We start from the raw sequence: 72089 nt of genomic DNA on the forward strand, positions 1-72089 counted from the left end.
ATCAAAAACAAATTAAGAAAAAAAAATAATATTTTTTACAAAAATATATATTTTTTTTCTCTTTAAAAAAAAACCATTTATTTCAATAATGATATATACATAATATATTTTATAACATATATTTTAAAATAAAAATATTTTTATAATTTTATAAAATATTTTATAAAAATATATTTTATTTTAAAATATAATTATAAAATATATTTTAAAAAATATTGTGTATTTATCGTTCTACTTTCTACCTACAACGTCACCCTCTCCTACTTCCCAAACTCATAGTCCATGTAGCTTCGTTTTTATCACCTCTTTTGTTTTTTATTCTAAACTAAATTTGAAAATTAATGATCTATCATTTTCTTGTCACTAAATTGTTATAAGTGCCCCATCATCATACTATATACTCATTGGCATCCAATATCTAAAGTCCAAGATTGGGCACGTAGCCCTATGCGCTACTAAGGTCGCGTGCATATCTCATGCATCGTAGTAAGTACCAGCTTTTATTAATCACGAGCAATGTTAGTTATCATATCCTTGTCTTTCGTGATATGGTATTAAAAAATTAAAAATTATTTATTATATTTTATTTATTAATTTGTTATCTAATATCAAATCATAAAATAATAAATATATTTTTTCTATTGACTACATCTACATCTAAGTTTCTATGTCTAGATTTTTCATATTTGAGTCATGCATAGAGTGAAGGCTATTAATTTCTGAGTTTTTTCAAGGAATCTCTCTCACAAGGTTCTATACCTCTTCATTCGTGGTTTTGATTTTCAAAGTTGAGCAACCAACCGGTTTTGAAAAATTCAAACCTACAAACCTTTGTTCAGTGCTATATAAGGTTTGCTCGAAATTGATTGTTTCACGGATGACGGCTCTCATTCTAAAGACGATATCTCAAGAGTAATGTGATTTTATTTCAAGTAGAAGCGTTTTTGAGAATATAAGCCTTACTCAATAAATGGTGCATTTCTTGAATAAAAAAGTTAATGATAGAAACATAATGATCAAAATTGATATGACTAAGACGTATGATAGAATGGATTGAGAATTTCTTATTCATGTTTTGGCTTCATTTGGGTTCTCGTCTCAAGTGTGTGGATTGATCATAAATTGTATTATTATTTTTTGATACTCTATTATAATGAACAGTACTACCAAAGGTTTCATCCAAGGGACAACATGTTTAACACAAGACGATCCACTTTTTCCTTATTTATTTATTATTATGCAGGAAGTCTTATCAATGATTTTGAAGTCCTAATTTTTAGAACAATGCATCGGTAGCTTCTCCCAACCTAGAGGTACATCTTTTGTGTTTCATCTCATGTATTCCGATTTTTGCTAATGGTGCTAAAAGGTCAGTTATTGCTCTTTTGAAAGCTCTTAAACAATATGAAAGATGGTTAGAGCAATTGATTAGCAAGGACAAAACTGCCATATTTTTATCTGTCTCTATTCCTAATGCAAGGAAAAGGGTATTGTTGAGGTGTACGGGCTTCACTGAAGGAAAATTTCCTTTGAAGTACCTGGGGTTCCTATTGTTAATGGTAGACTTAAAAATTGTTATTTGGAGGACCTTGTGAACAAGGTAAGAGAGAAGAATGGTGGCTGGAAGATGAATTTATTATCGGTTGGTGGGCGCCTTCTTTTATTAAGGCATGTTCTTGCAATTATGGCTACTCATCTCATGGATGTTCTACAAGTTCTGTAAACTACGTACCATTTCTACTCTTAATCGTCTTCTAAGCAACTTTCTTTGGGGAGAATCGGGAGGTGAAAAGAAAAGAAAATGGATGGCTTGTAAAAAGATTTGTAAACCGATTGATTTTTGGATAGATAATGGTTCACTTTGTGCTTAACTCCCCATAGATCTTCCTTTGCTGAAAATAAAAGAGTGTAGAATGGATAATGGTTGGGATGAGACACTGATTAAGAGATTAGTGGGTTCGGATAGAGCTGAAGCCTTATTGGAGTACCTTGCTAGTAGAAAGAAAGGGGTTGATGTTTTGGTTTGGACTAAGCAGGATGATGGACAATTCTCAACTAGAAGTGCTTGGAACTGTGTTAGAATAAGGGTTCAAAAAGTCCAATCGGCTGATTGGACTTGGCATAAACTCATCTCCAAAGAAGTTTTTGATCTTATGTGGAAAGCTTTAAACAATGGGTTGAGTGTGGATGACCAGATTCGTAGGGTCGGCATTGTCTTGGCTTTCAAATGAGATTGTTGTGAGAAAGGAAATTATGAAGACCTTAATCATGTTTTATATGCAGGTCAGTTTGCTTCCCAGGTTTGGAGACATTGTGCAGCTCTTCTAGGCATGTCGTGGAGAGAAAGTAGGACTTGGAGGGAGATGATTGACATCTGGTTTAGGCGTGCAACAAAATCCACTCAGAAAGATATTTTCTTGGATATGTCACTAATAACTTTGCTGAGTTGTGAGCTATAATGCCTTTCAATGTCCATATACACCATTTTTTTTCTTTTTTTTGCCGATCTTAAATATCATAATTGAACAAAAGGATTGTGTTACAAGTAATAGGAGCTGAATTATCTCGGGTATTAGAGTAATGTTATATATATAATTATGAAATGTGCAAACGCCGTACAGTCGTTTTAAAAAAGAATAGAGTTTATTATTAAAAAATTAATTTTTTTTTATGTGAATCTCATATTTATTTATTTTTTTTAAAATAACTATATGACGCTTGTACACTCACGATTACAAATATTATTTTTTAAAAACAAAATAGTTCTTTAGGCATACAATATGTTTTTTCAAATAATATTATATTTAATCATATATTATTATTAGATCAGCATCACACTTTTCTTAGGAGAAAATAATATGATTTATATTTTTTTAATTTTTTAATTTTTTTAAAAAAGAGTGATAAAGATAAATATCATTAATGGATATGTCTTTCTTTGACATAGATATTGACGCCAACCGAAACCGAACTCCCTGAGTCCACTCTCTCTTCCCCTTTCCCTCCCCATCTCCGGTCCTCTTTTCGTTCTGGGCAACGTGTCCTACGCCGCCTACCTCAGCCGCACTCAAATCCGCGCTTATCCCCATGTAATCTTCACTTTTCTCCCACGTGTCACTATGGGACACACGCGTTATCTTAATGCTTCGTCACCGTCTATTTCTTTCCTTTCTAAGGTAACGCACGCACGCACCTATTTGAGGTTCAATCTTAAGGGTTCGTTCCCTTGTGGCCCCCACTTCCCGAGTGGTGTTCACATGAATCGCCTCTTTACTCTAATTTCTAATATTTGTAATACAATATCATATGCATCTTTGGTTGCGTTTGAATATTGATGTCGTCTATTTTATAAATAATAATGAAAAAATAGTAAAAAATAGATAAAAAAATAAATAATAATGAAATATTCTCAAAAAAAACTTTAAGATAAATTTAAATGTGTTTGAATGTTAAGATAAATTTATATGTATTGATGAGAAGTTAAAAAAGGTTATAAATTCTGCGTATAAAAAAATGTTGAATTAAAAAATATTATAAATTCTACGTGTAAATATATTTTGAGTTAAGATTAATTTAATATTTTAAAATTTTAAAAATTAAAAATTTAAATTAATTTATAATTAGATTGAACTGACTTAAATAAAAGTTTCAAACAGCCCTTAATCTACTTGTACATGATCTATAAGAGCTGCCACTTATAAAATATATTTTTCCATTTTTTTAATTTCCAAATTAACTTTTAGTATTTACTTTTAAGATTTTAAAATAAACTCGTCAAAGATACATTCTTTCTAACGTGAAGTATATAAATGATGGATAGAATAAATTAATTAATTTATAAAGAATAAAAAAAATTAAAAATAAAATAAAATAAAATGTGGTGTATAGAGATGACTAATAGCAGATCTCTTATTATCTTACAAAAAATTATCAGTTAAAATAAATAATTTAAACTACTTGTACAGTATATAATATGTGAATTCTACTATATACATTCAATGGTAATGTCTACGTTGCTCACAAGCAATATATAATATAAAGCTACATCTTTATAGTTGTAAAAAATATAGCAAATTATAAAAGTATAAGGAATTGACATCTCACCAACACCATCATGAGACAACCATCTCCATAGTCCACAACGACTTCAATATATTTTCAGATTACGAAGCCACAACACAATATGTTCTTGAAACGTTTTATTGGCACACGTATTTTCCATTAAGACGATCCAATTCTATTCTTTACATAAATGATATACATTATCCAAGGTTTATCACTACATTATAAGAAAATAACTCATTAATTGCATGCAATGAAATCAATCTCAGTCATTTAATTTAGGAAACATTTAATAATTTAAATTGTAAAATTATTTTTATTATAAAATAAATATAATATATATCATACCAAATCATATCATTTTATAATTTATTTAGTTTTGTGTGATCTTACTCATATGCTCCACATGAAAAATAGGAAGTTGAGTTATTATGAGCCAATTGACGCATAATTTTATTTAGAGAAATAATATTTATAATTATAGATTGCGTAAGTACTATGTATTTTTTTTTTAAATAAATATAAATAAATATAAAAAAATAAATTTTTAATAATAAACCTCACTCTTCTTTAAAAAATATACACGACGCTTATACAATATAAATATATCTAATATTATCTTTTTATTTATGATTGATGTAACGCTTGTACAATATAATTGTTATTGAATAATATTATATATAGATCTTATAAACTTTATACAAATATTTTAGTAAAAATGTGGATCTCTTAAATAAAAAAATAATTTTTTATATTTTTTTATAAGAGCAATGCTAGATACAGTTCCCATTTGGGGACTGCAATACAAGTCTAGGCAATTTTATCTTTAATTTTTTGTAAAAATTACAAAACTATCCCTCCTGAAATGATGTTTTTTTTTATTAATAAAGGGCCTGCACATACAGTCCCTAAATGGAGACTGTAAATAGAATTTCTCTTCTTATAATAAGGTCTATATTTTTATAAAAAAAGTTGGACAGATTTATGTATTTCAAATTTGTATATATCAATCTCTCAATAAATAAAAATTGTATATATCACTTTTCTTGATTTATCATCGATGGGCCCACCAAGACCGTAAATACTATTAGTCCCAAAAGGTATCATATTCGGCTCGGCTTGACATATGGCTGGCGCATTCACACCGTCCATTGTCAGAGAGCACTTCCAGAGTTTTTAACATCTCCTTCTACACTCCCCTTCCTCACCCTTTATAAAACCGGCCCTTACCCATCTCTAACGATAATCCGGCATCCCACCAAGCAAACTCAGTGTGAGCAAACCTGAGTGTACCAAATATTCAGAGAGAGGCATCCAATGGGTAGCCATGGCTCCTCCTTCTCCAGCCTCCCAGCCTACCTCCGGGCACTGGCTCACACCCCCACCCGCCTCGCTCGCCGAGCCGGCTCCGTTTCCACCTCCTTCGCTGAGCTCAGCCAGGTCCGGGCCCGCTCCGGTCCTGACATGAGGAGGACGCTCCGATGGTTCGACCTCGTTGGTTTAGGCGTAGGCGGCATGGTCGGTGCCGGCGTTTTCGTCACCACCGGTAGCGGCGCCCACAGCGCCGGTCCCGCCGTCATCCTCTCATATGCCATTGCCGGCCTCTGCGCCCTCCTTTCAGCCTTCTGCTACACCGAGTTCGCCGTCGACATGCCCGTCGCCGGTGGCGCCTTCAGCTACCTCCGCGTCACCTTTGGTCGGTTTATCACCACCCCCTTTTTATTGAAGATTAATTTTCTTCTAATCGCACGTCACAACCACCGGTACTAATTCTTCTACTAGAATTTGTGCAGGTGAGTTTGCGGCCTTTATGACCGGTGCGAACCTCGTGATGGACTACGTAATGTCAAATGCCGCCGTTGCAAGAAGCTTCACCAGCTATCTAGGCACAGCTATTGGAATCCCCACTGCTAAATGGAGACTCACGGTCCCTTCACTCCCTCACGGGTTCAACGAAATAGATATCGTCGCTGTCGTCGTCGTTTTGATCATTACCCTCATCATCTGCTACAGGTCCAAAACCACAAACGCATTCACTGCCCCACTTTATTTTTCGCATTCACAGTTTTCCTATCCCACGTCACATTGATTCATGATCTTTTGCTTTCAGTACGAGGGAGAGCTCGGTGTTGAACATGGTGTTGACGGCGCTGCACATTTTGTTCATAGTGTTTGTGATACTGGTGGGATTCTGGCTAGGGAACTGGAGAAACTTGACGGAACCTGAAGACCCGAAGAAACACCCATCCGGTTTCTTTCCTTACGGAGTGTCGGGCGTTTTCAAGGGGGCAGCCACGGTTTATATCAGTTATATTGGATACGACGCGGTCTCGACCATGGCCGAAGAAGTCCGAGACCCCGTCAAGGACATCCCTATCGGAGTCTCGGGCTCCGTCATCCTCGTCACCATTCTCTACTGCCTCATGGCCGCTTCAATGTCGAAGCTCCTCCCCTACGATATGGTAATTGATAATATCAAAACCTATTTTATTTTTTTTCTGTCAGCATTTTATTTCTTTATATTTTTGGTTGGATTCTGTGACTGTAAAGTGAATAAAAATCCAATCGAATCTGGTTGGGAGGAGGGGGTTTGAAATGACGGAAATGTCCTCGACCCCAAGTCGAACTTTTTTCCTTTACTGATCATGTCCAATTACGGTGACGCAGATCGACGAGAAAGCGCCGTTTTCGGAGGCGTTCAGGGGGAAATCGGACGGCTGGGGATGGGTGTCGAACGTGATCGGCCTGGGGGCCAGCTTCGGGATTCTGACGTCGCTGTTGGTGGCGATGCTGGGGCAGGCTCGGTACCTGTGCGTAATCGGACGGTCCAGGGTGGTCCCCGCCTGGTTCGCCAGGGTCCACCCAAGGACATCCACGCCCGTCAACGCATCCGCTTTTCTTGGTACGTTACATACACACTGTTTTGTTTTCAACGTTGTTGACAATCTTAATGGACCACATTAATCGTTTGTATCGACTCTTTGTATTCACGCTCTGTGCGCTGTTGTAACTGTTTCGTTGGGTATGGGTCCCAATTGAACCGTTTCAGTTTGAAGACAGTGAAGACACTGTTTTTTTTTTCTTTTCTTTTTTCGCTCTTTCTTAAAAAACATTAGTACAACGTGAGGAAAGTACAATAAGAGTGAATATATCAGTCTATTATACTATTTTTTTATTGGTAAATGATTTTTGTTACTATAAAACTAAATAAATTTGATGGATTATAAAATTATTTTATTATATGAAAATACGTTTATTTTATGGAATGTCATTATGAAGTAGTACTTCTGTTGTCTATTTATTCTCATTTATGTTAGGATCAGAAAACATTCCCACTAATAGATTCAGGCCTCGTTTATATTTATCAAATAATTTGAATTAAAAATTAAAAATTAAATATAATATTGTTAGAATATATTTTTTTAATATTATTTTTATTTTAAAATTTAAAAAAATTATAATAATTAGATAAAAATAAATAAGACCTTAAAAAATTTATTAATTTTTTCTCGTAATGTCAATAGTTTCGTATATAATTAGTTATATTTAATTATGAGAATTGATATCAGAGATTATACAAAATTTATTAGATTTATTTTATAATAAAATTAATTTTATAATCTGACGAATTATATTAAGTCATGTCATTCTGCGGCATTATTTTTGTCTAATTTTTTTTTTGTGGCTAAGATGTTTTTGTTTAAATTTTTATTTGGAAATGTCTCGCATGCTGAATGATGAATGAAGTCAGATGGAAATAAAGTCACTTGTGGTATTATATATAGCATATGCTTTCGCACATATGTATGTATACATGTAATGGTCATTTCCATTTTTTATAGGTATCTTCACGGCAGCCATTGCCCTTTTCATCGACCTCGATGTTCTCCTCGACTTCGTATCCATCGGCACGCTCTTCGTTTTCTACATGGTGGCAAATGCCGTAATCTACAGACGTTACGTTGTCCTGGGGACAACCAATCCGCGCCCAACCTTATCGTTCTTGTGCACTTTTACCCTCACCTCCATCATCTTCACCCTCGTCAGTCATCTTGCGCCGGCGGGAAAGCCTAAGGCTTTCGTGCTCACTGCTTTTGGTGTTATTGCGCTCACAATATTGCAGATTTTCCATTGCATAGTTCCTCAGGCAAGGAAGCCCGAACACTGGGGTGTCCCTTTGATGCCCTGGATACCTTCCATTTCCATCTTCTTGAACATATTCTTGCTGGGGTCTCTGAGTGGGCCATCCTACTTGAGGTTTGGATTCTTCTCGGCTCTAGCTGTCCTAGTGTACGTGTTCTACAGTGTTCACGCTAGCTTCGACGCGGAAGAAGATGGGTTTGATGATCTTGGTCAAAAGAATGGTGAAATTAGTATGGAATCGAAAGAAATTGATCAGGAAAGTCTCAAAGTGTAGAAACTGCTTTTGCTTTTCTTCTTTCTTCTTCTACTCAGCACTTGAAGAACTTTTTTTGGGTTGATGGGAACTCAAAAAAGCCGGTACTGCTGAAAGGAAAAATGAAAGATAAGAATAGAATATGGTAGCTTGGGATGCACAAGTGGAAGAATTGTATAGTCGGAGTTAGGCTTAGGTTCTGAGCTCCTTTGTACATGAATTAGCTCAGCTGCTAATCCATCGATCGACTTTACTAAGCTGGATGTATGTTTTGACCTTTGACACTCCAATGCAAGCTAGAAAAAAAAAATGGTGCATTTAGCCTCATCAAGCTCATTAATGTTAAGCGGAGCTGTTGGCCTGTTTAGTGGTTTTAAAATTGTGAATTCTGTGTTTGATCGAAGCACAATTCATTTAATTCATCTCATCTAATTATTATAATTTTTAAAAAATTTTATATAAAATAAAATAAATAATTTAATTTTTTCAAATTTTATAATTAAAATAATATTAAAAAAATATATTCTAATCGAAAACAAACAAGGCCTAAAAGAAAGAACTTTTTTTTTCTTTGTTTCGCATCTGAATAATGCAATTTAATTGTGTTTGAAAATTTCATGAATAAAGGGGAGAGGAAGGTTCGAGGATCAAATTGAGAACGAGAAAAAGTGAGATATGCATGCAACATGAAAAGAGGGTTTGATGTAATTTTGGAAAAAAATAAAAAATGAAAAGATGCCGATTCATGTATTACTGCTAAATGATTGGAGGATTTATGGATTATTAATGCAATTGGGAATTAGGGATAATCATGAATAATTAATTAATATGTTAAATAAGTAGGATGCATGTATCAAGTGTCAACACCTTTTTCCTCTCCGTTTCCTATATTCAGTGCACAGCATTATTAGCCCAACTTATTTAAAAAAATAAATAATAAAATCATATATATATATATAAATATTTATTTTTATTTCACTTTTTTAGATAGTGGATAGAAAAAGTTAGACCTCTTTTCATCTGTAATCAGTGTTTATGGTCAATGATCTCTCTCTGATCACATTCTCTCCCGATCCCCTCCTTCGCTTAATAAAAATTGGGATACCTCATGCCTTAAAAGGAGGATTTGTGACCAACCATAGCTGGAAAGAGAATGCTAAAGCTAGCCGAAAGGCTGCTCGTACACAGCTAGCTAATGACCTTTCCTTTTAATGCTATTTATCTCTCTCTTACAAGGATATTCTGAATTATGATTAAGATTAATTCCCACCAATTCAAATAAAGAAAAATATTTTAGTCACGCATTTTGCTAAGAAGTAGCTTAAATCCTATTAAAAAAATATCTCTACAGATTGTTTGCTTGAACAATGACTCTGCCGCTCGAGCAAAGTCTCACCCAAAGAATTCGCTCATCAGCTATTTGACAATGAGTTCGAGTTGAACATAATTCGAGAGTTCGCTCGACACCCGCTCGAGCGAATACTTATAAATATGAATTCGTGTAGTTTCAATATAAATACAAATGTTTAAATATTTATTTATGACTTTGTACCTTTTGAAGCTGCTGAAACTTATATAGGGAGAGTGTGGTCCTCTTGTGATATTCTCAAGAGTGTATTAACACTTTGAGATAAGGATTTTGTAATTAATTTCTTGTACTCCATCGTTGTTGATAGTAAATTCATGAACACCGACCCCGACAGTGGATTTAAGCTCACATTAAGCTGAACCACTTAAATCTTAATATATTGTATGTGATTGTCGTTATTTCCTTTATTTGCTTTCGCTATTATCTATTTCAAACCAGTCTTTGACAATCAGTTTATCTCAATATTTTATAAAAGTAAATTCACAAACTGACATAATTTCATAAGATCTACTACTTTACAACTATATTTCTATGATTCAATTCTCTACATAGTCCAAAACTTGGTATTCTTTTATTTTTTATTTTAGTTCTTAACATACAATGTTTGTTTTCCCATCCAAAAATTTCCCCTCAAGTTAGGAACCCACAAAATAATGCTGCAAAGTACAAACTTTTATCTCTTTATACAGAGAGAGAGAGAGAGAGAATTAGCAATATCTCTAATACGTACATGAGTAATGCCATAGATTAATGATTAAAAAATGAAAGATCTCAATATAAAAAGAGAAAACAACGAATAAAAGACGAAAGCACATAAAAACAAGAAGTCCATGCCACATCCATCTGTTCAAGTTCAAAGATATATATAGTGACCCATTCTAGACAAAAATAAATAAATAAATAAATATAGGGACAAAGAATTATGGGCCATTGTGTTGGTTCCATGTTTACTTTCATATCCTATTAATTGAATCCTTTTTGTCTTCTGCAACAGCCGATTGGCCATAGCTACTGTTTATTTTTGTGGCCTCACACCAATTTTCTTTCTTCCGATTCATACTTTGTTTGATGGGTAGGACCTTAATTCATATATAAATATATATATATATATATTGTCCTGTTTGGATACATAGATAATTTTATCTCATCTCAGTATCCAAACGAACCTTTATTTTCACATCTCATTTCTCATTACACTTTTTGCTCACGGGATATTAGTAAAGTTACAAAAGCAAAAAATATTCCACCAATATTTTTTGATTGAATTTTTCTTAAAAAAAATTCTATCTGTTGATTCCTCAATTTCCATCTATTTCGGGAATCTTGGCCTAATTTTTGAATTTTTTGGTAGTACATTTCTCTGGGTAAATGATCTTTTGTTCACAGTGTTTGTTCTTTCTTTGATATCTTGAGGTCTTTGACATCCTCCATATTTACTCTTATTTCAAATTCCTTTTGATTTCCCTGTAATCAAATTATGTATAGATAGTGTCACACCAAAATGGAAAAAGAAAATGATATTAATGCATGACCAATTTTAGAATGCCCATTTTCAGTTTTTGAATTCTGCTGAATTGAATTGGACAAGGATGATGATGTTCCAAAAGCAAGTAGGAGGGGTGGGAAAAGTAAATTTGGAGTGTGGATTCTTAACTAGTGGATTTCCAATTGGGGGTTCCACTTATTGCATTCTAAATCAAAAGAAAAAATTAAGAGCAATGCTAGATACAGTCCCCATTTGGGGACTGCAATGCAAGCCTAGGCAATTTTATCTTTAAATTTTTTTAAAATTACAAAACTATCCTTCCTGAAATGATATTTTTTCTCATTTAATAAGGGGCTTGCACATGCAGTCCCCAAGTGGGGACTGCAAATAGAATTTCTTAAAAATTAAAAAAGAGAAAAAAACCTTTTATTATTATTATTATTATTATTATAAAGTAAATATATCGTACTGTATCTAAATTTGTAAAGTATTTTTTTTTTAATTCTTCTCTTTATAGACCTAATATTTTTCTAAAAACAATACTCCGAGCTTTTACTTGTTTCATGCATGTATCCATTTGATTTGAAGAGAATATAATAGTTTCAAGAATTTTTCAGGAAAAAAAATATGAGTGATGCTCGGCTGCTGGCCAGCAGTGACCGCCCGTTGAGTGTGCTGCCTGGGTAAAACTCATATTTTTTTTATTTTTTTTTCATATTTTTTTAACATCTTTAAATATTTAAAAAATTGATATCAATATATTAATAGTCATTTCCTTAATCAGTAAGTAAAAAAAATTAAATATATCAGCGGTCAAAATAAAGAGACAAAATGAGAGGACATACTACCATTATTAAAAAAATATTATTTAGAAATCCAATTTGATCAATGGATTCTTTCTTTTGATGAAAAGACATTGAGATAATAATATTAATAAGAATAACACATAATCCAAAGGTTTTCTTGCACAAAGTAACCGACTAAATACTTTTTTTTGTCACTTCAATCTTAACGCGACTTTAGGGAAAAAAATTATCTTCTTTTTTATATGTAAACCATATTTGATTGGAAATATGTCTTATTCTTATTGTCAAAGACAAAAGCTAAAGTGATTTGGATTCTAAATCAGAACCAGCTTGTAACAAAAAAGCATATGAATATTATTAATAAATATTAAGAGCTGAGGATTTCTTTAGGCATCAAGAATCATGCAAGTGAGTTTACTCACTCTGCTAAGATATAAAAGATCATGCAAATTGCCCATATTTGAAGGCTTTCATCATGATCATGATCATCATGATATCTTAGGAAAAGACACATCTATCATCTTTATTAATGCAGTTGACTATATACTAATAGGAAACTATAATGCTTCATGATTGTGCCCATGGTTTATTAATGAACTTGTATCTTTCTTTAAAAAATGTAATAAGTGTGTATTCGATATTGAAAAATTCATCTTCACACTCTACTGTTGGTAGAAGCCCCAGCACACCTAACGTGCTGGGTTGAAAAAAAAAAAAAAAAACTATGTGAAGTGTGTCGAGAGTGCAATGTACAGTAGGCTGATATGTAGCATTTCTCTTCGATATTATATATGGCTGTAAATGAAAAATCACTTAACATCATAGCAAGATGATATTTGCAATCGTAAAATACGCAAACATTGCGTAATTTTTGAAAACAATAAATAAATACGGAATGCACATGAAAAAAAATAAATTTTTAATAGTAGATTCTACTATTTTTTAAAATAATTACATAGTACTTACACCTTCTACGATTGTACGTAATATTAATCTATAAAAGATAACAAAATTTAAGATGTTATTTTTTTTTTGTTAACGTTATACAAAAAAAATTTCTACTTCTTTCTTAAAATCCTAGAGAAGGTGCTGACTAGGTTACGGGTGAGAAACTGTTTGGTGATCCAAAATAATAGAAAAGAAATTTGTATATAATATTATTTTTTTAATAATATTTTGTTTTTCATATTTTACAGTTACACTAATTATACGTAAAGTAATAATAATATTTATTCATTCACATATGTCAAAACTAAACACAAAAATGAAAGTGAAAGAACATTCAGAAGAAGTGAAAACCGTGATAAATGAAAACTGAAAAAAAAAGCAGTTGAGATAATTTTTATAATAAAATGTTAATTTTAACAGTTCATCTTCAAATTTGAAAATATACTAAAAATTACTGTAACTCATAATTCAAATTTTTACTTTTTAAAAAAGTCAATATAGATCATTTTATTTATATTTCTTTAAATTTTAAAGATACATTTCGAAAGCAAGTGCTCTAATGACATTAGAAATGGAATAGTGACACTATTTGTTATCATTTTACCTAACACCTTTTGGAAAATATAAAAAATAGACCCAATGATGGAAATACATCATATATGTGTTCACTTGCTTGCAAAAGAAAAAAAAAAGTTTGGGAAGATGAAAACATTGATGGCAACACCTCTATTTGTTAAATCTCTATGGTCTTATATGATTGGGCATGAAGAGCACTCTAATTCATATCCCCCCCGCGTTTCTTTTCCCTTTTTATGTTGTTTTTGTCTTCTTTTATTGCATTCATAGGGTTTCTTTTTTCAGCAAGAATGGGGCAAGTGAAGCTTTTTTTTCTCAAGTTGAAGTGGGGCCTGAGCAAGTGGTCTTCTCATCAAACCAACCACAAAAAGTCACTTGATACTTTTTTACACCACAACTTGCCATGCCATCACTCATTTTGAGTTGACCTATGAATAATGGTTATGAAAGCTACATCCAAAAAGGAAAGATACAAAAAGGGGGGCATGAAATGAGGTGGATGTCATGTTTTTGGGGTTGGGTTGGGTTGGGTTGGGTATCTCATTGTTGGCTCTTTATTCCTACTTTGAGTTGGCGAAAAGATGCAATAAAAATGATTCAATTCAACTAAGTTTGGAGTCATCGAAAATGAGAATTTTAGGCCCACACTTAATTTTGTATGTTTGTAAACTTTAAATGCTTTGCTTCACTTCTTGTCCCTTGTATGTCTCCTCAATATCATTTCCACGTCGATCTTTCGTTTTCATCATGTCCATTGAGTACATTAAATTCAATAAACAAGACATTTCGTTTTGATTTTTTCAATTGAATTTCCCTTAGCATCAACCTACTTGGATCGCCGATGGCGATTGAGTCCGTAAAATTCTAACACGACAACATGCTCAACAACATTTTTGTACTAGCAAAACGTTTCGACTAGTTTAGAAAATCTATGGATCTCATATTTTTGAATCAAAATGACAAATTCATCTACCTTAATTGGTGTTTTGTATATGTATTTTGTTTTTTTCCCGAAGAGTGAGGATAAATTTGCTTGAGATAATGTATGTTGTTTCCATGCTTGTAAAAAGTTTTTCCTATAAGGGATTTGTTAAATCTGTCGATTAGATACATCATCTTGTCGGATTATATCACTTGATGTGTGATATATGATCTATATGGGATTTTGTGGACCTAAACCAACCATTTGTTCTTTGTTTTGGGCCTCAAATCTTTTTGGGCTACAAATCAACGGCCCATATTCATTGGGTCTCTTAATATGTTTGCGTTTGGAGAGTGTTACAAGGTTATGGGCTTTAAGTAATTTTAATATGTTGTCCGATGGTTGATTTATGATTTTATAGTCTTTTGTGAACAAACAAGATATCACTGATGCCTAGCCCAAGCTCAAGCCCAATCCCATCTAAATCTGAGTCATGGGTTAGACCCTTCATGGAAAAAAACAAAAGGGGGCAAAATCACTGCATACTTAAATTAAAATCGTATAAAGCCAAATTAAAAAAAAGTAAAGACTATTATTAAAAAAATAATATTTTTATGTAAATCTTATATTTATCTATTTTTTTTTAAAGAGAGTATGTAAAGATTATACATTTCAAGACTGCAAATATTATTTCTTATAAATAAAAAAAACCTTTAAATATTAAAAAAAATAGAGTTCGATATATTAATCAAGCTAGGTAAATTATTATAATTCTTTAGTTCAAAATTTCTGAAAAAATAAAATCAGCAGAAAAATTTTGGGGTGTGATTGTCAACAGCTAATCGAAATCTGATTGGTTCGTTTATGATAAGAGAATACGTGGTCTCATCCGCACTGAATAATAATTTAGTGACCTGTTTGAAAACCCTAACGCTTATATCTTACCCTTCGCTTCCTGTAAGCCCCCCAGCTATCTCCCTCAGCAGCCGCGCAGTGTCCTCTAGGCTCTCTCGCCCTATCCGAGTCTCTTCCCGCGGCTTCTTCGTAATCGGTGAGTTTTTTCTCTATTGATGTTGTTCTTATTCTGGGTGTTTGCTTCTTTTGATAGATAGATCCTGATCCTGGTCCTATGAATTTGGTTACTCTATCTTTTGTCGTTAAACTTAGAAAAAGATTGAAATCGAGAATCTGAAAATTGGAACATACGACTGCTTTTGTTATGAGGTATATGCTATGATGAGAGGATGATGAGAAAAGGGAGACGATGAATAGATTTTTTCTTTAATTTTTGTCCCACGGGAAACCTGATTTGAAAATTCCGTTATATGCTAATGCAGACTGTTTTGTCAATGAGAAAACAAGGGACAGTGTTTTACTGTGTATTGGGGTTTTAGTTTTTTCTTCTCTTGTCTTACCATTCTCGGCAGCCTAAACGGAGGAGAAAGTGATGTGTTTATTTATTTTTCGGATTGTTATGTACTTTTTATGGTAGCCCAATAATTGTTTATTTTTTACGCCACACAATTAGAAAATTCGGCTGCTGGTGATGAATCTCAAATCCGGGAGTTTTTTCTTTTCGTCACTCACTTCACATTCACCGAGCACAAGTTGAACTTCTTTGTATTGCATTGTCGATAGGTAAATTACTTGGCCTTTTGAGAAAATATGGTAACTGAGGAAGAAAGCTGTGAATCATATCACTAAATTGGCAACTTATGGGGTATCCAAAATTAATTGCATTGTTGATAGGTAAATTACTCGGCCTTTTGAGAAAATATGGTAACTGAGGAAGAAAGCTGTGAAGTATATCACTAAATTGGCAACTTATGGGGTATCCAAAATTAAAAGTAAAAATAAAGTGGGAATTTATGGGTGAAGAACTGGTGATCTTAAGGGTTTGAATTCGAATTAAAAGTATGTGCTAGGATCGGTTGTTTAGGCTTTTAGCTATGTTTTTGGAATGTTTATTTTGACCTTGTGAATCAGCCCTGGATGTTTGAGTCGTGTCAATTACCCTTTTCTCTGTTTGTCACCTAGTTTCTCATCGTAGAAGGTATTTAGATATTTTGGCTTCAATTGTTGTCTGTCTACTAGCAGGAACAGTTAAGTCTCTAAAATGGGTCGTGTTCGGACCAAGACTGTGAAGAAGTCCTCTCGCCAGGTGATTGAGAGGTACTACTCAAAGATGACCTTGGACTTCCACACAAACAAAAAGATCTTGGAGGAGGTTGCGATCATTCCCTCGAAGCGTCTTCGTAACAAGATTGCTGGCTTCTCTACCCACCTGATGAAGCGGATTCAGAAGGGCCCAGTTCGTGGCATCTCACTGAAGCTGCAAGAAGAAGAGCGTGAGCGTCGTATGGACTTTGTGCCCGATGAATCTGCTATCAAGACTGATGAAATTAAGGTTGATAAGGAGACACTTGACATGCTTGCTGCTCTTGGCATGTCTGATATCCCCGGGCTTGTCGAAGCTGAACTACAGCCTGTTATTCCTGCACAAGTGTTTGGTCGTGGTGCAGGTGGTGCTGGTGGACCTAGGAGGTACTGAGGTGGTTGAGTCTGTGTTTTTAAGAACCAATATCTTAGCTTCTATTGAACCACTGGATTCTTTTTTTTGTTGCTAAATTTGATGTTTTGATGCCAATGACAAAGTGAACTGGTGTTAATTTTGGTTATGAATGTGGTGTTTAGATGTTTTCGAACTTGGAAGATAGCACCCGCAGTTTAATTTACCGTTAGTTCCCTAGGCTCATTCTCGTTATGCTTGCTTGCGAATGTTCTTGGGTTTGCTATTAAAGGGCTTCTTTTTGCGGATGTGTATTTGAGATTAAATTGGTGTTCTGCCATATATGGAAGAGGAACATAGTTCTAATTCTCTTTACAAATGATGACATGTATGTTGTTTGAAGTTCCTTTAATTCGTGCCGCTATATTGGGCTCTGGAAAATAAAAGTTGTCGACGGGGTACTTGCTTGAAGAAAAAGCATGGTTGCTCTTGTATTTGCTTATGATTATCGGAAAGAAAAGTTCTACTATCAAGCATTAAACAAATTTTGTTAAGTACATTTTGTCGTTGGCATTGGTCGAGATGCTAATATATTGGTAGAGATGCGAATGGAATCGCAATTGCATCATATGGGTGGTAGGTGATGATTAGGGAATATACATGGTGTTTTGCAATTCAATTTTATGTAACCAAGTACATTTTCTTTGTAGTTGCAGGAATTGATCAAAATAGCCATTATATTCATAAGTCTAGAGAACAAATAATCAACCTCATTTATGTGATAAGATTTAATTTTAAAATTTTAAAATTTTCTTATAAATTAAATCATGTCACGTCAGTATGTAGTGTAAGTATTGCCGACTTAGAGCATCCATATTGGTTTCTTCATATAACATTTCATCTCTAAATTTAAATAACTTTATCAATAGTTAGCCCAAATTGAATTAGCCAAACACTTTTCATCCTAAATATTACTTATAGTAAATTCATTTTTTTTTCAAAGATAAAAAATACTATTTCAGCTCTAAATTCATTGTTTATTAATATTGGCTCTCTCTCTCCCGCGTTTCTTCTTCTCTTCTTCCTTCTTTTCTTCCCTATTTCTCTTTCTCGTCTCTTCCTTTGTTCTCTTCATCTATTTTTTTTCTTTTCTTCTCTTCTTCCCTCTCCCGCGTCTCTTCATTCTTTCTGTTCTTCTCATTTTTTTTTTTTCCTTATTCTCTGTTTCTCTTCTTCTCCATTTCTCTTCTCTCGCAACCATTCCCTCCCGCGACGGCACTCCCCTGCACGACACTCCCAAGCACACGGTAAGATTCGAAACCCTAACCTTGAATTTTCAAAGAGATTTTTAATATTTGGGTTTTATTTTGTTGATTTTGTTGATGTTGTGTAGGGTTTGATTTGAAACCCTAGCTTGGATTCTAGCCCTGATTTTATTGTTTAAGTTTGATTTTGTTGATGTTTGGATTTAATTTTGTTGATGTTTGGGTTTGAATTTGTTGGTCTCGGATAGTTTCTTCGGTCTCTTGCCTTTGGTTGATGCTTTTTTTTTTTTATAAGATTTTTCAATGTAAGAACAAAAATAAACAAATAGATAGACAGAGAATCGCGTTTTCACCTTCATCAGCCTTATTCTTCACCACCATTAACCATATATATGAAGTCTTTATAGGATTGCATAAAATAGAATTCAATGTCGAAATCAAAAGCCATCAATCCTTCATGGTGGTGATGATCAAAATTCTGCTCCTCAACTTATTGGTAAAGCATTGGAAACCAGCATTTTATATCGACCGTTTTCTCCTGAAGAAAACCAAGGCCCCACAGATATAATCTTTCTTCTTGCCCGCTAAGGGAGGCCACTCAGATATAATAATACAGTATGTCATTGCACAGGGAAATATGCATTGCTGTCATCCATTCTTTAGTTAACAATAACTGATTCTTCCAACAGATCATCAAGAGATTCTTTCATAAGCATGGTTAAAACCGTACTCTCAATAGCTTCTGGTTTGTGTCGATGGATCATAATCATAAGCATCACCAACTTTGACAAAGCGCCCCACAACCGTACTCAATAGCCTCTGGTTGATGTACTCTTGCCTTTTATTCATTGTATATACATGACATACTTCCATAGAGATCCACATCCGTAATACATTGCCTTTCATTCATTGTATATACATGCCTTTTATTAATTGTATACCTTTCCAGAGGCAATGTACTCTTGCCTTTTGTTGATGTACTCTTGCCTTTTGGGGAGAACTGAATTTTCTGCAATACCATGCCCATGTTGCATATTTTTCTTGCGCTACCATGATAATGTTGGGCTCCTACCATTTATTAATTATAAATGTAAATGAAGAAAAGTAATGAGTCACAAGAAAAGAAATATTAGAGATGGGTCAGTGCTGAAACTTTATATCTATTTTTGTTTGTAAATGTTAGCTCTGCTTCTAATGTTTAATATACTTGTTTTTTTGAAAGGAAGTATTGTTTTTAAGCAATTGTTTGATTAGACCTGCTTGCATGAGATTATGTGTGAATACTTGAGATTGTGGTGGTTGTTCAGTAGTAGAGTTTATGATTCTAGTCCTGATTTTTTACAATTATACTTGAATCAAGGATTGACATCACATTTGATGAAGATCCATTCTTTACCACTATATTGCAAAGTGGTGAACAAGAGAGATTCACAACCGTAATGACTAGTATCCATGATAATGTTAGACTCCAAGCAACATTAGTGGAAGGTGAAAAAAGGCCACCTAGTAAGAAAACACAACGAGGTGTGTCTTTCACCGTATAGGAGGACAATCTCCTCGTGTCGGCTTGGCTCAATATTAATATGGATTTTATATGGGGGACGGATAAAAAATATTCTCAAATGTGGGAGAGAATTAGCAATTATTATAATGAGCATAAAAATATTAGCATGGCAAATCATTCTGGGGGGTCATTGACCAATCGATAGTCGGTGATCCAAAAATGCACAAATAAATTTTGTGCTACTGTGGCTCAAGTAGAATCTTTGCATCCAAGTGGTGCAATAGAGCAGGACAATATATGAGTTTCTAACTAAATTTCATTCTAAATCTTCTTGCTGAAATTATATTCTAACATTCTTGTTACATTCGCATATTTAGATTGAAAGAGCTAAAATCATGTATAGAGAGACTAAGAAGGCCACATACAACATGGAACATTGTTGGTGTCTATTGAGACACCAACCAAAATGGCAACAACACGTGTCCATGTTGTCTACGAGAAGGAAACCACATGGAAAACACCCTGCTATGGCGGAGTCGTCTCAACTAGGAGATGACGCGATAGATGACAGCATAGAGGTCTTTTTTGAGAGACCTCCAGGCAAGAAGGTTGAGAAAGAAAGGGAGAAAAAAAGGAAGGCTGTAGAATCTTATGATTTAGGATTTGTTGAGGCCTTAAATTGCATGACAAATGATAGAGTTGTCTTCATGTTTGAAAGAAGGCAAGTGGCCAGTAAATTGGATGCTGATAGGACTCAATTACTAGCAGAGAAAAAGATGAGAAATGATACGGAGAATAGGAAGATCGATATGGAGATAATGAAAATGGATCTTGTTGGCATGAATGGAGTGCAACGAGAGTATTTATTGAATCTTCAAAAAGAGGTTTTTGAGAAATCCAGGAAGTGATTTTCATCTCCATCTCTATCTTCATCTTTTGAAGATGTGTAGCCTTTTGTTGGTGAAACATTTTGGAGTTGTTTTGTATATTGTGGTTGTATTTGTTTTGGGGTTGTAGCCCATGATTATTTTGGGGCTTTTTGTTATTTTGGATCACAAATATGGGTGTGATGTTCATAGTTTTATATGTTGGTAACTTGTTTACCACCCTATTCATTATTCTTATTTTGCATTAGTTGGTGATGATGTTTATGAGAATTGGCTTGATTGCATTGAAGATCGATGAAATTATTTTGATAATATTGATATCGTGTGATGAAATTTTGTTTATTAGATTGTGAAAATGAATATGATTGTTGGAGATTATAGGAGATGATGAAAATAGATGTAATTAAAAAATAAAAATTAATTATACAAATAAAAAAATAAAAAATAATAATATTTTATTATTATAGAGAGTGTGATGACTAATCCAATATAGACTTTAAGTTTTGAATGATTAGCTAAAAGTGAAAAAGTTACATATTCTTCATAATTTGATGAATAAAATAGCCAATCTAATACCAATACTCTTACAAATATACTTTTTCTTTATCCAAAACATTGAAGCTTATGTTTATAATATTCCTCTATGCCTCGCCACATGTTATAATATTCCTCTTATATCCTTTGTGTGCCCATAGCAACGAAGATAAATGATTTGTCTAAGTCCTAATAAGCAGGCTCCGCATAAGTCATTTGTAAAAAAGTGTAAAAAAAAAAAAAATTATTTTTTAATGGGACCCATAAGTTTACAAAAGTCGTATACAAAACTTGTTTATTTGAAATTTGTATCTAACTTTACTTGAATATCATCGCCAACATGATCAAGATGAAACTAGTTAATTAGCAATTATTAGCCCTCTTTTGGTTTTTCTAAGTTGCTAGCTAGCCTTCAAATTCTCAGAAAACAAAAATAAAAAGATGAATTTCCCGATTAGTCCAAGATGCCCGGCCTTAGAAAATCAAAGGGTAAGTGAGGAGAGGATAAATTTTTCACATGGAATTTGAAGTGAAAATCTCCCGTATTTATATTATGTCATTCCAATAATCTTTATTAGTAGAAATACAATCTACGCATTGATTAAATAGGGAATGCTTGAGAATATAAAATTCTCACGTGGAAATTTAGCCGACAACTCTCTTGCAAATAACGTGTCACTCTATCTTTATTCCTACAAATATAATGTACATATTGATTGCCGAAAATAAATAGTAGCCTGAAGATTAATAAGGGAAAAATAATAAAGGTGAAAAAATATTTGAAAAATCGGTCGAACCGAACTTGTAGGTTCGCTCTTGTTCGTAATCGGTCTAGTCCGTTTCAGTTAATTTTTGGGAAGAGTATATATTTTTAAAAACTGGTTTGAAATGAACCGAACTGAAATATATATACTTTTAATTTTTTTTTCATTGAAGAGTATTTATATTTTTAAGAAAAAAATGGAGTAGAGATTGGAGTTCGACAGTTTTCAAAATTGATAGTATTTTTATAATTGAGTAGAGATTAGACTTTGGACAATTTAAAAACTGAATCACACCTATAAATTAACCAAACCAACTGGACCGAAACAAAAAAAAAATAAATAAATAAAAGTTCTTATTTTGGTGATAAATCGGTCCGTATCAATTCGCAAATAAGAAGTGTGAATTCTAAAATATGTTTAAAACCGGATCGAACTAAACCTGATACACCACAAAAAATAGGGAGATTCAGCTCTCACATGGAAACTTATGTAAGGAGAAAATCTATTGCATATTATTATGCAGACGTTAATTGCGCAAATCAATAATTGGCAACTCGATTTATTAGGAAACAACATGGAATGCCTGATCAGGCTCGATCGTTAAGATCATGAATAAGGATTCTCTCAAATTATTACCAAAATATATACAAGGTTAGTCTTACGTGCAAAACTCTAACAGAAATTGATAAATACAAATAAGTTATATAATATTATTTTTGTAAAAAAAATTCTTATAATTATAATAATAAATAAATTATTATTTTTAAAGTTCAGAAAAAGTATATAATTTTCAATATGTACAATAAGCTTGTTACATCAAGCGACCTGTTCTACTCCCTATTAGATGTATAAAAATGTCTACTCCCTATTAGATGTATCATGTAATATCTGATGAGGGGCTCAAACTAATTAATACAAAACCTTTTTTGGCGAGCTCTCGACGCCGCAAAATGTCTTCACATACACACACACACACACACACATATATATATATATATATATATATATATATATATATATATATGTGTGTGTGTGTGTGTGTGTGTATGTGAAGACATTTTGCGGCGTCGAGAGCTATATATATATATATAATATGAACTTGAGTGACGTTTAAGATCAGTTTGAATTGCTTATTTTTTTAACTATTAATACCAAGTTTTAAAGTAATTTTTTCTTTTCTTTCTTTTGTCATGTGAGAACCAATTAATTTCTCTAATTGTTCAAATTTTAAATATGGTTCGATCCAATATATTTTTAATCTAAAAAGTAAATTAATTAATTAGTGATCAGTGCAATAGTAAAAAAATATTATACAATTTTATTAAATTCCATACATTTGTAGGGAATTTCTGAAATTAAATACGTGTGAAATTATAAAACTCAGCACTGATCAGCACCCACGTCTGGACATAATGTGGCCACTGATCATGATCTCATATATTTATGATCTTCCAGTACATGACGAAAACCCTATTTTTACTAGAAAATAAAACCCAACTTAAATAAAATCCTACTAATTTATATTAGCTAGAAATATTAATTAAGATTAGGACAATATATATGCCAGGGCTGTTTATTCTAATCTGATCATGCGATTTAAGATAGGGATCAAACACACACACAGATATAATTAATTATGAATATCATAGCTAGATAGGATATTAAATTTGACACATGATCTATTGAAGATACTCAGAAAATCACCCCAACGGCTACTAAGCCTTACATGGAAACCCAGCCATACACAAGTCACCCAACGGCTACAAAGCCATACATGGAAACAAAGATACCCAACGGCTAAAATACAAAGATGGAAACTCATCTACTTTTCAATTCTTCCTCAATTGTAACATTACACTATAATTTCTAATTCTCATTTACACATATGTACGGTAAATATATATAGTGAAAGACTCTCCAATATACTCTCACGCTTTGTGAGACATTGTGTCAAACAGCTTGTGTTCAATTGTCTTTATGGTATCTAGAGCCTTGTGAGAGCAAGAGTCTTACTCCCATGGCAGCCCTTTCCCTCTCAGTGAACAATTTTGTCACTCTCCGTTTGAACCAGGGAAATTATCCCTTATGGAGAGAACAAGTCGTGGCCTTGGCTGAGACCCAAGACCTCATGCATCACCTCACGGCCTCTGTTCCTCCACCCCAATATGAGCCCAACGATGACCCAGTTGTAATGTTACACTATAATTTCTAATTCTCATTCACACATATGTACGGTAAATATATATAGTGAAAGGCTCTCCAATATGCTCTCACGCTTTGTGAGACATTGTGTCAAACAGCTTGTGTTCAATTGTCTTTATGGTATCTAGAGACTTGTGAGAGCAAGAGAGTCTTACTCTCATGGCAGCCCTTTCCCTCTCAGTGAACAATTTTGTCACTCTCCGTTTGAACCAGGGAAATTATCCCTTATGGAGAGAACAAGTCGTGGCCTTGGCTGAGAGCCAAGACCTCATGCATCACCTCACGGCCTCTGTTCCTCCACCCCAATATGAGCCCAACGATGACCCAACAAATACCACACAACCTCAAATTAGCTCTACTTACCTCAAATGGCGGAAGGAAGACAGGTTGCTTCGTGGATGGATCAACGGTACTCTGTCCGAGGAGTCCCTCGGTCTAGTTGTTGGCCTCGACAGCTCCTATCAAGTGTGGCATGCTCTTTAAGAAGCCTATGCCCAGGATTTCCAAGAAATGGAGTTTCAACTCACTCAGCAATTAACCTACATGAGCAAGGAGGACTCGGTTTCTCTTCAGGTACATCTCAAAAATTTTAAATCCATTTGTGATAATCTTGCAGCGATCGGGCGACTTGTGAGTGATAAACTCAAGGTGTTTGCTCTCCTCAATGGACTCGGCCCCAAATATGAGCCCTTTACCACCACCACGCTCAAGCCACCGATGCCTTCCTATTCCGAGGTGGTGCCGCTGTTGCAGGGCTTTGAAACGAGGAGCCAATTGCACGACAGTTACAATGCGCAACACTCTGCCTTTTATGGTCATGCTACGGGTCACGACAAAAGCAAAGGGAGACCTTGGTCCTCCCGTGGACGTGGTTTTTCCCAAGCCATACAAGTGGCACGTCCAGGCCATCAACACAGTCAACACAGTGGGCCCAAAAATCACGGACCACATTCTGGAACGGTCCATGAAAATGTCAAAGAAAATAATCGTATTCTGACTTGTCAAATATGTGGGAAGCAAGGGCATACCGCAATTAAATGTTGGCACCGGTTAGATCGTGCTGTTCAACCCAATGATATTCCTCAAGCATTGGCTGTCATGACCTTCGAAAATAATATTCATGATACCGAGTGGACAGCTGATACAGGTGCCTCTGCCCATATGACAGGTAATTCAGGTATGCTTTCTAATCTTCGTCAATATCTTGGTAATGATGTTGTACTCATTGGTGATGATAGTCTTCACACAATTACACACATTGGTGACACTTTTATTAAATCTGGTAACTCGTGTATTAAATTAAAAGATGTTTTACTTGTTCCTGACTTGGCAAAAAATTTATTATCAATTAGTCAATTAACTTCTGATTATCCTTATAACTGTGAATTTTATGATGTTGGTTTTTCTATTAAGGAAAGGGCGACCAACCGCACTTTACTGAACGGCCGACGGAAGGGTAATTTATATGTGTTGTCCCCACCCTTTGAAGCACACTTCTCAAATCGCTTTCGTACAGTTTCTGAAGAAGTGTGGCATCAACGGTTGGGACATCCTCAAGCTTCCACTTTTCAAGTTTTACGATCTAAAGGTCTTATTTCGGTTATTGGAAAACCTAAAACCAACACTATTTGTGAGTGTTGTCAACTAGGAAAAATGAGCAAACTTCCTTTTTTTCAATCTCCGCATGATGACTTCAATATGTTTGATAAAATTTATTGTGATTTATGGGGACCTGCTCCAGTTTTATCTGTTGGAAAATTTCAATATTATGCTTGTTTTGTTGACGCCTTCACCAAATATATGTGGTTTATTCCTTTACGAAAGAAATCTGATTTTTTTAATGCATTTCTCTTATTTGAAAAATTAATTGAAAGACAATTCAACAAAAAAATTAAAGTTTTTCAAACCGATGGCGGTGGCGAATTCACTAGCCATCAACTAAATCTGCATTTTCAAAACCAAGGAATTTTTCATCAATATTCATGTCCTCACACTCTCGAACAAAATGGCTCAGTAGAACGACGACATCGTACAATCCGTGAACTTGGTATGACCTTACTTTTTCAAAGTGGCGTTCCTAAACGTTTTTGGGTCGAAGCTTTTTCAACTGCTGTTTTCTTAATAAATCGGCTCCCTTCTTCTACTTTAGAACTTCAATCTCCTTTTTTTCTTCTCTATGGTCACCACCCGGATTATACCTCTCTTAGGATTTTTGGCTCAAAATGCTATCCCTATACTTTGGATACTAAACAAAACAAGTTTGAACCCAAAACCCTTCCTTGTATTTTTATGGGTTGTAGTGACAAACATCAAGGTTATAAATGTTATCATCCTACATCTCATCGAACCTGGAAATCTTCACCTTCCCTCCCCTGGTGATCAAGTTTTATCTACCTTTATTGATTGGCGTTCCACTAACAATTTACCTTCTAATCCTTTGGATGGTTCTAGTGTTTCCTCTATGCAGGCACCTCCTTCACCGCCTATTCCCACACTACATGAGATTGACCACATTCCTTTGCCGCTTATGCAAGAATCACCCCTCATTCAAACAACCAACCCTACTCCACCAAATAGTGATCCACCCACCTCACAACCTCATCATCCCACCATGGTAACTCTATCTCAACTTGGGATCCGCAAACCTAATCCCAAGTATGCTCACTATCATTCCCTAATCGAACTCCCCAAGGAACCCAAGACAATCCGTTCCGCTCTTAACCAGGCAGGTTGGACCAAAGCAATGCAAGAAGAAATTCAAGCCCTTCATGAGAATAAAACATGGACACTTGTACCTCATCAACCTCAAATGAATGTTATTGGATGCAAGTGGGTCTTCAAAACAAAAATCAAGGCAGATGGTACCTTAGATCGACTTAAAGCTCGTCTTGTTGCCAAGGGATTCCACCAAATTGATGGTGTCAACTACACGGAGACTTTCTCTCCAGTCATAAAACCATGCACCATACGGATCGTCCTCAGCCTTGCTCTTGTCCATAATTGGGACATTCGTCAACTCGATGTCAAGAATGCTTTTCTCCATGGTGACCTTCAAGATGACATATTTATGGAACAACCTCCAGGTTTTATCCATCCAACTCTTTCCTCTCATGTGTGCAAATAAAATAAAGCATTATATGGGTTAAAACAAGCACCTCGTGCTTGGTTTGATAAATTTAGTAATTTTTTAACTGCTTATGGTTTTACTTGTAGTTCCGCTGACCCTTCATTATTTATTTATAATTCATCTATAAGCACAATTTATTTATTACTTTATGTTGATGATATAATTTTCACGGATTCAGACCCCACTCACCTCACTACTTTCATTCATGCTCTTGGGGAACAATTTGCAATGAAAGATCTTGGTCCTTTGCATTATTTTTTGAGAATTCAGGTAACTCGCAACTCAGATAGCCTTACACTATCTCAGGCTAAGTATGCGCTAGAGATTTTGGATCGTACTCTGATGAAAGATTGTAAACCTATGGGCACACCTATGATGCCCAAAACAAAAGGACTCACAAGTGATGTCCCTTTTCCAGATCCGGGTCACTATCGGAGTATTGTTTGAGCACTTCAATATCTCACCCTTACTTGCCCTGACTTAGCCTTTAGTGTTAATTTTGTATCTCAATTTTTGCACTCTCCCACTATGGCTCATTACAAAATGGTAAAACGCATCCTTCGCTATTTGCACGGTACTCTTGAAATCGGTATTCATTTTAGCTCACATTCTACACTTAATCTCTATGCATTTTTTGACGCAGATTGGACAGGTTGTTCTCATACTTGTCGCTCCACCACAGGCTATTGCATTTTTCTAGGCAGTAACTGCATTTCTTGGTCTGCCAAGAAACAAAATACCGTATCCCGATCTAACTCTGAAGCAGAATATCGAGCCATGGCGAGCACCACTGCAGAAATTACTTGGATTTCATTTCTATTACGTGATCTTGGTGTTACTCTTCCATCGGCACCTATTTTGTTCTGTGATAATCTCAGTGCTCTACATATGACTGCCAATCCCATTTTCTATGCCCGAAGCAAGCATATCGAGATTGATTATCACTATGTAAGAGAACGTGTTGCTCTTGGTCTTCTTCATACCCGGCATATTCCGGCCTCTTCTCAACTTGCCGATATTTTCACCAAGCCTCTTGGACGTCCTGCACTTTATTCTTTACGCACCAAACTTGGCCTTCTATCTCGGCACAGTTTGCGGGAGACTATTGAAGATACTCAAAAAATCACCCCAACGGCTACTAAGCCTTACATGGAAACCCAATCATACATGGAAACCCAGCCATACACAAGTCACCCAACGGCTACAAAGCCATACATGGAAACAAAGATACCCAACGGCTAAAATACAAAGATGGAAACTCATATACTTTCCAATTTTTCCTCAATTGTAACGTTACACTATAATTTCTAATTCTCATTCACACATATGTACGGTAAATATATATAGTGAAAGGCTGTCCAATATGCTCTCACGCTTTGTGAGACATTGTGTCAAACAGCTTGTGTTCAATTGTTTTTACGATCAAATATACAATATATATATATATATATATATATATATATATATAGGACCTTAAATAGTTTCGTATACGTAGGTTGTGTCTATGATCACTATATAAACACAGCGCATGATCGAAAGCTAGCTATACTTCTTGTCTTTCTTCTTCCATGGATTTATTTCTGCTGATCTGCCTCCTTGTCTTTCTCCTCGCTGCTGCCGGGCAGTCAAGTACTGCTGCACGGCCTGATGTTCCTTGGTCGCAAAACTACGCTATCTTATACGGACAAGATCATACCCAGTCTCTTAACCAAGGGAAAGAGATTCAGCTTTCCATTGACCAAGTTTCAGGTTAATCTTGATCTTCGAGTATCGTTTCGTACGTAATTTGCTGCAATATTACATGTATTCGCGTGCGCATGCGGGTATATATCTATATATATATATATATATATATATAGATCGATGCATGCATGCGTGATCAGTTTGTGCGTGCATGCACTAATTATATCATAACTACGAAGCTATTGGCACCGCTATATTATATATATATATATAGCGTGCATGTCTATGAAAATTATATGATGTATGGATGCAGTACGTATCTAGTTTTCGATGTCTAAATTAAGGAGAAAACATCATGCATGCATGGCTCTTTTTCTCTTTGCTTAACTAATTTGGTTTTGTTTTTGTGCATGTGGTACAGGTTCTGGTTTTAGGTCTTTAAAGACTTATGGTTCTGGAATTTTTAGCATGAGGATAATGCTCCCACCTGGGGATTCCACATCAATCATCACAACCTTCTACGTATAATACATATATATATATACATGATATCAAAGTACTTCTACTTTAATGAATATATTTTAGTGCTTATATATCCTATTTTGGGGTTTTTTTTTTGCTGCAGCTAAGATCATATACAAATAACCATGACGAGATTGATTTTGAATTTTTGGGAAATTCAACACTGCCGTATTTGTTGCAGACAAATATATTCACAAACGGCCAAGGTAGTCGGGAGCAAAGAATCAATCTTTGGTTTGATCCGACTAAAGACTTTCATGATTACCATGTTCTTTGGAATCAACATCAAGTTGTGTAAGTACACTCTTATGTAATATTATTACATTGATCTCTCAATTTGGTACGTTAAATTATAAAATAGATCTAATATATTATATATATAAAATCATATCAATTTGTAGATTTACATTTTTTTTTAGTCTCATCATATAGTACTACTTTTTTAATTTTATTTGTTTTATTTTCTAATCATTTTCTTCATTTATTTATAATATGTTTATTTATTTTATAAGATTATAATTAAATATTAAATATTAATAATTACAGGTGGTTGGTGGATGGTGTTCCTATACGAGTGTTTGAGAATATGGAAAATATTGGAGTGAAATTCCCGGTGCAAGCAATGCAAATAGAGGCAACCATGTGGACAGCACCATGGGCATCTCCTCATGGAAAGCCACCGAATTGGGGTCAAGGGCCCTTCCGAGCCTACTATCAGGGGTTCAACATTGATGGCTGCGTTGCCGAGAACAACACCATTGCTACTCCTTGCTTTGGTTCCAATTCTTGGTGGAATGGGAAGAATTACTGGAAATTAAATCCAAAGCAGTTACAAGAATATTTGGGTGTGAGGAAGAAGTACTTGGTTTATGACTATTGTATTCATAGGCATGGCTCTAAACCCCCAGAATGCAACATACATTAATAGTTTAGTTTATGTATCGAGGTATTAATTTCAGGTATTCTCAGGTATTTTGAGAATACTTTATTTCTATTCATTATTTTATTATTACTTTTCACTATTATTCAATATTATATGCTTATTAATATAATATAAAATTTTAATCTTATTATTCATGCCTATTAATTTTATAACATAAACTTTTAATATATAATTTGATATAACATATAATTTTTTATTTTATCATCGAAGAGTATTTGTATTTTTAAGAAAAAAGTGGAGAAGAGATTGGGTTTGGTAGTTTTCAAAATTGATAGTTTTCCATTAGTGAGAAGAGATTGGAGTTGGACAATTCAAAAATCACATCTATAAATTGAACCGAACTAGATTGAAATTTAAAAAAGTTCATGTTTCAATGATTAATCAGTCCGTATCGATTCTCAAATTTTTAAAATTGATTTATATCGATTCAGTTATAAAATATGTCTAAAATCAAATTGGTGTTTTGCTATATATGGAAGAGGAACATAGTTCTATTTCTCTTTACAAATGATGACATGTATGTTGTTTGAAGTTCCTTTAATTCGTGCCGCTATATTGGGCTCTGGAAAATAAAAGTTGTCGACGGGTACTTGCTTGAAGAAAAAGCATGGTTGCTCTTGTATTTGCTTATGATTATCGGAAAGAAAAGTTCTACTATCAAGCATTAAACAAGTTTAGTTAAGTACATTTTGTCGTTGGCATTGGTCGAGATGCTAATATATTGGTAGAGATGCGAATGGAATTGCAATTGCATCAGATGGGTGGTAGGTGATGATTAGGGAATATACATGGTGTTTTGCAATTCAATTTTATGTAACCAAGTACATTTTCTTTGTAGTTGCAGGAATTGATCAAAATAGCCATTATATTCATAAGTCTAGAGAACAAATAATCTACCTCATTTATGTGATAAGATTTAATTTTTAATTTTTAAAAGTTTCTTATAAATTAAATCGTGTCACATCAGTATGTAGTGTAAGTACTGCCGACTTAGAGCATCCACATTGGCTTCTTCAAATAACATTTCATCTCTAAATTTAAATAACTTTATCAATAGTTGGCCCATATTGAATTAGCCAAACACTTTTCATCCTAAATATTAGCTACAGTAAATTCATCCTTTTTTTTTAAAGATGAAAAATACTATTTCATCTCCAAATTCATTGTTTATTAATATCGGCTCTCTCTCTCTCTCTTCTTCCCTCTTCCTCTCCCGCGTTTCTTCTTCTCTATTTCTCTCTCGCGTCTCTTCCTCTGTTCTCTTCATCTATTTTTTTTTCTTTTTTTCTTTTCTTCTCTCTCCCGCGTCTCTTCCGTCTTTCTATTCTTCTCATTTTTTTTTCTCTTCTTCCCCATTTCTCATCTTCCCCATTTCTCTTCTCCCGCAACCATTACCTCCCGCAACCGTTCTCTCCAGTGACGGTACTCCCCTACACGGCACAGCGGCAGCACGGCACTCCCAAACACATGGTAAGATTCGAAATCCTAACCTTGAGTTTTCAAAGAGATTTTTATTATTTGGGTTTTATTTTGTTGATTTTGTTGATGTTGTGTAGGGTTTGATTCGAAACCCTAGCTTTGATTCTAGTTCTGATTTTATTGTTTGGTTTGATTTTGTTGATGTTTGGGTTTGAATTTGTTGGTCTCGGATAGTTTCTTCGGTCTCTTGCCTTTGGTTGATGCTTTTTTTTTTTTTATAAGATTTTTCAATGTAAGAACAAAAATAAACAAATAGATAGACAGAGAGTCGCGTTTTCACCTTCATCAGCCTTATTCTTCACCACCATTAACCATATATATGAAGTCTTTATAGGATTGCATAAGATAGAATTCAATGTAGAAATCAAAAGCCATCAATCCTTCATGGTGGTGATGATCAAAATTCTGCTCCTCAACTTATTGGTAAAGCATTGGAAACCAGCATTTTATATCGACCGTTTTCTCCTGAAGAAAACCAAGGCCCCACAGATATAATCTTTCTTCTTGCCCGCTAAGGGAGGCCACTTAGATATAATAATACAGTATGCCATTGCACAGGGAAATATGCATTGCTGTCATCCATTCTTTAGTTAACAATAACTGATTCTTCCAATAGATCATCAAGAGATTCTTTCATAAGCATGGTTAAAACCGTACTCTCAATAGCTTCTGGTTTGTGTCGATGGATCATAATCATAAGTATCACCAACTTTGACAAAGCACCCCACAATCGTACTCAATAGCCTCTGGTTGATGTACTCTTGCCTTTTATTCATTGTATATACATGACATACTTCCATAGAGATCCACATCCGTAATACATTGCCTTTCATTCATTGTATATACATGCCTTTTATTCATTGTATACCTTTCCAGAGGCAATGTACTCTTGCCTTTTGTTGATGTACTCTTGCCTTTTGGGGAGAACTGAATTTTCTATAATACCATGTCCATGTTGCATATTTTTCTTGCGCTGCCATGATAATGTTGGACTCCTACCATTTATTAATTATAAATCTAAATGAAGAAAATTAATGAGTCACAAGAAAAGAAATGTTAGAGATAGGTCAGTGCTGGAACTTTATATCTATTTTTGTTTGTAAATGTTAGCTCTGCTTCTAATGTTTAATATGCCTTTTTTTTTAAAGGAAGTTGTTTTTAAGCAATTGTTTGATTAGATTTGCTTGCATGAGATTATGTGTGAATACTTGAGATTGTGGTTTCTGTTCAGTAGTAATGTTTATGATTCTAGTCCTGATTTTTTATAATTATACTTGAATCAAGGATGGACACCATATTTGATGAAGATCCCTTCTTTACCACTCTATTGCAAAGTGGTGAACAAGAGAGATCCACAACCCTAATGTCTAGTACCCATGATAATGTTGGACTCCAAGCAACATTATTGGAAGGTGAAAAAAGGCCATCTAGTAAGAAAACACAACGAGGTGTGTCTTTCACAGTAGAGAAGGACAAATTTCTCGTGTCGGCTTGGCTCAATATTAACATGGATGCTATACGGGGGACGGATAAAAAATATTCTCAAATGTGGGAGAGAATTAGCAATTATTATAATGAGCATAAAAATACTAGCATGGCAAATCGTTCTGGGGGGTCATTGACCAATCGATGGTCGGTGATTCACAAATGCACAAATAAATTTTGTGCTGCTGTGGCTCAAGTAGAATCTTTGCATCCAAGTGGTGGAACAGAGTAGGACAATGTATGAGTTTCTAATTAAATTTCATTCTAAATCTTCTTACTGAAATTCTATTATAACATTATTGTTACATTCGCATATTTAGATTGAAAGAGCTAAAATCATGTATAGAGAGACTGATAAGGCCACATACAACATGGAACATTGTTGGTGTCTATTGAGACACCAACCAAAATGACAACAACACATGTCCATGTTGTCTATGAGAAGGAAATAACATGGAAAACGCCCTGCTATGGCGGAGTCGACTCCACTAAGAGACGACGCGATAGATGACAATGTAGAGGTCTTTTTTGAGAGACCTCCAGGCAAAAAGGTTGAGAAAGAAAGGAGAGAAAAAGAAAGGCTGCAGAATCTTATGATTCAGAATTTGTTGAGGCCTTAAATTGCATGACAAATGATAGAGCTGTCTTCGTGTCTGAAAGAAGGCAAATGGCCAGTAAATTGGATGCTGATAGGGCTCAATTACTAGCGGAGAAAAAGATGAGAAATGATACGGAGAATAGGAAGATCGATATGGAGATATTGAAAATGGATCTTGTTGGCATGAATGGAATGCAACTAGAGTATTTCTTGAATCTTCAAAAAGAGGGTTTTGAAAAATCCAGGAAGCGATTTTCATCTCTATCTCTATCTTCATCTTTTGAAGATGTGTAGCCTTTTGTTGGTGAAACATTTTGGAGTTGTTTTGTATATTGTGGTTGTATTTGTTTTGGGGTTGTAGCCCATGATTATTTTGTGACTTTTTGTTATTTTGAATCACAAATATGGGTGTGATGTTCACAGTTTTATATGTTAGTTACCACCATATTCATTACTCTTATTTTGCATTAGTTGGTGATGATATTTGTGAGAATTGGCTTGGTTGCATTGAAGATCGATGAAATTATTTTGATAATATTGATATCGTATGATGAAATTTTGTTTATTGGATTGTGAAAATGAAAATGAATATGATTGTTGGAGATTATAGAAGATTATGAAAATATAAGTAATTAAAAAATAAAAGTTAATTATAAAAATAAAAAATAAAAATATTTTATTATTATAGAGAGTGTGATGACTAATCCAATGTAGACTTTAAGTTTTGAATGATTAGCTAAAAGTGAAAAAGTTATATATTCTTCAAAATTTGAAGAATAAAATAGCCAATCTAATACCAATACTCTTACAAATATACTTTTTCTTTATCCAAAACATTGACGCTTATGTTTATAATATTCCTCTATGCCTCGCCACATGTTATAATATTCCTCTTATTTCCTTTGTGTGCCCATAGCAATGAAGATAAATGATTTGTCTAAGTCCTAATAGACAGGCTCCGCATAGGTTATTTGTAAAAAAGTGTAAAAAAAAAAAAAAATTCTTTTTTAATGGGACTCATAAGTTTACAAAAGTCGTATACAAAACTTGTTTATTTGAAATTTGTATCTAACATTACTTGAATATCATCGCCAACATGATCAAGATGAAACTAGTTAATTAGCTATTAGTAGCCCTCTTTTGGTTTTTCTAAGTTGCTAGCTAGCCTTCAAATTCTCAGAAAACAAAAATAAAAAGATGAATTTCCCGATTAGTCCAAGATGCCCGGCCTTAGAAAATCAAAGGGTAAGTGAGGAGAGAGTAAATTTTTCACATGGAATTTGAAGTGAAAATCTCCCGTATTTATATTATGTCATTCCAATAATCTTTATTAGTAGAAATACAATCTACGCATTGATTAAATAGGGAAAGCTTGAGAATATAAAATTCTCACGTGGAAATTTAACCGACAACTCTCTTGCAAATAACGTGTCACTCCAAAAATCTTTATTCCTACAAATATAATGTACATATTGATTGCCGAAAATAAATAGTAGCCTGAAGATTAATAAGGGAAAAATAATAAAGGTGAAAAAATATTTGGAAAATCGGTCGAACCGAACTTGTAGGTTCGCTCTTGTTCGTAATCGGTTTAGTCTGTTTCAGTTAATTTTTATGAATAGTATATATTCTTAAAAGCTGGTTTGAACTAAACCGAACTGAAATAAATATACTTTTAATTTTTTTCATTGAAGAGTGTTTGTATTTTTAAGAAAAAAATGGAGTAGAGATTGGAGTTCGACAGTTTTCAAAATTGATAGTATTTTTATAATTGAGTAGAGATTGGAGTTTGGATAATTTAAAAACTGAATCACACCTGTAAATTAACCAAATTGAACTGGACTGAAACCAAAATAAAAATTAAAAGTTTATATTTCAGTGATAAGTTGGTCCGTATCAATTCACAAATAGGAAGTGTGAATTCTAAAATATGTTTAAAACTGGATCGAACTAAACCTGATACACCACAAAAAATAGGGAGTACTTATTCAGCTCTCACATGGAAACTTATGTGAGGAGAAAATCTCTTGCATATTATTATGTAGACGTTAATTGCGCAAATCAATAATTGGCAACTCGATTTATTAGGAAACAACAGGGAATGCCTGATCAGAAATTGATAAGGATTCTCTCAAGTCAAATTATTACCAAAAATATATATACACACAAGGTTAGTCTTACGTGCAAAACTCTAACAGAAATTGATAAATACAAATAAGTTATATAATATTATTTTTGTAAAAAAAATCTTATAATTATAATAATAAATAAATTTATTTATTATTATAATTAAATTATTATAAATTATTATTATTGTAATAATAAGTTATAAATTATTATTTTTAAAGTTCAGAAAAAGTACATGATCATTTTCAATATGTACAATACGCGCGCTTGTTACATCAAGCTATCGACCTGTTTTATTTATATATAATATAATGGTATAAAAATGTCTACTCCCTATTAGATGTAATATCTGATGAGGGGCTCAAATTAATCAATACAAAACCTTTTTTGGCGAGCTCTCGACGCCGGAAAACGTCTTCACATGATATATATGAACTTGAGTGACGTTTAAGATCAGTTTGAATTGCTTATTTTTTTTAACTATTAATAACATGTTTTAAAGTAATTTTTTCTTTTCTTTTCTTTTCTTTTGTCATGTGAGAACCAATTAATTTCTCTAATTGTTCAAATTTTAAATATGGTTCGATCCAATATATTTTTAATCTAAAAAGTAAATTAATTAATTAGTGATCAGTGAATAGTAAAAAAATATTATACAATTTTATTAAATTCCATACATTTGTAGGGAATTTCTGAAATTAAATACGTGTGAAATCTATAAATCTCAGCACTCAGCACCCACGTCTGGACATAATGTGGCCACTGATCATGATCTCATATATTTATGATCTTCCAGTGCATGACGAAAACCCTATTTTTACTAGAAAATAAAACCCAACTTAAATAAAATCCTACTAATTTATATTAACTAGAAATATTAATTAAGATTAGGACAATATGCCAGGGCTGTTTATTCTAATCTGATCATGCGATTTAAGATAGGGATCAAACACACACACATATATAATTAATTATGAATATCATAGCTAGATAGGATATTGAATTTGACACATAATCAATACACAATATATATACAGGACCTTAAATAGTTTCGTATACGTAGGTTGTGTCTATGATCACTATATAAACACAGCGCATGATCGAAAGCTAGCTATACTTCTTGTCTTTCTTCTTCCATGGATTTGTTTCTGCTGATCTGCCTCCTTGTCTTTCTCCTCGCTGCTGCCGGGCAGTCAAGTACTGCTGCACGGCCTGATGTTCCTTGGTCGCAAAACTACGCTATCTTATACGGACAAGATCATACCCAGTCTCTTAACCAAGGGAAAGAGATTCAGCTTTCCATTGACCAAGTTTCAGGTTAATCTTGATCTTCGAGTATCGTTTCGTACGTAATATGCTGCAATATTACATCTATTCGCGCGCGCATGCGGGTTTATATCTATATATATATATCTAGATCGATGCATGCATGCGTGATCAGTTTGTGCGTGCATGCACTAATTATATCATAACTACGAAGCTATTGGCAACGCTATATATATATATATATATAGCGTGCATGTCTATGAAAATTATATGATGTATGCATGCAGTACGTATCTAGTTTATGATGTCTAAATTAAGGAGAAAACATCATGCATGCATGGCTCTTTTTCTCTTTACTTAATTGATTTGGTTTTGTTTCTGTGCATGTGGTACAGGTTCTGGTTTTAGGTCTTTAAAGACTTATGGCTCTGGATTTTTTGGCATGAGGATAATGCTCCCACCTGGGGATTCCACATCAATCATCACAACCTTCTACGTATAATACATATATATACATATCAAAGTACTTCTACTTTAATGAATATATTTTAGTGCTTATATATCCTATTTTGGGGGTTTTTTTTGTTTTTTGTTTTTTGCAGCTAAGATCATATACAAATAACCATGACGAGATTGATTTTGAATTTTTGGGAAATTCAACACCGCCGTATTTGTTACACACAAATATATTCACAAACGGCCAAGGTAGTCGGGAGCAAAGAATCAATCTTTGGTTTGATCCGACTAAAGACTTTCATGATTACCATGTTCTTTGGAATCAACATCAAGTTGTGTAAGTACACTCTTATGTAATATTATTATTTTGATCTCTTGATTTGGTACGTTAAATTATAAAATAAATCTAATATATTATATATATAAAATCATATCAATTTGTATATTTACATATTTGTTTTATTTTCTAATCATTTTCTTCATTTATTTATAATATGTTTATTTATTTTATAAGATTATAATTAAATATTAAATATTAATAATTACAGGTGGTTGGTGGATGGTGTTCCTATACGAGTGTTTGAGAATAAGGAAAATATTGGAGTGAAATTCCCGGTGCAAGCAATGCAAATAGAGGCAACCATGTGGACAGCACCATGGGCATCTCCTCATGGAAAGCCACCGAATTGGGGTCAAGGGCCCTTCCGAGCCTACTATCAGGGGTTCAACATTGATGGCTGCGTTGCCGAGAACAACACCATTGCTACTCCTTGCTTTGGTTCCAATTCTTGGTGGAATGGGAAGAATTACTGGAAATTAAATCCAAAGCAGTTACAAGAATATTTGGGTGTGAGGAAGAAGTACATGGTTTATGACTATTGTATTCATAGGCCTGGCTCTAAACCCCCAGAATGCAACATACATTAATAGTTTAGTTTGTGTATTGAGGTATTAATCTCAGGTATTCTCAGGTATTTTGAGAATACTTTATTTCTATTCATTATTTTATTATTACTTTTCACTATTATTCAATATTTTATCATTATTATTAACAGAATATATATCTCAGAATACTTCATTATCCAAACTCAACCTAATAGTTTAGTTTTTTATTTTCTGGAAATTTAATTTTTTGGAGGATGAATTCTAAGCCCCGTTTGGATATAGAAATACTCTCAAATCCATATCATCTCATTATTACAACTTTCTCAAATTTCTATACAAAATATAATAAACAATTAAGCTTTTTTAAATCTTAAAATAATAATAAAATTAAAAAATAATATTTTAACAATGAATAATTCTACATACAACCGTGAAATGCGTAAACGTCGCGTAATCACTTTGAAAAAGAGTGAGATCCACTATTAAAAAATTAATTTTTTTCATGTGGGTCTCATATTTTATTCATTTTTTTCAAAACGATTACGCGACAGTTGCAAATATCTTTTCTCCAAGTATTTTTATACCTTAAAATGGTAAACAATAAACGTTTGCTTTTATAGCTTTTGCCCTCTTGGATTTCCAGTTCCTTGGTAGTATTTTTTTTTTGGAATAACACAAGTACTACTTGTGCTTTTTACCCATTTAATTCCTGAATTTATATCTTTTAATTCCAATGATCCCATAAATAAGATCAATACTAATTGAAGGAGAGGTTGGAGGAAAGGGCTGGCCGGCAATACATGTAGGGGTTTATGACGGAGTACTAGTGGAGTATCGATCCAACTGGCACGTGCAGAGGCCGGAGAGCTTAAGGAGGAGCGCCCGGCCGGCAAGCATGTTTATTCCATTTGTTTTTCATAACTAGGTGATAAGAAGAAGAATAAGAAGAAGAAAGAAGAAAAAAATCAGGAAGTCCTGGGATTGATTGCTCATCATTTCACAAAAGATGATAATACAAGTTTTTATGTTTGGAGTGAGACCTATCTCAATATACCTCATACATCATTCATTTAAATATATGAGTAATGCTACGTACAGTCGTGGAGTGTGTAAGCGTCGTGCAGTCGTTTTGAAAAAGAGTTTAGTCCACTATTAAAAAATTAATTTATTTTCATGTGAATCTCGTATTTATTCACTTTTTTCTCAAAGTGAATAAATATCATTTCTCAAAATATATCTCAATCATTTCTCTAAACATATATATCAACATACATTTAAATATATCTCAATCATGTTCTTAAAAAAAAAAAAAAAACTTAATAGAATCTATAAAATACTATTATTCAAATATCAACTTAGATTATCTAAAATTATCTAAGCATCCAAACACAAAAAATCTTTATTCCTACAACTACAATGTTGTACACATTGAATGTGGAAGCTAAATGGTAGCCTGATTAAATAGGCCGGAAAAATAGGGAGTGCTTTGAGAATTTCAGTTTTGAAAAAATATATTTTTAATTTTTATATTTTATATATATTATATGCTTATTAATATAATATAAAATTTTAATCTTATTATTCATACCTATTAATTTTATAACATAAAATTTTAATATATAATTTGATATAACATATAAATTTTTATTTTATCATCGAAGAGTATTTGTATTTTTAAGAAAAAAGTGGAGAAGAGATTGGGTTTGGTAGTTTTCAAAATTGATAGTTTTCCATTATTGAGAAGAGATTGGAGTTGGACAATTCAAAAATCACATCTATAAATTGAACCGAACTAGATTGAAATTTAAAAAAGTTCATGTTTCAATAATTAATCAGTCCGTATCGATTCTCAAATTTTCAAAACTGATATATATCGGTTTAGTTATAAAATATGTCTAAAATCAGACTGGACTGAATCAGTTACACCCCTAAAAAATAGGAAGTGCTTATTCTCACATGGAAACTTAACTAAGGGGAAAATCTCTTGCATATTATGTAGACATTAATTGTGGAAATTAATAAATGGTACGTAACTGGATTAATTAGGGAAAAACAGGCAGTGCTTTAGTCTTACGTGCAAAATTCTAACAGAAACTGGTAACTAAAAATAAGGTATATAGAAATATTATTTTTGTAAAAAAAGTCTTTATAATATATATACATGAATAAGATTGTTCCATCAGAAGATCTGTTCTTTATAATGGTATAAAAATTTATCCGTATATACTAGATGTGCTGTGTGTGTAATATCTCTCAGTTTTTGGGGGGCCCTCGACTTAAAACAATACCTTTTGTGGCAAGCTGATCTCGCCGCAAAAAGTGTTCGTATACATCTAAACTTGAGTGTTTAAGAGCTTGAATTACATTTTTTAAAAATATTAATACCCTTTTTTTGTTAAATATATTTTTCTTTTGTTTTTTCATGTGAAAAAGGAAAAAATAAATTAGTTTTAGCGTCCAGACCTTTCCCGTCAATTTCATTTCATTGTAACTTATAATTTAATATTCTTATGTTTTCACCACTAAAATTCATCAAATCGCTGCAAATAATTAAGTTAGGAACTGCCTGGTGTTTTTATGAAGAATCAATTTTAAAATGTGTGACAGATTTTGAAATCGTTACAAATAATATCTTATTGCGGTGATTGTTTTTGTAGCAGAAATAAAATGGTTGGAAAATGGCCTTTTTAAAGAATCGATCTTTGGTTTGAATTGGTCCGACTAAAGACTTTCATGATTACCATCATGTTCTTTGGAATCAACATCAAGTTTGTAAGGAAAATATTAGAGTGAAATTTCCAGTACAAGCAATGCAAATAGGGGCAACCATATGGACAGCACCATGGGCATCTCCTGGTGGAAAGCCACCGAATTGGGATGAGGGGCCCTTCCGAGCCTACTTTCAAGGGCTCAGCATTGATGGCTGCGTTGCCCAGTTAATAGCATATTCAGATGTGAGGGAGGAGCAAGTACTTGGTCTATGACTATTGTATTTAATAGGCCTGGTCCTAAACCCTCAGAATGCCAGACACAATAGTTTAATTTGTTTTTAATTTTATGAAAATTTAATTAATTTTTTTTTTTTGGGGAATTCATTATTAGTTTATTAAGTATTTAGATTAATTACATTTTATCTTCTCAAACTTTGACTTAATTTATAATGTGTCTCTAAAACTAATAATTGCATCAAAGTGAACAATCAAACCTTCAAAATTTTCCAATCTCCCATTTCGTCTACCAGCAGTGTTAAACCTAATGGAAATTCACTGTATGTACTACTCATGTGCATAACATTCACTACAAATATATAATTTTTATCTAATTTATTATCATTGACCATATAAAATATAAAATAATATATGATATCAATTAATAATAAATAAATAATCATTAAATAATTTTTTTATTAATTTATATATGCGTGATTAATGAATATCAAATAATTTTATTGTATACATAAATTATCATACTTTCTTGCAACTTAGGTATAAAATAATTTTATATATGGTTAATGATTAATGATTTATTATTAATTGATAGCATATATTATTTTATATTTTATATGGTTAATGATAATAAATTAGATGAAAATTAAATCTTTGCAGTGAATTCTTTTTAGATTTGACATTACTGGTAGACGGGATGGGGGATTGGAAAGTTTTGAAAATTCGAGGGTCCACTTTGATAAAATTATTAGTTTCATAGGCACATTATGAATTGAGTGAAAGTTTAAGGAGACAAAGTGTAATTAACCTTAAGTATTTTTATACCTAACAATGGTAAAGAATAAACGTTTGCTTTTACAGCTTTTGTCCTCTTAGATTTCCAGTTCAATTGTTTATTGAAATATCATAGCATCTTCATTAGATTATGTAAATGTAAATGTAAAATTTGAGCATAATATCACATGATTTTACATATGACTATTTCACTCAAAACTTATTCCTACATTGGATTATCCATCTATTAGTCAAAATAGTAATAAAATATTATCAATTTTTTTCTATTAATTTTTTTTTCTAAATTAATAGCTATATGAAAATATTAATGTTATACAATAGGAGACTTGGATAAAGAAAAGAAATTAATAAACTTGGAGTATACATCATAACTTGAGTAATTAGAAACTGTCTACAAACATTCATGATACAACCAACACTCCACAATTCAGCCCATCACAAAAATATAAATTATACCAATTCCACAAAACCTTCATGACACATTCATCTCATCACAAAAATATGCCCATCACAAAAATCATCACATCACAAAAATTTGCCTATCACAAAAAATAAAGACAATGCCCAATCACAAAAATAAAAGTGGGGTAACCACATCTGGTCACATAGTTGCTGCCTAGCCATATGTATTTCCATCACATATGGCAAGACGACCACTAAAATCAGATAAAGTATACGTTAAACATATATTACTGTTAATTACAATGTCAAAATAGGTTAGACAAATACTTACACACCTCCAAAATGTGTGGATGGGTCCTTAAATGGTGATGTGATTGCAGACTTCTTCATTAAAGTTTTGTAAATTTCACCTTGAAGACGTTGGAAATAAACTTGTTGCTTTGCATTCATGCAAGTAAGATCTAATTGCATTATTTTAGCTTCAAACTTATTATTCTCAAATGCAAGGTGTTCACTTCTATCTTGCTTGGCCTTGCCGACTACTTCTCTTCTCTCCATCATGGATATATTTCTATCATTTGTCATGCGAGTTAAGGCATAGTTAAGTTCAACATCTGATACTTCCTTAGACTTCCTCTCTCTTTCCTTTTCTTTCTTAGCCTTCTTGCCTGGAGGTCTCTCATGGATGACCTCGACGTTATCATCCAAAATATCGTCTCTGAGTTAATCTAGCATCGGCCGGACGTTTTCTCGGTGGTTTCCTCCTTATTAACAATGTTAACTGATATTGATGTCATTTTGGTTGGTGTCTCAAATAGACACCAACAATACTCCATGGTAAAACTGGCCTTCTCAACCTCTTTGTACATAATTTTCATTTTCTCAATCTTAAATGAACAAAGTGATAAAGTTAGTATGTAAATAAGCCCAAGCATATATAAAAAAAATAATAATAATAAAAATAAATAAAAAAACCTAAAGGAGAAACAAATTTAATACCTTATCTAACTTCGTGGTACCACTCAGATGCAAAAACTCTACTTGTGCTACAGCAACACAAAATTTGTTTGTGTATTTTTGGAAGGATTGACGTCGATTGGTCAATGACGTAATCGAACATTCACGAGTGTTTGGTTTTTTATACTATAGTATTCATAAATTTTTTTCCACATTTGTGTGGATTTTTTGTCAGTCCCATGTATAACATCAAGGCTAATGTATAACCAAACTAAAAGGAGATTATCCTTCTCTATGGTGAAAGACACACCTTGTTGAGATTTTTTAGTGCATGACCTTTCTTCACCTTCAATTTGTGATGGTTAGACCAACACATTATCATGTATACTATTGAACGGGGTGCTACCTTCCACTTGTCCACCATTTTGCAAGATAGTGGTGAATAAAGGATCTACATCAAATGAAGGCTTCATTCTTGAATAATTTAAAGTTTATCATAAAACTTGAATTTGCATGACCCAATCAATATTAATAATTTTGGTCAGTTATGACAAACAATAAATAATATAAACTTAAAAATACAAAGCGAAACAAGGGCACTAATGATAAATTATGTATTACTAATTGTGGCACAACTAGACACATCAGGGTGTAGCCTAGTGATAAAAAAAAGGAGCTTGAAATGAGTTGTAGACTCAAACATATTCTGGATTTGATTTTGCACTAGGAGTTCCCTTACATAATCTGATTCATGGTTCTGGTTTTTTTTTGGTAGGGGGGGATTGTGTATCTAGGATTACTCACCCGGGGTGAGTTCAAAAAGCCCTGCTTTGGTGTCATAAAAAAAGCAGGCACCATTGTAGATCATTTATTCAGCAAAACATTATTAAAATATAAGAATAAAAGGTAGGAATGAGAGGTGAGACCAATTAAAAACGGAAAATGCCAAAAGAACAATACTATGGGTGCTATTATTAGGCCCGGTTTGGATGGCCAGATGATATAGTCATTTGGTCTGTACGGATGGGAGGGTTTTGGACATTCAAACAGTTAGTATTTCATCTTTATTTCATCTATAAATTTTCAAACTCATCTCAAACATTTCTGACATGAACAATGAAAAGTAGCTACAGTGAAAAGCACTGCTCAATTCTCAGACCCATCTGGCGTCTTCCTACTTCTTTTTCCCCCCATCTCATATGTGATTTCTCCTATTCACCCAAGCCTCTATTGTCTTTGCCAACTTCATCCAAGGGCAGAGGAACCTCAAATCTACAAGACAAATCTATAATATAATTCATATACTTATTTATTACAATAATCAAAATTATTATAATTTATAATTAGAATAAAAAATGACGAATTTCCTATATATAGAAAAATAAATAGATAAAATTATATTTTAAAAAAGATAAATCATAAATTTCAGCCAACAACTTTCCAATATATTTTGGAGTTTAAATTATTTGGTAGAATAATAAAACCTTTTAGAAGAATATGTTTTAAAAAAGAGAGATTATTTTTTGAAATTATAGAGTAATTTTGACCAACGAATTCTCAATATATTTTAGAATTTAAATTTATTTATGATAGATATTTTAATTAGTCGTAAATATTATTTTTTATTAATATATGCATAACTATTATTCAATCATTATCAAATGATTTTCAATAATTGGTAGGACCCATCCATTTACAAAGTATCTCATTTCGTCTTAACTTACAAAATTTTATTATTATTCAAAACATCTTACCTCATTTAATGTGAACTATGTATCCTTTGATTGTTTTCTCAATGGTTTTTGGGTGTTGGGTTTGTTTTGTTTTATTTTGGTGTTGGATAATTTTTGTTTGTTCCACGGTATTCCTCTGTCATAAGTGAGGTTGTTCTTTAATAAAACTGGGACGGGACTACGTTTAGTGGCATCCGGCTCTTATTCAAAAAAAAAAACAATGTATCCAAACCGAACCTTAAGGAAACAATGTACTCATTAGGTGTAGCCAACTTTTTTTCTTATATATAAGTAAAAGTAATGGAGCCAGCCTTCAAATAGATCCACCTTAACCCATACACTAAATCCGAAATAAAAAAAAAATAAGTGAGTCTAACTACTCAAAAGCACTTAAAAGAATTATCATCTGTCCAGTTTTGAGTACATTCACCTAAAAATAACATGGGTTGACAATATGTACCCATACCATATCAAGCACATGTAAGTTAATGCAACCATAACAGAAACTAAAAATTAGAATGTCTTTCTCCACAATAATATCAACCATGCTTCCCATCACGACTCTTAGAAATTATAACGATTTTTTTTTTTAAATGAATTCGCCTGCATATATAATCGTTTTAAACAGTAGTAGGCACAAACCATGTCTAAACCACAGAGTCATGAAGCTATAGTGGGGGACAAACCAGTACAAAACCACAACCAATATAGTCAAGTGGGCAGTTTTAAAGCACAAACCACAACCAGAAGAACAAAGAAGCACAAACCATAAGCACACAGTGAGTATGAAAAACCACCAATCACAACTTAGTCACAACGCATGAACCACAAAGCACAAACCAGAAATCATTGGGCAACCACCAGTCTATCAAAATCACCAAATTGAAACTTTCCAAAACCAGCACACAGTGAGTATCAAAAAGAAGGAGCACAAAATTTTACTCAAGGGTTTTTGGGTTCCAACAATCTTGCGACAGAGAGGGACTCTAGGAGAAACACCAAAAAATGAAGGTCGCTGCGTAGTCAAATTCGGTTGATGTCGGATCTGTGAATATGAAGATGAGAATACTATGGTGTGCGGCAAACCACCAATCCGAGAGAGAGTCAGCCTAAAATGGTTCAACTTATAAAATAATTACGTAAATCACACAGATTGTAGTGAGAATGTGTGAGAGGGATAATCACACAAATTTTTGCTTTAAGGTCAGAGTGAAAATGGTAAAAATAGGGGATTTAGTAGTTGGAGCGAAAATGGTGAGAAAAAGATAGAAGATTAGACAAATTTCAGCAAGATAGAGGATTGGTGGAGGGAGAGGGATAAAAGCTCGGTTGGGAAAGAGAGAAATTTTCGAGAGAAAGACTGAAGTGCAGTTTGGACGGGATGTTTTATCAAGTAAAATATTCATTTGATCTTTGTACAGTAAACATCCAAATATGACTACCGAGTGATTGCTCTTGTAGCTCAAAGTCATATTATTTTTCATTTGCCTAATTCAATGTAGACATTTTTATCTAAAATGAGGAAAATTTTGTATTTTTTTGGTATTTGCATAATCCAATGCCAGTGCTCTCATTAATACTACTGCTTGTGCTTTTTACCCATTTAATTTCTGAATTTATATCTATTCAATTATCACTTAAAAATATCAACAAGGATAGTTTTTTCCATTTTCAAGAAGGGTTTTATAAGATAATAATATTTAATATAATTTTAGAATGTGTAAATTTAATATATTCTTTTTAAAAGATAATGAGATCAATAATTAAAACGAATTCTGGATTTATGCATGTTTTAAATTTATCTATAGTTCCTTTTTATACATATTCTAGATTTATCCATTATTTTCAAAACAAGTACATATACTTTAATGGAAGTTTGCGTAAGGAAGATTATGCTGTTATTTTAGAATTTTGCTATATATATTTATTTTTGTGTATTTCTTATATATTCTATTGATGTGATTGGTTAAAATAATTATTTTATATTAAAAAAATAATACATCAATTATATAAATAAAATGTATAAGAAATATGCAAAAATAACTGCGATATTTGTTTTTCATAAATTGAATTCGATCTGTATCCACGTTTATGCCATGAACACAGACCAAAATCTAATAGGAAGTTTTCACTCGACATTATTCTTGCTTGAAAAGTTTTATTCAGTAATCCCAATCACATATATACTGAAAAAAAAAAATGTATAGAATAGGATGCTGAAAAAAATAAACAAGTAAAAACGAAGAGCTCGAACTGGTATAGTACGATAGTAGTGGCTTTTGCAGAATTGGTAATAAATACCCGTCAATCTTCAAGGCCTCTCATTTTTAATTTTTTACCCACACGGTCGTCGGCAGTTGACGATAATGGATGGCCTTTCACTCTCCGCCCCACACTTCCCGGCCGCCATTCTCGCCGGCAAACACAACCCCACCGCTGCCACCACCACCACCACCGCACTTGTCTCCTTCTCCCTCAAACCGCCACCACCATCAACTTCTTCTCATAATCCGGTGACTTCCTCCTCCCCTCTCTCGGCCCACATCCGCCGCCCCAACAAAATCCCTAAACCCGCCCAACCCTCCTCCTCCTCCAACAACCCCAAAATCCCCTCTAACCCTCTCAAAAACCTCGTTAATCCTACCCACATACCCATCCCACCTGCTCCTCCCCACTCCCTCACCACCAAGCTCCGGCTCACCAGTAAACTGTCTCCCCCTCCCCCTCCCCCTCCACCCACGCCGCCGCCACCGCCACCACCAGTAGAAACCGAAGATGAAATTAAAGAAAATGAGAGTGAGCATTCGGATTCAGGCGGAATTGAATTCCGGGAAGAGGGTAAAATATTTGTGGGGAATTTACCCAATTGGATAAAGAAGAACGAGGTTTCCGAGTTTTTTCGGCAATTTGGGCCGATAAAGAACGTCATTTTAATAAAGGGTCACGGTGAAACGGAGAGAAATGCGGGTTTTGGGTTTGTGCTATATGGAGGTACTGATACTATGGCGGCCAAGTCGGCAATGAAGGCCGTGGAGTTTGATGGCGTGGAGTTCCATGGGAGGGTGCTGACTGTGAAGTTGGACGATGGGAGGAGATTGAAGGAGAGGTCGGATGAGAGGGCACGGTATGTGGGGGGTTATGACGGAGTGGAGTATCGATCCAAGTGGCACGAGGAGAGGGAGAGCTCAAGGAGGAGCTTCCGGCAGGTTCTTGATACCGAACCGGAGAATTGGCAGGCGGTTGTCCAGTCTTTCGAGAGAGTTAAGAAAGTAAAGCTTGCTAATCTCTTTATTCCATCTGTTTTTCATAAGTAGGTGATATTTGAGGTTCCATGATAGGTACTTACAAAAAGAAAGAGGAAATCCAGGGAATGATTGCTTATCGTTTCGCAAAAGACGATAATAGCTTCGAATCACTCATGTATACATAAATATGATTGTTTCTTCGTTTGTTTTTCTTATTCATATCAGCCTTCTAGAAGAGAATATGGCTTGATGGTGACATATTACGCAAGGCGAGGGGATATGCATCGCGCACGTGAAACATTTGAGAGAATGCGAGCGAGAGGAATAGAACCAACTGCGCATGTCTACACCAGGTAATAACTTGTGATTATGTGTCTATATTCAACCTTTGAATATTCTTAATGCAACTGTGTGAGTTTGGCCAAGTTTGAGTTTCTTGTTTTTTGAGCCAATGACCCCTTTTCTAGGATGCAATGGGTACATATTGTTTTGGTAGATTAGATTGTGTTCACTCAGAAATCTCACTTAAAGAATTGTACCCTTATACAAAGAAGTACTTTTACCCACACTGCATGATATAATTTCTTTACTTCAGGACTCAGTGACTCGCGTATTTTCAATTAAGATTGTAACATCTAACTCATTGGCAGTGTTAAAAAATGTTCTTCTGAGTATGTCTAATAGAATCTTAAATAATCTGTTCTCCATAGTTTAGTGTCATGTATTTTTCATGCACTCCTTTCAATATTAAAGGTTTTTTATTTCATGCAGCCTTATCCATGCTTATGCAGTTGGTAGAGACATGGAAGAAGCATTATCTTGTGTCAGGAAAATGAAGGAAGAGGGAATTGAAATGAGTTTGGTGACTTACAGTATTATTGTTGGGGGATTTGCAAAAATAGGCAATGCCGAGTAAGTAAAGCACATACTTTTCTTTAGTGCCTTAAAAATAAAGGAGTTCCAAAATTTTAAGGCAAATACAGTGATACCTATTTCAAGAAAGTATCGGTTTGGTTGGTGTAGTAATAAAAATTCCAACTTCTATGATTGCAGTAGTCACTGCTTTTTTCTCTTGGTTCTTTATTTTGACACATTTCTATATTAGAAGAATGATGTAGTGATTCTTTCAAAGTTAAGCTATTAAAAATGAATTAATAAATAAATAAAAAAGAACTGAAAAGTGATTCCTAGGTATTTAAGTTTAACTTCTTGTGGCGACTAGTCCCATCAAAATATTGGTCGAAATTGTCCTTCTTAATGATATTGAAAGTTAATGAAAGTTTCCAGATCTGTTGCTTTCAGAACTGCCCAAAAAGGGAGATGCCACCATTATTAGCCATAGCATGTAATGACATTATTGTTGAGTAGCATTATTGTCATTACATGCCTATGGCTAATCATTTTGGCACTCCCTGTGTGCTGTTCCAAACATAACAGACGGCGTTATTGTTGAGTAGCAGAATTGTACCTTTGTTTCTTGATATGCAAATGAGAGAGAATTTATTTGTACTGCTAACAGTTCCATGGCACTCTTCTCACCTGATCAATACCTCTGGAGTTCAGGAATTTCTAGATTTTTTATGAGTGGAATATCTGGAATTTAATGGCCGTACTCGTAAAATTTTGCACTAAAGCACTAAGATCTCTAGTTGCTTAATTTAAGTGAAGCAATAGGCCTGTTGTGTTGCTCACACTTTACTGGTTGTACTCACCTTGATTGAAGCAAAACTCTTCTGGTGCCATACTGTGCCCTGTTTCTTACCTTTAACCAGGTGGGACTGTAATACACCTGGGTGTTAAGTCGTTTTGTTTTAAGGACACAAACTGGATATGTCTGAAGTGTGAAGAGGCAGTTTTGTATCTCTGTGATCTAACTTTATTTTATGGTATTTTGGAAGAGCTGCAGACCACTGGTTTAAGGAGGCCAAAGAGAAACACACAACTCTCAATGCAATCATCTATGGGAATATTATTTACGCTCACTGGTGAGTATTCTGAAGTCAATTTTAGGTTCATTTGTATTTTTCTTGGTCATTTTCTATGAGTGAAAGATGCCTAAGTTATTAAATTTGAATAGAAATGCTCTTTCTACTTGTAAGTTTGTCATATTCTACATCGCCCGAGTTTTTCTATGGTTTTTTTATAGATTTATTATTGGTTTGCATAGACACACACACTTGTGGGTTTTGAACCCATGACCTCACCCTCCACCCTATTCTATTCTGGGGAGTAGGTGTTATTTGAGCAAGTGGTCATTAGTAGTTTACTAAACACATTCACTTTTGCATGGCTTTTTTAATATAATGTTTTGATGATTCTTATCTTTGCTTTTATATTTGTCAGTCAAACATGCAATATGGATCGAGCTGAGGCATTGGTCTATGAGATGGAAGAATCGGGCATAGACGCTCCTATTGATATATATCATACCATGATGGATGGTTACACAATGATTGGCAATGAAAATAAATGCCTGATTGTGTTTGACCGACTCAAGGTAATAGTATAGTTTATGAGAATTTTTCTTGTTTGGGACGATACATTGGTAATGCCCACTAAGGGCTCGTTTGGTTGTTAGATTACACTCAGCTCAGCTGAGTTCAGTTCATATATAGACCTCTTCTAACATCCAAATACTCAACTCTCAAATTACTAAACTCATCTCATCTCAAAACTTATTTACATGTGGGACCCACAACCTTTTTCAACTCAACACCTCTTTACATATGGGACCCACAACAGTTTTCAACTTTCCATAAATATATCTAAACTCATCTTAACATCTAAACACATCTAAACTCATATTAGGTGGGCCCCACAGAAGTCAATCCATCATCTCAACTCACTATTATTTATAGAGAACTCAACTCAGTTCAGCTCAGCTCAATATCCAAACGCAGCCTAAGTCACACATTGGTGCTTTACTAGGTAGAACTGAGCTTTATAATGATTTCAAGAAACTCCAATTATAATCTTGACTAGTTCTTTTAGAGTATAAGTCCAGATGTGACTTGAACTTTCCCTCGGTCTTTGCAACATATATGTATGCATGCATACATACTTGTGTTTGTGTACTTGTGCTTGTTCCTTTGTCATATCTTGTGCATTGGATTTTTGGGTTACTTTTCTTAAAGCATGTGATGTCAGAATAAAAGCAAGGCAAAAATGACTCGGTAAGACTTTTATTTTCTATCAAAACCCATGCATCTAAAAGGGAAAAAGGAAAAACCTCTTCGTGGATGCAGAACTAAGCAAAACCTAGTTCTTGGAGAAATTAACTGGTGATAGAAATTTTATCAATAATGGGAGGATAAAGTACTGTAGATGTTTTACAGTCTACCATCAAGATGTAGGTCATAACTTTTGTCTGTCTTGTATCATTGTATGCTAACACTGGCTGATTGTGATGTAGGAATGTGGCTTTACACCTTCAGTTATTAGTTACGGATGTCTCATCAATCTTTATACTAAGGTATAAGTTCTTTTTTCGTTTTCATATTAGACTTGTTGGGCCTATCTTTGTTTTTGTAATTTCTTTTTTAGGTCACTCCCCTGGATGTGTGGTTGGAAACAAAATTCTGGCTCTTAAGAAACTAAATAATAGAAAAGCAGGTTGGGGAACATTAAAGGATTACAAAAAGACTGCCTGTGGTTTTATTCTTTTTGCTTCTCTGTTGTTTACATTATTTTATATATCTACCTTGCCTTTCCACTTTACATTTTCTATTGCTGGTTGGGGAACAATGTTTTTACAGATAGTTCAATATATCACGATGTGCTGGGATTGAACGACTTCCTTGTACTTGATTTTAATATGGATACTGACCATTCAAAATGAAGTTCTTAATGTTGTTTTGTTTGTATATTCAAAATGAAGTTCAATATATAATATGTTTGTTTTAGTTCTATATAAAAAAGGTGCTGAGGAATTGCATTGGGTAGATGCCCTGCTCTGTGTCCTTAGCAGATTCCAATTTAAGTTGAGTTGAGTGGTACGGCATTTTAAGGGTGGTTCCATGGAGAGGAGTTTGTTGGTGCTACTCATACATACACAAACAATGGATATGCATATATATATATGCCTCCTCCAAAGATCCCATTTGCTGCAATCTTTTAGATGTTATCAAACTCTGCGCACTTAAGAGTTTTTACATGCACAGGCCATCACTATCATCTGTATAGCCTTTCATTTTCCTAGCATCATATTGGTATAGGTGGTCTCTATTACAATTGAAGATCAAACACTGTTTTGAAAAATGGTTTCTCACTCTTCCAGAATGGCAAAGTTTCTAAAGCCTTGGAGGTTAGCAAAATCATGGAATCAGCTGGCATAAAACATAATATGAAGACCTACTCCATGTTGATCAATGGGTTCTTGAAGTTAAAAGATTGGGCTAATGCATTTGCAATTTTTGAAGATCTGGTTAAGGACGGTCTGAGACCTGATGTGGTGCTCTACAATAACGTCATCAGGGCATTCTGTGGGATGGGTAACATGGATCGTGCTATCCGTACTGTCAAGGAGATGCAGAAAGAGAGGCACAGGCCTACTACACGTACATTTATGCCCATCATACATGGTTTTGCAAGAGCAGGAGAAATGAGAAAAGCCCTAGAAATTTTTGATATGATGAGGTGGAGTGGATGCATTCCCACTGTGCATACTTTCAATGCCCTGATTCTTGGCCTTGTTGAGAAGCGTCAGGTAAATTATGCTTCATAATTAAAAAAAAGGAAAAAAAGAGAGGAAAAACGAAGGTCTAGTAATCAGTTGGGCAATATCTTAAATTCACTATCCAGGATTGTTAAAGGAGCTTATATTGCCTGCTCCCATAACCCAATTATATAATAGTTTAGAATGCATGATTTGGTGTTGTGATGAAAATTCCTTTTCATTGTCTCCTGTCATTTATGCTAAGGCTATAGTTTTCTTTTGCTTGAATGGTATTTCCACTAATGTATAGTTCCCTGGCATGCATGATTGGGCTCCTCAGTAAGTGAGATCTTAAGGTATAATACAAGTGCATATTTTTTTTTTTTTTAAAAAAATGCTTGGTCTACAAAGAGATCTTACAAAATGAAGTTTACATATTGGCGCAGTTTGATATGGTGCCCGGGATTGTAAAGCTCATTTTATTGTTAATTTTCCCATTTAGTAAAAATTTTTTGGAACCAGTAAATGGTTATTGTGTACCCATTTCAGACCATCTTGTGCAATTTTTGTTTTTAATATTTAGAAGATTGCATTAATCTTTCCATTATTTTATTTTCTTTTTTATAATCTTATTTTCAATTAGCTTCTTTTATGTCCTTATATATATAAAAAAAAAAAAAGCTTTCTTAAGTGTCCTTTTCTCTTTGAAGTCAGTTTTTATTTGTCACGTATTTCTTGCAGATGGATAAGGCTGTTAAAATATTAGATGAGATGACACTGGAAGGCATTAGTCCAAATGAACATACATACACGACCATCATGCATGGTTATGCATCTGTGGGAGATACTGGAAAAGCATTCGAGTATTTTTCTAAATTGAGGAATGAAGGTTTGGAACTTGACGTGTATACATATGAGGCACTACTGAAGGCATGTTGCAAGTCAGGCAGAATGCAGAGTGCCTTAGCAGTAACAAAAGAAATGAGTGCTCAAAAGATTCCAAAAAACACCTTTGTGTACAACATATTAATTGATGGGTATGAATTATTTCTAATCTTGGAAGTGCCACAAGATATACTCAAAGTTGTTACTTTAATCTCTCTTTCATTGACCTTTTTTATTTTTGGGGTTATATTTTTAGATTGATTGAACTTCCTTTTCTACTTATTTGACCATTTTTTTTTTAATATCCCCTTCTAATTTGTTTTGTTGTGTCTGCTTTTGGTGCCTGTGTGTTTTATTCTGTTGTTTCTGCATGTAGATGGGCTCGAAGAGGTGATGTTTGGGAGGCTGCAGACCTGATGCAACAAATGAAACGGGAAGGTGTTCAACCTGACATCCATACATACACGTCCTTCATAAATGCTTGTTGCAAGGCTGGAGACATGCTGGTATGCTCATCAATTATTACTGTATTGTGGTGGATAAGGTTATTTACTTGGGCAGATGGATACCCTTACAATAGAGAAATTTTTTGAGTTTAATTTGTATAGCATGTAGAAGGAGTTTATTTTGTTATTCGGTAGTTCATTTGTTTTTCTTGGAGATCTGATGGTAGTCATCTCATTTGTTTGTAGAGGTTTTGAGAGGAAATTAATTTACTTCCCGTAGCATTTTCAATGACAATTCCTTAACCATTGATTTAGAAACGAGTTCTGTTGGGTGCTTGTAGTCTTTAGACTTTGGCCTCAAACCCAATTATTTGAGATGAAACATTGTATGTCTTGCTATGTTACATGATGATTTGATTCTAGAGGATCGATTTTGGGCCTGTTGTGTGTTAGAGAACTAGATGACCAAGGAGTTCAACTCAAATGACACATCCTCCCAAGGTAAGACTAGGGTGGACCGAAGTCGTGGACCCATAGGATGCATATATAACTTACCAGTAAAGAAAGTTTATGAAATAGAATGAAATAATCTCAGCTATTTGCATCCGAGAATCCATTCAGCAAACGATCTTGTTTTGGTGACTTTAATCAATTGTTGTTTTTCTTGTTCTGTTGCTGACATTTTTCGGGTGGCAGGATTGTGGTTTTAGATAGTAGTGGAACCCTAAAGTGGAATTATTTTGTTTACATTTAAATGCCTCCGTTGCAGTTTCATCTTTTAATTAGTCTGTTCCTTCTTCAGAGAGCGATGCAATTAATTGAAGAAATGGAAGCCTTGGGGGTCAAGCCTAACGTGAAAACCTACACTACGTTAATACATGGGTGGGCACGTGCTTCACTTCCAGAGAAGGCTTTGAGATGCTTTGAGCAGATGAAACAAGCTGGATTGAAGCCGGACAAAGCTGTGTACCATTGCCTGATGACATCTCTGCTGTCGAGGGCAGCTGTTGCTGAAGCTTACATTTATTCCGGAGTTTTGTCTGTTTGCAGAGAGATGATAGAATCCGGGTTGACTATTGATATGGGGACTGCAGTTCACTGGTCAAAGTGCTTATGCAAGATTGAGAGAACAGGTGGGGAGCTTACAGAAGCCTTGCAGAAGACCTTCCCGCCTGATTGGAGCTCACGGCATTCTTCAGATGTTAATTCCAATATAGGCACGGATGATGAACCTGGTATTAATGGCGACAATGATGACATGTATTTTGCTAATCAAAATGATGCTGATAATGATCATTATGACAAGGACGAGGACGAGGACGACGATTTGAACCACAGATCATGGTTTTAAACCATATTTTCTCAGTTATAGGTGATAGGCTTGATTTATGATCCCAGATGCATCCTCCCAACTGAAGCTCTAAGGTCGAATATAGTTAGATTTACTGAGAAAGCTTTTTTTTCAGATCAAGGATGCTCTACCCCTTAGTTTCATATTTTATTTGTACATAACGATTGATTTGTTTTGTCTGTGACTGATTACAATACAAAATCAGAGGAATTTCTTCACTTTATTTGCTGCGGAGGAGAGTATAATGATTACTCAGAAGAGTTCCTCAAAGACACTCTTATGTACGAGTTATCCCAGAGTAAAATTGCTTCTAGCATGCAATTGGGCTCTCAAGATAATGGGGATGTTTTATCATCAAGCTGTCAAGCAATCAAGCATCATTTTGGGAGATGGGTCTGAGCTGTATAAAGAATTCACCGTTTTGGAGTGAAATTCGCTGTCTTTGTGTTTGTTTTCATAATAGCAACGGTTACCGAGATCCCTCTACACATTATCTATGTGGGGTTTACCAAATGAATGAGAGATGTTCAGACTTCAAATGACACTCGTCCTGAAGCAGTTTCAGCAATTTGACTGTCCCATTGTTAAATAGACAAACATGGTTTCTTTTATCTATCCATTCTTTCAGCTCAAGCTCGGGTCGACACCAACAAGAATTTCACAAATCCTTTGATCTCAGTCCAGTCCTTCGATGTTTCCTTCAACCCTAAATGGCTTAGGTAAGCCTACTAATATTCCAGTGGGATTTCAGAACATCTCTGACAATGAGGTAAAACATCTTTTTATGAATTCGTAACATTTGATGACCTTTTTGTTTCAATGCCTAATCTTTTACTTGTTCTTACTTCCTTTTCTTCTTAATTTTGAATTTTTATATGATATGATAGTTTATTTCTTCTCTTGAAGAGTGGAAGTGGATGCATTGGGAAGGAAACAAAAAAGAGATGTTTTATGGAAATGAGAAGATATGATGTTAGTAGAGATGTGGATTTGGAACTTAGATTGTCACCACCGGGAGTGAGTTTCTGGGGCAAATCATCAAAAACTTCACCATTATCATCTCAAGAAACAACCACATCGTTGGACTTGAACTCAAGCGACAGCTTTATTCTTGAAGTACCATCATTATGTTTGATGGGATGTACCCTTTGCTTAATCTATGTGATGGTGTCTGAAGCAGATCCCAAATGCCCAAAATGCAAGAGATCCTTTTTGATTGATATGTTTCGAGATAACCTATCAAAGAGATGTAGGAAGAGCTATCTATAGGTGTTCTTACTTTCTTAAATACCGCTGTAATTGTTTGCTTCATCTGCAGTGGTTTTCTTGTTTTTTTTTTTCTTGGGTAATTCTGTCTTGGAAGATTACCCAAGAAAAAGAATTGAAAATTTTCATTCTCTCGGAAGTTATTCCCTTTGATAAGATAAGTTATCTCACTCAACTTAATCTAATCTTTGACAATCTCTCAAGTAAATAATCGTTTGTATTATGAGAAATGTTTTAGCCATGTAAAAATTGTACAAAAATAAATTCACAAACTGATATGGCTTAATGTGGTACGTCAGATTATAAAGTTAGTTTTATTATAAAGTAGATTTAACGTATTACGAAACTACGTCAGTTTGTAAGTTTATTTTTATAGAGCATTGGCATTGGATTAGTCAAATGCCTTTTCATCTTTATATTTGACTAATTTTAACAATAAATGGCCCACATTGAATTAGCCAAAGACTTTTCATCTCAACTATAAGCTACAGTAATTTCATTTTTCTTTTCAAAGATGAAAAGTCCTGTAGCAAGTCTAAACCCATTGTTTATTATATTTTGGCTCCTCTCTCCAGTGGTTCTTTTCCTTCTTTCCCAGGACCCTTTTCCTGCAGTTGTGATGTATTGCCTCACATTATAATATGGTGAGATAAAAATAACAAATATCATCTCACGTTCGTTGCTTTACCTTTCTCTTTATATGGTGGGATAAAAGCAACAAATATTGATATCGATTTTGTTTATTGGATTGTAAAAATAAAAATGAAAATGATTGTTAGAAATTATATGTGATTATAAGAGGTTATGAAAATAAAATTAATTAAAAAATAAAAATTAATTATAAAAATATAAAAATAAAAAATAATAATATTTTATTATTATAGAGAGTGTGATGACTAATCCAATGTAGACTTTTAAGTTTTGAATGATTAGTTAAAAGTGAAAAAGTTACATATTAGTCAAAATTTGAAGAGTAAAATTGCTAATCCAGTGTCAATGCTCTAATATTTTTGTAGTAATAACACTTCTTTTTGTTATAGTTACTCAAAATATGTTTTTCAAGCAATGGAGAGGGGTGGAGGTACTAAGAGAGACCAAGTAACCTCAGATTCAGGATTAACCTTAATCTACAAAAACCATAACCGACAAATTCCTTCCTTGATATACGTTTTCAAGGTTCAGTTGCTCTATCTCTTCTTCTGTCTCTCGTGGCCATTTTCTCTCCGTACCTCTGAAATATATCGGCCAAATCAAACAACCCTACCTCTCTCAATTTCTTTGCCACCTCTTCAAACATAACTACACCTTCCTCATTAGAATAATAATGCAAGAACTTACTGTAATCAAATCTGGGTACCTCAAGCCCTTTCCATATCGCCCTCTCCACAAACTTGGTGGCTTCTAAGGACTTCTCTGCCTTGACCAAACCCCCAACAAAAATGGTTTCGAAATTCACAAGTGGGTCTGTTCCCTTCCTACCCCTCTTTCCTAAATGCCCTTGCAATAACATTATGTAGGTATGCATTGTGGGTTCACACCCTCTCTCTATCATCTTCCTGAACACTTGGGTTGCATCACTCGCCTTTCTCAACCTCAAAAGTCCCTTGATCAAACCATGGTATACACTTATATCCGGTTTCTCAATCCCTTCCCCAATCCTATAAGCCTCTCTAACTCTACCTCTCACTAGAAGCCCGTAAATAATTGATGCCAGCGTTAGATTATCGGCTTGAATCCCTCTCTCACGCATTTCTTCAAACACTGCATATGCTTGCGCAGTCTTGCCCCTTCTACACATCCACTCAATCACAAGCCTGTAAGCGGAAAGACCCAAATCGTTAATCCTCGTAGTCCTCATCGTCTGGAATAGCTTCATCGCCTCGTCGTACCGATTAATTTTCAAAAGGCTTTCCATCATTTTCTCAACCGCATCGATATCTGGCTCAAATCCTTCATCCACCATCAAATTCCAAACCTTTGAAGCCTCAATCAAATCACCCACATCACAGAAACCCTTTATCAAACCCTTGTAGGTAACCCCGCTAGGTCTTATCGAGTCTTTCAACTTGGACACAACATACTTAGCCTCCTCAACAAGCCTGTTCCCACACAAATGTTCAACCACCTTATTCAAGGTATCCAAACTGTACTCGTACCCACATGCATTCATCAAGTGGAAAAACTCCACGCACTTCTTCAGTTCCCTCGCCGCCGCCAATGTCTTGAGGGCAATCCTAAAAGTCTTATCGTTCACGAGGTGACGCCGTCCCATCTCCTGGAGAAGTTCCCAGAACAGGTCGATGTTCCTGGACTTGCCAATCACGTCGATCAGCTTGTTGAAGGAAACCGAGGTGTGAGTGAAACGTGGGTTGGCGTCGGTGTACAGAAAGAAGCGGTAAACGGGGCGCCATGAATAGGGGAACTTGTTGCAGACTTGGAGGAAGAGTTCATGGGTGAGGTGGCCTTCTTGGTCGAACTGTGACTGGCAGGCGCGGAGGTTGGAGTGGAGTCTTGGCTCCGGGGAGAGCTGCTGCTGGTAGAGAATGGTGCAGACTCGGAGGAGGTGATCTGGGTTGATTGGGGAAACGGTGTTGGTGGTGGGGTTGGAGAGATGCGGTGGCTGAGGAGGGGAGGTCGTAAATGGACGAACATGGTGTCGACAGAGAAGGTTGACGATGGATTCAACAATTGCTATTCGTCTGACTATCATTGAGATAGGGAGAAACAGAGACAAACGGGGAGGGAAAAATGATTTTATGAATCCTTGGATTTAACAAAGCGAAGCCTCGTTTATTTTCGTAGACAAGAGAGATGAGTTAAAATAAAATTTAAAAATTAAATAAAATTTTATTAAAATGTATTTTTTAATATTATTTTTATTTTATAATTTAAAATTTTTGAATTATTTATTTTATTTTGTATAAAAATTTTAAAAAATTATGATAATTAAATGAGATGAGAATGGCTATGAAAACAAATCAAAACTAGATCTTCTTTTATTTCTTTTTCTCTGATTTGGAATTGGTAAATCTCTCATCTAATGATCATAAATCTCTTTTTTTATTTTTTGAGCAAGTTAGCTTCGATAATATAAAAACCATAATACATGAGTACAAAGTCTGGAGTATTTAATTATACATATAGATTAGGTGAGTCTTTTTCAGTATAGAAATTTAACAAAGAATGGAGGATTTGGATTAAAGGGATGTTGTCAAAGGCTTGCGTCTCTGCTGCCCATTACGCCAGATTGTGCGTGCATTAATTTTGTGATTGATGGATTTTCCTCGCCTCTCATTCTTTAAAATAATGTAGGTGATGTTTGATATCGCTGATGATAGAGCTATGGTCCAATCCAGTGCGAGAGGGGAGTTTGTGATTGCTTGTATGGGAATGTTTGAGTCCCCTTTTAGGATGATTTTTTCCAAACACATCCTTTTTGCTTCTTTAGTGGCCATCAAAGTTGTTGTAGCTTCCCCAAGATTTGGGTTCACATTGCTTATGAAATCTATTTTTGCGAAGATGATTTCTCTAGAGTCCTTCCAGCATGAGGATGCTACCATGTTTTCTAAATGCAACATCAAACCCGATGAGATGATAACCACCTGGGTGCCTTTCTTCATTCATTCCAATCTAAATATTCTTTATGGACCAAGCTCTTGAGTGTTGTTGGAAGGTTGTGAGTACCGATTCAACAGAACAGAGGGAGAGGGGATGATCTGGTTGTGCACCATTTTGTTTCTAAGAAACCAAATATTGTCCATGGTAGCAAAAATTTGAAAAGAATGTTGTTCTTCCACAGGAATTTTGAGTCTCTGAAGGATTAAGAATGTTTTTGATCTAATTAGAAAAAGACTCTTGCAAAGAAGGTGGTATCAATTTGGCCATTTTGCTTTGCTACTTACAAGTGAGTTTATAAACGCAGTACATATATATAAAGAGATTATGTATATAAAAAATATATATATATATTTCACTACTTATGATTACAAGTTAGTGTATCACATAAATTGATATAAAGAATAATGCTAGATACAGTTTTAGAGTGTGTAAGTTTCACGTACTCATTTTGAAAAAAATCAGATAAATCTAAAACGTATATAAAAAAAATTAAAAACAGTGCACGAGATTTACACATTCTAAAACTACAAATATCATTTCTTTTATGCAAAATCATGTTAGTCGTTAAAATAAAACCTGAAACACTATTTTGTTGTTCGTTTAATTTTTTAAAAACATGAAGAGCAATAGTGTTGGACTAGTCAAATATTTTCAAATAAGACTATGAGCTACAATAAATCTATTGCAAAAGTCATACTTAAAGAGTCATTGTTCACCAACCAAAAACATATTTTATTAAAAAATAATCTAGGAAAGTAGTCCAATTTTCAGTGCAAACCCAAGAATTTGATATTCTCCATTGTTTTGCATTTAGTATCTATAAGCAACTTTTTACTTTTTGATTACTTGAGGTCGGATTTTAAGTTTTCTTGTGTTTGTTATTTGATATATACATATATATTTTTTAATTTGACCATAGAAGCGGTTAAATTAATGTTCAATTTTATCATTATAAAGCATCAGTATCAAAGTTGGCAAAATGTATTTGTTGGATAATTATGTTAAAAAAAATTTAATTATTAATTAACATACGTTTAGTATAATTACAAAATTTGAAAAAAAAATTATAAAAAAAATTATTATTAAAAAAAGTATTATTTTATTATTATGATCTTAGTTATCATTTTAGTGAATGACAAAGGCAAAAGATAAATCATGTTGTTTTAGGCAAATTTTAGCTTTGACTTTGGTGAGAACATTGACAATGCTCTAAAAACACAAATACTTTTTATATTAGGTAAGAGCATTGGCATTGAACTCATCAAATGAGTGTCATCTTTAAAATTTGATAAATTTGTATTTAATATTACTGCATTGGATTCAACATACACTAAAATCTTCAACTTTGAGCTACAATACATTTAAGTTCATTTTCAAATTTAAAGACTAACTGTTCACACTCTATAACCATTATTTTATTTACTTAAATTATTGTTTCTCAATTTTGAGCTACAATATATTTAAGTTGAGAAACAATAATTTAAGTATCAAATTAAATTATTAATTAATATATAGTTAGTGTAATTATAAAATATGAAAAAAATAAATTAAAAATATTATTATTAAGAAAATAAAATTATATTATTATTTTGACTAATCCAATAGTTAATTCTATGTAATGTAATGTTATGGCTAGAGAGGTTTTAGATTTATGAAAAATATGTATTTTTCATAAGATTTTAGAGATAAATTTGATAAAACTAATGTCAATGCTCTAACGTAGGCTGCAGCTTTTATATCAATTGTATATTTAATGTGTCAATAAACAGGCTTGCATATAATATATAGTTTTTTTTTTTTTACCTTAGGTTTAGTAATTTAGCCCAAACCATATATTAGTGATAAAAGTACCTTTTTATGCAAGGTGACGAGGCTAATGTCCATTGTCTTTCTTCTCCAACATTTTACCAAGAAATAAACGTAGCATACTCTTTTAATTTTGAACTTTCTTAATTATGATATTAAATTATTGATTTTTTTAAAAAAACTTTAAAGCAGATGAAAAAAATTAAATTTAATCATATACTTCTTTTTGCACATGTACTTATAGCAATTTAATTTACTTCATTTTTTGCTTGACATGTCCTTCCAAATCAATGTTTTGTCAAAAGTGTATGTACACGCGGTTGTGAGAGTTTGGAAGTTTAAAAAGTACTTTTAACGGTCTAGAGCACTTGCATTTGTCAAATATATCTTCAAAATTTGAAAAAATACAGATAAAATTAGGATAGTGCTACAGCCCCCGCTGGGGGCTCCCGCTGGAAGCTCCCGCTGGGAGCTGTAGCATATATTTGTTTGTATTTTTTTTTAAATTGTTTTTTATATAAATTTTTTTAATATTTTTTAATATTTTTAAAATATAAAATAAATATAAAATATTATTAAAAACATTTTTTTAATCAAGAAGTAAAAAAAAAATTATTAAAAAATACTTCATTAATTATGAAGTAAAATAAAAAATATTAAAAAAATATTTTTTATTTTACTTTGTGATTAAAAAAAGATTATTTAATAATATTATGAATTTTTTTATTTTTTAAAAATATTAAAAATTATTAAAAACATCTATATAAAAAAAAAAAATACACATATAAAATACATTAGAGCTCCAGCATTTTCCATAAAATTATCTGTATTGGAATAGTCAAATAGTGAGAATTCCAAATTTGAGCTACAATAGTATTTTCAAGTCTATGTTCATATTTAGAGATGAACTGTTTATCTTTAAAAGTGATATTTTATTCCAAAATATCAGACAAATTGCAATGATATTTTATTCCAAAAGTGATATTAATTCATTCAGCTGTTTTTTTTTTTTCACTTCACATTTCTGGTCCTATAATCTACTACTCATTCCAAGTGCCCACATGAATTCAAGGCTGCAAATGATTTTGGCCACATGAATTAAAGGCTGCAATTAGTTTGAGGAAAAAAATTAGTTAGAAAATAATAATTTAAGTAAAAATTATATGATTAATTAGCATATAGTTAGTGTATAGTTGCATGATATGAAGAAAAAAATTAAAAATATTACTATTAAAAAACTAATATTATATTATTATTTTAACTAATTTAATGTGGGAGTATGGCTTGAATGATTTTGACTTTATACAAAACATGTACTTTTAGCTAAATTTTGGAAATAACTTTGATGATACTAATGTCAATGCTCGGGAATGCTTGGAAAATAAGATGAGATGATAATTTTGTGAATAATAATAAGATGATTTGTGAATAATAGTGAGATAGTTTAAGTTAAATATTTATTGTATTTTGAGAAATGAGAGAAAAAACTGAATAAAATATATTATAAAATTAAAATATCGTTAGAATATAATTTTTTAATATATTTTTTATTTTGAAATTTGAAAAAGTTGTAATTATTAATTTGAAAGTGTTTGTATTTAAATGATATTTGATAAAAAGATGAGATGAAAAACTTTTCCAAACATTACCTAAAAATTCTTTTAAAATAAAAATGATATGTTCGGTTAATGTATAAAAAATGTTTTAAGCACTTAAATAAGCCCACTTTTTTACTTTTTAAAAAGTATCAAATTACTTTTATTGAAAAGCTCCTACAGATTAGTGTATATTTTTTAAAAATTAATGTAATTAATTTTAAAAGCACTTTAGATATATACATATTTACGAAATGGTAAATAATTTTTAATTATAGAATTTTATAGTAAAAGTAGTTCTACAATTAAAACTCTATTTACTACGGTAATTCCAAGCATGCAAGTAATAATTACTAACTCAATCTTACTTCCAACCCTGCATGGGTTCGATAGAATAATCCCTAAACCAAACTAATTCGTGTAATATTCAATCTAATTCCTTCGATCTATGCTATTCTTTCTGTCACAAACTTGTTTTAAATGCAAAGCAAATCAACCAGACAGAATACTATATATATATCTTTGCATTTTTCATGCAGAAAAGCTGTGATTTAGGGTTCTAATTATTTTTGCAAAGCAATTCAATACTTTTCTTATCCCACACGTCCTGGCCGACAAACTTGTTCCCTAACGAAATATCAAGCTTATAAATATATAATAATTACCCAATGAAAGGGAAAAAGAAAAGAAATCAGACATGATGTATTATAATCCAACCAATATTTTTGTCTTCATATGCAGACATGATGTCGAACCTACTACGTACTACTTCTTATATATTATAATTAATTAGCTAGTTTCCACATGATCTCCCCATGCAAGAGGGAAAATGCTGCACTACAAAAGTCACCGATTGATGTTTTATTTTTTTATTATTTAATTATTAAAAAAGTGTTTTTACATGAGTTTGTGATTTTTTTTTTAAATGTCTAAAGAGTATAAAAAAATAATAAAAAAAAGTTGTTTAGCTTTATGTGAGTTAGTAGGTGCAGCACGACTCTCCTAAGAGATATCAATTTTTATAGAAGAATCTGTTATATATCAGTTATTATTTATTTTTATATTTTTTTTATAAGATATAGAGTATTTTTTATAAAATATAAGGTGTAGAATAATAAATAGTGACTAATGAAAATTATTTTTCATAAAAATAATACAATCAAAACAGTGAACATTCTTGCAGCTACGTACATATATATAAGATTGATCTTTAATTTCTTGATCCGTGTTCTTTGTAAAGATGCATGTGGGTTTCAAGAAATTAATACTGACAATAGTATAATGAATAATTCTATTTGACATTCCACATATCATATTTTTTTAATTTTTTAACTTTTTTTTATAATAAATAATTAATGTATGAATGATGAGTATAATAATTTAATTAGTTTAATAAAAATACAATAAAATTAAAATACATAAAATATGGTGTGGTGTTGAATAGTGATCAGTAGCAATTAATATCCGGCCCTCTAGTACAATATAATATGCCCAATGCATCAATCATATTTGAACGTACGGTGCTGTTTATTAATCCACATGGCTATAGTACTATTTTATCTTTGCTGGCGTGGACCGTATTGCTACTTGCTAGTTTTTTTAATTTCTTTTTTCTTTTCCAAGAAAATGGAAATGAACTCTGTGCGCATTAATGCAGATTCTTCCACCGCCATTGTCGACTAAGAAATCATGTACTTTGAACCAAGCCAATACGACTTATAAACCCTAAGAACAAAACTGCATTAAACAAGTAATTAATTAATTATCTCATGATGATCTCCAGGATAATCCCAAGAAAAATTTAATGATTTCATCGTGCTTGAATTGCATGCATTAGGGCTGTACACCGATCGGTTCGGTGTCGGTTTCGGTACAAAACCGAGACACCTCCGACGTCTGTTATGGGTAGGTTGAACCGGCCGAAACCGATGGTTTGGGGATAAAAAACCCATCATATCGGTCTCGACGTGCGTCGGCGCTATCTTCGGTCCACCGTCGGTGTTTTCTGTGAAGGAGGAGGAACTATCTCGCCATCGCTGCCATAGAAGAATAAGAGAGTTGCAGAGGGTAGGAGGAAGAAGATGATGCGGGGAAGAAGAAGAGGGGCCTGGGGGGTTATTAATTCATCTTAAAACGGCACCGTTTGGCTTTTAAGCCAAACGATGCCGTTCTATTTTAATTTTTTTTTAACTTTCAATCTTTAAAACGGCGCCGTTTCACTTATAATAAGTGAAACGGCGCCGTTTTATATACATATATTAAAAATATATATAAATAGACCGGATCGGCCGGTTCAGCGGTTTTCCAGGAGTTCAAACCGACGCCGAACCGCCGATATCGGTTTTCCTTCAATTTCTCTCGACCGCCGACCGGTTCTTTGCCAGTTCCGTGCTCCGGCGGTCGGTCTGATCGGTTCACGGTCGGTTCCGGCGGTTCCTGTACAGCCCTAGCATGCATGGACCATTTTAATCTTGTGATTGGCATCATGTTAAATATATATTTGTATATATATATAATATTCATCAGCAGGAGTACATGATCATGATTTATGAACCGTGCTACAGCCCCCGCTCCCTCTCCCGCTCTCAGTCCCGCTCAGTGTAAAATGTAGTGTTTTTTTATTTTACTTTTTTATACATGTATTTTTTTAACACTATAAAATATTTTTAAAAAAAATAAAAAAATTATAATATCATTAAAAAATACTTACTTAATCATTAAGTAAAAAAAAAATATATTAAAAAAATAAAAAAAAAATGTAGCGGGACCGGAAGCGGGACCGAGAGTGGTGAGAGTAGCATTATTCCATGATTTATATATCTTGTCGGTTTTTGTGTTTGGTTAGGTGTAAGCTGAGCCTGACGTTCCTGGAAAGAAAGATGATCTTCCGGTACTTATATTATTAAAAATGTATGTGTGTGGAGGCTGTCAGCTTACGTACTATATTATAATTGAACTCTGCAAAAATAAAAATAATAAAAGAAAAATACTAGATATCCCGATCCTGTTCCGCTCTAAAATTTTTTTTTATGTTTTTTTTTTATATAGATATTTTTAATATTTTTTAATATTTTTAAAAAATAAAATAAAAATTATAATATTATTAAAAAATACTTTATTAATTACGAAATAGAATACAAAATAATATTTATTCTACTTCGTGATTAAGGAAATATTTTTTAATATTTTTTTTAACTTTTTGATTAAGGAAGTGTTTTTTAATAATATTTTAAATTTATTTTATTTTTTAAAAATATTTAAAAGTGTAAAAAAATTTATATAAAAAATAAATTAAAAAAATACACATAGAAAAGTATATGCTAAACCCAATGGAAGCCCCCAACCAGGCTATAATATGATCATTTTAAATATATTTTTAAAAAAAATCATAATATTATTAAAAAATATTTTCTTAATCATAAAATAAAATAAAAAATTATAAAAAAATAGAGCCCAACGAGACTGTAGCATCACCCATAATAAAAATATTGTTGTGTAAATCCGTACATAGTTAATTATGAGCTGTCAATCACGAAGAATCTCTCATAACAAAAATAAGTATTTATAAAGAGTAATTTAGAATAATAATGATTATTTATAATAAAAATAAATTATTTATAATAAAAAATAATTATTTTTATAAAAAATAATTAGTTAAAAATTAAAGAATTTTTTTATAGTGATAAACAGAACATGTGCATCCATATATGCAATTGGATGCATTAAGCCTGCATGCAATCATGAATTAATGTATCGGTAGCAAGGAGATCACAAACCAGTTCACTTACAATAATTTTGAAATTAAGACATGCATACTGCATGGATGCATGCATTATCCTCTAGACTAATTCCAACACAATTAAGATAATATATCTCTTCATCGTCATGATCATTGCATCTGCTGCATTATATATCCTCCACTGTAGGGATGACACGTAATGCCACATGACATGCAGCATGCATGCATGTGAGACAAAACTTGAAATTGATGATCATGGGAAGCTTCCAGGCCATGAGCTATTTACTTGCGGATATCATTGTAGTCAGCTCGTACGTACGAAACAAAACAACTGCGCGCGCGCGCGTGGTTTTGGAAAAAAGAAATGGCATCGTATAATTAGAAGATGCATGCTTTTTCAACATGATCGCGTTCGATTTAAAGGATTTAACGCATGCATATATGAAGTACTTTTACTGTGTGCAAATGAGTTTTGTACATGATCGATGATCATCATGTCCATAACAAGCATATAGACGACAGCTCGATCGTCTGTTTTCTGACTATCGACATTTAGGTACTTCCATGTGATCTAGCTTTGTCAGTTACCAATACTGCTAAATAATCCATTATGATTTGTCTGTGATGTATAATAGGACAGGTTCCACCATTTTTTGTCATTCTCCCAAGAGCTTCTGCATGATTTGATGAGCAGCAAACAATTAGCAGTGTACGTACGTAGCCCACTCATGACTCAGCAGCTATCGTGATACCAATACATGCGTGAGAGTTTTTGTACAACAATTGGTAGATCGTGACTGTCTCCATATATACAAATTACTATATGTTTAAATACAATAGAAATATAAATTTAAAATATACAAGTCTCGTATATTTAAAAAATAAATATATAAATTTGAGATTTATATAAAAAATATTTATTTTTTAATAGATTTTTTATTTTTTTTAAAAAAAGTGCAGAAATTTTTGGATTGTAAAATTGAATAAATATAGATAAAAATTATTATTGAGAATATTCATTTTGTACACATAATGTGTCATCATCTAGATCACATATCTCTCAAAGTAAGTGTTGAAAATAATTAACTAAAAACAGCCACGTAATGAGTACAAAGTATACACTGTTATAATAACTTTTCTCTAATATTATTCTGTAAAATTAGATGTAGATAATAGCTAGGGTACCAAGAAACAAGTACCAAATAAATGAGAGGCCTATCCCTAGGGTCTCAAATCTTCCCTCCTCATAAATTAAAGGGCAAGGATACACAAGATCAGTACATATGTGATTCAACTGTACGTTACCTCTTAAATCACTCACATGAACTTTGCCTGTTTAGGATTGTCTCTTTATAATAATTTTTTTTTCCCTATCTTTACATGATAAGATCAGCTTGGAAAACTGCCAATTTATGTCCGTTTCAATTTCTTTTTATAATTACCAATATATAGTGTCCACATACCAGCATGTGAAATATTAATTTCAATATGGATTAATATATATATATATATAAATATATAATGATATCTTTACTACAAGACATTTTGTTACTTTTTATCGACCAAACAAAATCATTATTTGTCAGTACTACTGTTCATTCATGCATGTTTTTTAGTTCCTATTTACAATATTAATTGAGCCGGTTAACATATCTCTCTCGTTTCATTAACAAATCACCTTGCAATTAATGCTGATTTTTTTTAATTTTGTGTTTGGTGAATTTATTTTTATAAAATTTTATTATGATTATAGCATTTCTCAAATCTCAATACCAGGTGATCTACAGTGCATGCATGTGTAATATTTAGGATAAAATTTATAGGTGTATACAGTATATATATGTTAATTAACAGAGATGTTTGATTTATAAAGAAAAATGTTGGTTGAGTTTGTTTTTTATTTTGATCATTTATGTATTTATTTATTTTTTATTTAATAATTAAAAAAGTAATTTTTAATATATTAATATATATTTTAAAAATATTAAAAAAATATAAAATATAAAAATAATGCTAGCCGACACGTCCTGAAAGCTGGACAGCACGACTAGACCGCATGCAGAATCACAGAGATGGAGTACTGATCAAGGGATTTAAATATTTTATTACATGTATTATTATTTGTTATTTTCTCTTTCCTTTTCTTTCGTTGTTGTTGTTGTAGATGAGTGAAAATTAAGCCCATATGGACAAGAACTAATATTGTATATATGTAGAAGGTAATAGTTTAATCAACGAAGGAATTATGGAGTCGGTCCATTGATTTATATATTTATATATATATATGTATGTAACGTTACTCATGAAATAGTTTTATTTTTATTTTATCTGAAATAGTAAAAAATTTCTGTTGACAAAAAGGTTGTGGGATTTTGCAGTTGGTGTGAGGCTGCATTAAATAACATTAAATTCTTCAAACCTACAATTGGAAGACACAGTTCTGGCCAGTACTACCATTTTCTGTCCATCTTCCTTAATCACTTCCTTTCACCTCTCCTTTAAATATGGCACTGGAAAAGCCCTCTGATCACATTAATTAGCAACAACCTCTAAGGACACAGATACATATACATTCACAATCCCAGAAACCATTATTCCAACCCACTTCCGTGCAAGCTTTTTCGATCTAGATCCAACATGGGCAAGAAGATCATGAAACTGTCTTCACTTTTCAAGAACAAAGAAACAAAGCAGCAACCATGGCAATGGCCCTCGTGTAAGAATCCCAAGACCTTTTCTTTCCGAGCTGGGGACGACATGTTCAAGACAGTGAACTCGGTTTTCTTTGACTCCATCATGGATGGGGTAGATCAAGTGGAAACACCAGAGTCTTGGTTCACAAATTCTTCTGAATCTGCGAGCTACTCAACCGAGTCCGAGGAGTACTTCGACGGGGAATCACTCGAAATGGTGGTGCGGGGAGTGAGGTCCGAGAGGCTGTTTTTCGAGCCCGGTGATACGAGCTCCATCTTAGAGAAGAAGCTGGCGAAAGATAATGATCATCATAGCGGCTTTCCATTCAAAGAGAGCGTAGTTTTAGCGATGGAGTCGAAGGATCCGTATATTGATTTCAAGAGGTCAATGGAGGAGATGGTGGAATCTCATGGGGTGAAAGACTGGGGTTGCTTGGAGGAGTTGCTGGGGTGGTATTTGAGGATGAACGGGAAGAAGAATCATGGATTTATTGTCGGAGCCTTTGTGGATCTGCTTGTTGGTCAGCTTGCTGCAACTACTTCATCATGTTCTCATGATTCAACTTCTTATTTTTCTGCTGTTTCTTCTTCTTCTAATTCTCTTTCTTCCTCTGCATTATTATGTTCATCTGTTGATCATGGTCAGATTGAGATTGAGGAGGTAGACCAGATCATACGGTAATAATAATGTCTTAGCTAGCTTTTAATGCATCACTTTTCTGTGTATATTAGTAGGTTAAAAGCTGACAATATATTTACCTTGCGATATGTTACTTTTCACTTTTCTTTTTTATGCAGTATCATGTATTCATGCTTATTAATTGTCTCGATTCTACGGTACAATCGTGAAGAACTCAATTGATAAATATCGTGAAATCCCTTTAAAAAAATTAGAATTTATTATTAAAAATTTAATTTTTTTATATAAATTTTATTATGTTTTGAAAAATAATTACGTGATATTACAAATATGTTTTCACCATTGATCTATCTCTTAGAGCACTTTCATTAGATTAATCAAAATTAAAGGATAATTTTAATGAATATAAAAAAAATTTGACTTTTGACTATTCCATTTACATAAATCTCTACATTAAAATAACTATTTTTTTATTATATAATAATAAAATAGTATAAGATGAATTTGATTTTGGTTAT

At 33.3% G+C, this 72089-nt stretch overlaps 7 protein-coding genes across 10 annotated transcripts; 6 read left to right on the forward strand and 1 right to left on the reverse strand.

Annotated features, from left to right (window-relative positions):
• The first annotated feature begins 5194 nt into the window (after positions 1-5194).
• On the forward strand, positions 5195-8830 carry LOC109020540 (cationic amino acid transporter 7, chloroplastic-like). The gene is made up of 5 exons (XM_019003019.2): positions 5195-5758; positions 5856-6075; positions 6173-6524; positions 6730-6964; positions 7905-8830. Exons 1-5 carry the CDS (start codon positions 5380-5382, stop codon positions 8477-8479), a joined length of 1761 nt encoding a protein of 586 aa, XP_018858564.2. The 5' UTR covers positions 5195-5379; the 3' UTR covers positions 8480-8830.
• Positions 8831-15465: 6635 nt separating this feature from the next.
• On the forward strand, positions 15466-17382 carry LOC108979914 (40S ribosomal protein S17-3-like). 2 transcript variants are annotated; one of them, XM_018950704.2, is made up of 2 exons: positions 15466-15616; positions 16660-17382. In XM_018950704.2, exon 2 carries the CDS (start codon positions 16682-16684, stop codon positions 17114-17116), a length of 435 nt encoding a protein of 144 aa, XP_018806249.1. In that variant the 5' UTR covers positions 15466-15616; positions 16660-16681; the 3' UTR covers positions 17117-17382. The 2 variants fall into 2 exon arrangements, with proteins under 2 accessions (XP_018806249.1, XP_018806248.1); XM_018950703.2 differs by having other exon boundaries at positions 15489-15616; positions 16663-17382.
• Positions 17383-28925: 11543 nt separating this feature from the next.
• Positions 28926-30487, forward strand: LOC108984193 (xyloglucan endotransglucosylase/hydrolase protein 2-like). Its single transcript, XM_035685348.1, has 4 exons — positions 28926-29106; positions 29462-29562; positions 29666-29856; positions 30109-30487. Exons 1-4 carry the CDS (start codon positions 28926-28928, stop codon positions 30485-30487), a joined length of 852 nt encoding a protein of 283 aa, XP_035541241.1.
• A 6843-nt stretch (positions 30488-37330) lies between these two features.
• Positions 37331-38843, forward strand: LOC109014928 (xyloglucan endotransglucosylase/hydrolase protein 2-like). Its single transcript, XM_035685349.1, has 4 exons — positions 37331-37511; positions 37856-37956; positions 38063-38253; positions 38465-38843. The coding sequence occupies exons 1-4, from the start codon at positions 37331-37333 to the stop codon at positions 38841-38843; spliced, it is 852 nt and encodes a 283-aa protein (XP_035541242.1).
• An 8999-nt stretch (positions 38844-47842) lies between these two features.
• On the forward strand, positions 47843-57619 carry LOC108984194 (pentatricopeptide repeat-containing protein At5g04810, chloroplastic). Of its 3 annotated transcripts, none has more exons than XR_004798309.1 (11): positions 47843-48902; positions 49104-49231; positions 49650-49790; positions 50777-50863; positions 51222-51375; positions 52291-52350; positions 53155-53583; positions 54274-54569; positions 54794-54923; positions 55666-56983; positions 57102-57619. XR_004798309.1 is itself a non-coding variant. In XM_035685278.1 (10 exons), the coding sequence occupies exons 1-10, from the start codon at positions 48000-48002 to the stop codon at positions 56212-56214; spliced, it is 2877 nt and encodes a 958-aa protein (XP_035541171.1). In that variant the 5' UTR covers positions 47843-47999; the 3' UTR covers positions 56215-57619. The 3 variants fall into 3 exon arrangements, 1 of the variants encoding a protein (XP_035541171.1); XR_004798308.1 differs by having other exon boundaries at positions 57121-57619; XM_035685278.1 differs by having other exon boundaries at positions 55666-57619.
• An 858-nt stretch (positions 57620-58477) lies between these two features.
• LOC108984191 (putative pentatricopeptide repeat-containing protein At1g26500) lies at positions 58478-60227 on the reverse strand. The gene has a single exon (XM_018956069.2). It carries the CDS (start codon positions 60188-60190, stop codon positions 58652-58654), a length of 1539 nt encoding a protein of 512 aa, XP_018811614.1. The 5' UTR covers positions 60191-60227; the 3' UTR covers positions 58478-58651.
• Positions 60228-70609: 10382 nt separating this feature from the next.
• On the forward strand, positions 70610-71737 carry LOC109002165 (transcription repressor OFP13-like). The gene has a single exon (XM_018979802.2). It carries the CDS (start codon positions 70876-70878, stop codon positions 71611-71613), a length of 738 nt encoding a protein of 245 aa, XP_018835347.1. The 5' UTR covers positions 70610-70875; the 3' UTR covers positions 71614-71737.
• The last annotated feature ends 352 nt before the right edge of the window (positions 71738-72089 follow it).

Source organism: Juglans regia, chromosome 14, assembly GCF_001411555.2.
Source record: "Juglans regia cultivar Chandler chromosome 14, Walnut 2.0, whole genome shotgun sequence".
NCBI lineage: Eukaryota > Viridiplantae > Streptophyta > Magnoliopsida > Fagales > Juglandaceae > Juglans > Juglans regia.

What these genes read in the sequence shown, in the direction of transcription:
- LOC109020540 (XM_019003019.2), top strand. Translation starts at nt 5,380, where the DNA reads ATGGGTAGCCATGGCTCCTCCTTCTCCAGCCTCCCAGCCTACCTCCGG. An exon ending in CTACCTCCGCGTCACCTTTG is followed by an intron (nt 5,759 to 5,855) that starts GTCGGTTTATCA and finishes GAATTTGTGCAG; the next exon opens with GTGAGTTTGCGGCCTTTATG. An exon ending in CAACGCATCCGCTTTTCTTG is followed by an intron (nt 6,965 to 7,904) that starts GTACGTTACATA and finishes CATTTTTTATAG; the next exon opens with GTATCTTCACGGCAGCCATT.
- LOC108979914 (XM_018950704.2), top strand. Translation starts at nt 16,682, where the DNA reads ATGGGTCGTGTTCGGACCAAGACTGTGAAGAAGTCCTCTCGCCAGGTG.
- LOC108984193 (XM_035685348.1), top strand. Translation starts at nt 28,926, where the DNA reads ATGGATTTATTTCTGCTGATCTGCCTCCTTGTCTTTCTCCTCGCTGCT. An exon ending in TTCCATTGACCAAGTTTCAG is followed by an intron (nt 29,107 to 29,461) that starts GTTAATCTTGAT and finishes CATGTGGTACAG; the next exon opens with GTTCTGGTTTTAGGTCTTTA. An exon ending in TGGAATCAACATCAAGTTGT is followed by an intron (nt 29,857 to 30,108) that starts GTAAGTACACTC and finishes TAATAATTACAG; the next exon opens with GTGGTTGGTGGATGGTGTTC.
- LOC109014928 (XM_035685349.1), top strand. Translation starts at nt 37,331, where the DNA reads ATGGATTTGTTTCTGCTGATCTGCCTCCTTGTCTTTCTCCTCGCTGCT. An exon ending in TTCCATTGACCAAGTTTCAG is followed by an intron (nt 37,512 to 37,855) that starts GTTAATCTTGAT and finishes CATGTGGTACAG; the next exon opens with GTTCTGGTTTTAGGTCTTTA. An exon ending in TGGAATCAACATCAAGTTGT is followed by an intron (nt 38,254 to 38,464) that starts GTAAGTACACTC and finishes TAATAATTACAG; the next exon opens with GTGGTTGGTGGATGGTGTTC.
- LOC108984194 (XM_035685278.1), top strand. Translation starts at nt 48,000, where the DNA reads ATGGATGGCCTTTCACTCTCCGCCCCACACTTCCCGGCCGCCATTCTC. An exon ending in CTTTCGAGAGAGTTAAGAAA is followed by an intron (nt 48,903 to 49,103) that starts GTAAAGCTTGCT and finishes TATTCATATCAG; the next exon opens with CCTTCTAGAAGAGAATATGG. An exon ending in TCATCAATCTTTATACTAAG is followed by an intron (nt 52,351 to 53,154) that starts GTATAAGTTCTT and finishes TCACTCTTCCAG; the next exon opens with AATGGCAAAGTTTCTAAAGC.
- LOC108984191 (XM_018956069.2), bottom strand. Translation starts at nt 60,190, where the DNA reads ATGATAGTCAGACGAATAGCAATTGTTGAATCCATCGTCAACCTTCTC.
- LOC109002165 (XM_018979802.2), top strand. Translation starts at nt 70,876, where the DNA reads ATGGGCAAGAAGATCATGAAACTGTCTTCACTTTTCAAGAACAAAGAA.